We start from the raw sequence: 72,089 nt of genomic DNA, 5'->3' as shown, positions 1-72,089 counted from the left end.
TACGAGGCCGTTTGAAATGGGCACGATTTAACTGGCTACTCAATACTGCCCCTTGCAGCCATAAGAAGTTTTAATCAGGACAACAGTTTTCAGCTGTGCTAACATAATTGCAAACGGGTTTTCTAATGATAAATTAGCCTTTTAAAATGATAAACTTGGATTAGCTAACACAACGTGCCATTGGAACACAGGCGTGATGGTTGCTGATAATGGGCCTCTGTACGCCTATGTAGATAGTCCATAACAAATCTGCCGTTTCCAGCTACAATAGTTATTTACAACATTAACAATGTCTACACTGTATTTCTGATCAATGTTGTGTTATTTTAATGGACAAAAACAATGACATTTCTAAGTGGCCCCAAACTTTTGAACGGTAGTGTATCAGGATTATTTGTGAGTATAACATCAAGGAGAGTAGCCTTTCCTGGGTGTTTGGAGTCATACCTTGTGGGATTGGTTATAATCTGAGAAAGGGAGTCCCATTGCTTTAGGACTTGGTCAGGTGGTTTAAGGCTCCATGGATTGGTGATTAATTTAAAAACTGTATGGTTAAATTAAATTATGGGCAGAAATACATTCAACTCAGATGGCTTGTTCATCACAAAATCACTTGATGTTGCCAATTATTTTAATGATTACTTCATTGGCAAAGTGGGCAAATTTAGGCAGGAAATGCCAACAAAGAACAGTGAGTGATTGTATTCATGCATTAAAAAAACAAATAACTCTGACTATAGCCACTCCTATCTGTCATGTCTGTAATCTAAGCCTAGAGGAAAGTCTTTGTCCTTAGGCCTGGAGGGAAGCCAAAGTAATTCCGCTACAAATTAGTGATAAAGCTGCCTTTACTGGTTCTAACAGCAGCCCTATTAGATTACTGCCAGCTCTTAGCAAACTGTTGGGAAAAAAATGTGTTTTACCAAATGCAATGCTATATCTCTGTAAACAAGAAGATTGTGGGAGCTGTACTGTTAGATTCAGTGCAGCCGTTGATATTATTGACCATAACCTGTTGTTGAAAAAACATATGTTATTATGACTTTTCAACCTCTGCCATATCATGGATTCAGAGTTATCTATCTAATAGAAGTCAAAGGGTTTTGTTTAACTTCTCTAGGGTATGTGGGACGGTAGCGTCCCACCTCGTCAACAGCCAGTGAAACTGCAGGGCGCCAAATTCAAAACAACAGAAATCCCATAATTTAAATTCCTCAAACATACAAGTATTTTACACAATTTTAAAGATACACTTGTTGTAAATCCAGCCAAAGTGTTCGATTTCAAAAAGGTTTTACGACGAAAGCACACCAAACAATTATGTTAGGTATGAGCCAAGTCACAGAAAAAGACAGCTATTTTTCCAGCCAAAGAGAGGAGTAACAAAAAGCAGAAGAGATAAAATGAATCACTAACCTTTGATGATCTTCATCAGATGACACTCATAGGACTTCACGTTACACAATACATCTATGTTTTGTTCGATAAAGTTCATATTTGTATCCAAAAATCAGAGTTTAGGCGGGACGCTACTGTCTCACTTGGCCAAAACCCAGAGAAAATGCAGAGCGGCAAATAAAAATTTGTATAAAAATTACTATAAAAATCTAACTTTCATTAAATCACACATGAAAGATACCAAATTAAAGCTACACTGGTTGTGAATCCAGCCAACATGTCAGAATTCAAATGGGCTTTTCGGCGAAAGCAAACGATGCTATTATCTGAGGATAGCACTATTGTAAACAAAGAGAGATAAGCATATTTCAACCCTGCAGGCACGACACAAAACGCAGAAATACAAATATAATACATGCCTTACCTTTGACGAGCTTCTGTTGTTGGCACTCCAATATGTCCCATAAACATCACAAATGGTCCTTTTGTTTGATTAATTCTGTCGATATATATCCAAAATGTCAATTTATTTGGCGCGTTTGATCCAGAAAATCACCGCTTCCAACTTGCTCAAACGTGACTACAAAATATCTCAAAGGTTACCTGTAAACTTTGCCAAAAAAGTTCAAACTACTTTTGTAATACAACTTTAGGTATTTTTTTTGCGTTAATAATCGATCAAATTGAAGACGGGATGATATATGTTCAATACAGGATTAAAACCAACTATAGCTAGCTTTCTGGTCTCGCACCTCTAACAAACAGGACACTTCGAGTGACTCTCGTTCAAGATGGCCGTACTTCTTCATTACACAAAGGAATAACCTCAACCAATTTCTCAAGACTGTTGACATCCAGTGGAAGTGGTAGGAACTGCAAGCAGGTCCTTTAGAAATCTGGTTTCCCAATGAAAACTTTTTGAAAAGAGAGTGACCTCAATTTTTTTTTTATCTGAATGGTTTGTCCTCGGGGTTTCGCCTGCTAAATAAGTTATGTTATACTCACAGACATGATTCAAACAGTTTTAGAAACTTCAGTGTTTTCTATCCAAATCTACTAATGATATGCATATCTTCTGGAGATGAGTAGCTGGCAGTTAAATTTGGGCATGCTTTTCATCCAAAATTCCAAATGCTGCCCCCTACCCTAGAGAAGTTAATGGAAGCTTCTCTAATGTCAAACATGTGAAGTGTGTTGTAGCTCTTTAGGGCCTCTACTCTTTTCAATTTTTACCAATGACCTACCACTGGCATTAAACAAGCATGTGTGTCCGTGTGTCATGACTTTACATTCATTAATCTGATGACTTCTATTTATTTAATCCACTAACTATGTTTAATTGTTACCCGATTAAAATAATCATATAACAATTAATTCATTAGGAATTTGGGGCACCACGGAGGAGGTTGTTTAAAGAGTTCCAATCTCCCGAATTAAACTCTATAAGGTATATATCTATTTCATCGATAAACAGTCATCTTATAAATCATTGCCTCCTATCATATCATCATTCCGAATGTCGTATCCTCATGCATCTGATAAAAAAAGAACCTTACTCATTATTCAGAACTAGACCTAAGGGGTCCCCCCATTTCTTTCTTCTTACGTCTGATCACTCTGGACGATGATCCTAGGGTGATGGTTAGCCAGCTGTGCCAACGGTTCCCCTCAGTTACGATATTAGGAGCATAAAGGGATTTGAGACTCGTAGTAGGAGGGGATGGTTTGAAAAATAGTAGAATGGTCCAACTTCGATTCACATTTCTCAATATCTGACTTCGGGCAGCAAATCAGCCTTACCAGTGATTGTCTGGGAGGTGAGCTTCTAGCCTACACCTCTTGTTGATTATTCAGGCTTCAGGATTCAGACCACTTTACACACACAGCAGCAACCTGGCAATGTTCTGGTCTGGTATGTTAATTCTTAGCTAGTCCTTTTAAATTCTTTGGGCTGCAAGCCCGAAGCCGGGTACAATATGACAACAGCCACTTCAAGTGCAGGGCGCGAAATTCAAAATATATTTTTTTGAAATATTTAACTTTCACACATTAACAAGTCCAATACAGCATATGAAAGATAAACATCTTGTGAATCCAGCCAACATGTCCGATTTTTAAAATGTTTTACAGCGAAAACACCACATATATTTATGTTAGCTCACCACCAAATACAAAGAAGGACAGACATTTTTCACAGCACAGGTAGCATGCACAAAGCCAACCTAACTAACCAAGAACCAACCAAACTAACCAAGAAACAACTTCATCAGATGACAGTCTTATAACATGTTATACAATAAATCTATGTTTTGTTCGAAAAATGTGCAAATTGAGGTATAAATCAGTTTTACATTGCAGCTACCATCACAGCTACCGTCACAAATAGGACCGAAGCTGTCACGTTCCTGACCTGTTTTCTGTTGTTTGTATGTGTTTAGTTGGTCAGGACGTGAGCTGGGTGGGAATTCTATGTTGTGTGTCTAGTTTGTCTGTTTCTATGTCAGCCTAGTGTGGGTTCTCAATCAGAGACAGATGGTAGTCGTTGTCTCTGATTGAGACTCATATATAGGAGGCTTGTTTTGTGTTGGGATTTTGTGGGTGTTTGTTTCCTGTCTCTGTGATTGTCTGCACCAGATAGGTCTGTGTCGGTTTTTGCACATTTGTTATTTTGTATTGTTGTTTGTAGTGTTTTACTTGTTCTTTATTAAACATGTTTAACACTAGCCACGCTGCACTTTGGTCCTCTCCTTCACCCCTGGAAGAAAACCGTTACAGAAACACCCACCAACAAGGGACCAAGCAGCGTGGCTACGGGCAGCGACAGCAGGAGCAGAGAAAGGAGGAATGGACATGGGAAGACGTTTTGGACGGCAAGGGTTGCTACACATGAGAGGAGATCCTGGCTGGAAGGGATCGCCTCCCATTGGAGCAGCTGGAGGCAGTTAGGAGAGCAGAGGCATCCGGAGAGAGGAACCGGAGTTATGAAGGTACGCGGCTAGCACGGAAACCCAAGAGGCTCACCCAAACATTTCTTGGGGGGGGGGGGCTTAAGGGGAGTGTGGCGAAGCCGGGTTGGATACCTGAGCCAACTCCCCGGGCTTACCGTGGAGTGAGAGGGCGTCGTACTGGTCAGACACCGTGTTATGCGGTAAAGCGCACGGTGTCCCCAGTACGCGTGCTTAGCCCAGTGCGGGCTATTCCACCTTGCCGCACTGGGAGGGCTAGGTTGGGCATCGAGCTGGATGTCATGAAGCCGGCCCAACGTATCTGGCCTCCAGTACGTCTCCTCGGGCCGGCGTACATGGCACCAGCCTTACAGGTGGTGTCCCCGGTTCGCCTGCATAGCCCAGTGCGGGTTGTTCCACCTCGCCGCACTGGCAGGGCTACGGGGACCATTCAACCTGGTAAGGTTGGAGAGGCTCGGTGCTCAAGAGCGCTTGTCCTCCTTCACGGTCCGGTATATCCGGCGCCACCTTCCCGCTCCAGCCCAGTACCACCAGTGCCTACACCACGCACCAGGCTTCCAGTGCATCGCCAGAGCCCTGTTCCTCCTCCCCGCACTCGCCCTGAGGTGCGTGCCCTCAGCCCGGTACCTCCAGTTCCGGCACCACTGGGTGCGTCTCAGCCGGCCAGAGTCTGTCGTCTGCCCAGCGCCGTCTGAGCCATCCGTCTGCCCAGCGCCGTCTGAGCCATCCGTCTGCCCAGCGCCGTCTGAGCCATCCGTCTGCCCAGCGCCGTCTGAGCCATCCGTCTGCCCAGCGCCGTCTGAGCCATCCGTCTGCCCAGCGCCGTCTGAGCCATCCGTCTGCCCAGCGCCGTCTGAGCCATCCGTCTGCCCAGCGCCGTCTGAGCCTTCCGTCTGCCCAGCGCCATCTGAGTCATCCGTCTGCCACGAGCCATTAGAGCCGCCCGTCTGTCCCGAGCCATTAGAGCCGTCCGTCAGTCAGGAGCCGCTAGAGCCGTCCGTCAGTCAGGAGCCGCTAGAGCCGTCCGTCAGTCAGGAGCTGCCAGAGACGCCAGCCAGTCAGGAGCTGCCAGAGACGCCAGCCAGTCAGGAGCTGCCAGAGACGCCAGCCAGTCAGGAGCTGCCAGAGACGCCAGCCAGTCAGGAGCTGCCAGAGACGCCAGCCAGTCAGGAGCTGCCAGAGACGCCAGCCAGTCAGGAGCTGCCAGAGACGCCAGCCAGTCAGGAGCTGCCAGAGACGCCAGCCAGTCAGGAGCTGCCAGAGACGCCAGCCAGTCAGGAGCTGCCAGAGACGCCAGCCAGTCAGGAGCTGCCAGAGCTGCCCTACAGTCGTGAGCTGCCCTACAGTCGTGAGCTGCCCTCCAGTCGTGAGCTGCCCTACAGTCGTGAGCTGCCCTACAGTCGTGAGCTGCCCTACAGTCGTGAGCTGCCCTCCAGTCCTGAGCTGCCCTCCAGTCCTGAGCTGCCCTCCAGTCATGAGCTGCCCTCCCGTCATGAGCTGCCCTCCCGTCATGAGCTGCCCTCCAGTCATGAGCTGCCCTCCAGTCATGAGCTGCCCTCCAGTCATGAGCTGCCCTCCAGTCATGAGCTGCCACTCAGTCCGGAGCTGCCACTAGTCCGGAGTTGTCCCTCTGTCCTGAGTTGTCCGTCTGTCCTGAGCTACCTCTCTGTCCTGAGCTACCTCTCTGTCCTGAGCTACCTCTTTGTCCTGAACTACCTCTCTGTCCTGAGCTACCTCTCTGTCCTGAGTTGTCTCCTCTATTGTAGAGGGGAGTGGGTGAAGGTTCCTGGACCATGGTCGGGGGCGAGGGTCGCCACTCAAGGGACGCTAAGGAGGTGGACAAAGACAATGGTGGAGTGGTGCCCTCGTCCACCGCCGGAGCCGCCACCGCGGACAGATGCCCACCCAGACACTCCCCTTGAGTTTTAGGGGTGCGCCCGGAGTTCGCACCTTGAGGGGGGGTTCTGTCACGTTCCTGACCTGTTTTCTGTTGTTTTGTATGTGTTTAGTTGGTCAGGACGTGAGCTGGGTGGGAATTCTATGTTGTGTGTCTAGTTTGTCTGTTTCTATGTCAGCCTAGTGTGGGTTCTCAATCAGAGACAGATGGTAGTCGTTGTCTCTGATTGAGACTCATATATAGGAGGCTTGTTTTGTGTTGGGATTTTGTGGGTGTTTGTTTCCTGTCTCTGTGATTGTCTGCACCAGATAGGTCTGTGTCGGTTTTTGCACATTTGTTATTTTGTATTGTTGTTTGTAGTGTTTTACTTGTTCTTTATTAAACATGTTTAACACTAGCCGCGCTGCACTTTGGTCCTCTCCTTCACCCCTGGAAGAAAACCGTTACAGAAGCAGCCAGAATAATTACAGACACCAACGTCAAATACCTAGTACTCATCATAAAACATTTCTGAAAAATCGATGGTGTATAGCAAATGAAAGACAAACATCTTGTGAATCGAGCCAATATTTCCGATTCTTTAAGTGTTTTACAGCGAAAACACAATATAGCATTATATTAGCTTACTACAATAGCCTACCACACTACCGCATTCATTCATCAAGGCACGTTAGCGATAGCAATAGGCACGTTAGCGATAGCGAATTAACCAGCAAAAGATATACAATTTTTGACTAACCTTGACAAGCTTCATCAGATGACAGTCCTATAACATCAGGTTATACATACACTTATGTTTTGTTCGAAAATATGCATATTTAGAGCTGAAATCAGTGGTTATACATTGTGCTAACGTAGCATCTTTTACCCAGAATGTGCGGATATTTTTATGGCACTCAACTATTCTGACCAAATAACTATACATAAACGTTACTAAAAAAATACATGTTGTATAGGAAATGATAGATACACTAGTTCTTAATGCAATCGCCGTGTTAGAATTCTAAAAATAACTTCATTACGACATCCAGCTTAGGTATAGCGAGAGAGTACCCAAAATCTGGGCGCAAACGACTATTTCACATGTTCGACAGATATATGAAATAGCATCATAAAATGTGTCCTACTTTTGACGATCTTTCATCAGAATGTTGTACAAGGGGTCCTTTGTCGGGAACAATCGTTGTTTGGATTTAGAATGTCCTCTTCTCCAGTCAATTAGCACGGAAAGCTAGCAAAGTGGCGCGAAGCTCTCCTTTCTGAACAAAGGCACACAACGCAACACGCCTAACGTCCCGAATAAATTTCAATAATCTAATAAAACTATATTGAAAAAAACATACTTTACGATGATATTGTCACATGTATCAAAAAAAATCAAAGCCGGAGATATTAGTCGCCTATAATGACGGCTTTTCAAAAGGCAATTCCAGGTCCATCTGCGCACTCTCCAGATAACAGGAAATGGATGACTCGTCGTGCCAAGAGGATATATTCCACGTCAGACCAAGATAAACACTTCATTTCTTCTCTCACATCCTCTTGACATCTAGGGGAAGGTGTATGACGTGCATGTATACTCATACGTTTCATGCCCATTTATAGGCAGGCCCTTGAACAGAAACTAATTTTCAGACTTTCCACTTCCTGGTCAGAAAGTGTGCTGCCAAATGAGTTCTGTTTTACTCACAGACAAAATTCAAACGGTTTTAGAAACTAGAGACTGTTTTCTATCCAATAGTAATAATAATATGCATATTGTACGAGCAAGAATAGAGTACGAGGCCGTTTAAATTGGGCACGTTTTTCCCCCAAAGTGTAAATAGCGCCCTCTATCCTCATCAGTTAAGCTGCAGCTGTTCCAGAACATAGCGGCACGTCTTGCTTTTAATTGTAATGAGGGCTGATATAAATACTATGCATGCCATTCTTTCTTGGTTAAGAGTTGAGGAGAGACTAACTGCATCACTTCTTCTTTTTATAAGAAACATTAATGTGTTGAAAATACCAAATTGTTTTTATAGTCAACTTACACATAGCTCTGACACACACACTTACCCCACCAGACATGCCATCGGGGATCTTTTCACAGTCCCCAAATCCAGAACAAATTCAAGAAAGTCTACAGTATTATATAGAGCAATTAGAGCAACTAGATAGTTTGTTAGTATGTATTGATATGTAGGCTATGTGTGCCTTTTGTAATATAAAAAATATATTATGTAGTTCTGTCCTTGAGCTGTTGCCTAGTCATGTTCTGTATTATGTAATGTTTCATGTTTTGTGTGGACCCCAGGAAGAGTAGCTGCTGCTTTGGGCAACAGCTAATGGGGATCCTAATAAAATACCAATACCAAAAACCTAAAACACAAGGCCAAATATACACTAGAGATGCTTACCAAGACGACATTGACTGTTCCTGAGTGGCCCAGTTACAGTTTTGACTTAAATTGTCTTGAAAATTTATGGCAAGACTTGAAAAAGTCTGTCTAGCAATGATCAACAACCAACTTGACAGAGCTTGAAGAATTAAAAAATAATAATGTGCAAACATTGTACAATCCAGGTGTGCAAAGCTCTTAGAGACTTACACAGAAAGACTCGCAGCTGTAATCAGTGACAAATGAGACTCTAACATGTAATGACTCAGGGGTGTGAATATTTATGTAAATTATATATTTCTGTATTTAATTGTCAATAGATTTGCACACATTTCTAAAAACAGATGTTCACTTTGTCATGATGGGTTATTGAGTGTAGACGGGTGAAAAACATACATTTCATCAATTTTGAATTGAGGCTGTAAAACAACAAACTGTGGAATAGGTCAAGGGGTATGAATACTTTGTTGTTTTTATGAATTTTGTCTTGCTGCTTTTTGTTCTATGTTGCTCTGTCTGTATGCTACACCTTGCTTGTCCTATGTTGCTCTGTCTGTATGCTACGCCTTGCTTGTCCTATGTTGCTCTGTCTGTATGCTACGCCTTGCTTGTCCTATGTTGCTCTGTCTGTATGCTACGCCTTGCTTGTCCTATGTTGCTCTGCGTGTACTCACTGCTCAATGATTGTCTATATTGTAATTGTTTTTAATAACCTGCCCAGGGATTGCGGTTGAAAATTAGCCGGGTGGCTAAAACCGGCCCTTTTACTGAAATGTTGATTAATGTGCACCGTCCCTGTAAAAATAAAAATAAACTCAAACAAACAAACTCAAACTTTAAGGCACTGTAGGTCCTCTAGAACCATCTGACGTGTGTGTGCTTTTATGTGTGTGATTGTGTGTTTGTGTGTGTCTTTTCCTGTAGAATCTGTCAGGGCTCTGGGGGAAACAGTTTGGGGACAGACAGGGGTGAGGGGTGTGGTGAGGGGGATGACAAGGGATCCTGTAGAATGCCAGGGGAGCATGTGTGACCTTTTCTTACTCTTCTCAGTGCACCTGAAAATACATGAACACACCTGGTATCCCAAACACATCTCAGCTAACTTTAACAAGGTTTGCGGAATGCTAATTAGAGGGTTCTAATTAGCATTCTAGCCAAACACAAACACACAAATATACACACATAAACAGACATATGCATACACATATACACCCACAAATGCACACACGCATAAACACTCATACACTGAATCACATAGTATGACACAAACAGTTCACAAGTTGTATGAGAATGGAAAAATTGCCTGAAAAAGTATCTTCCATTCTGAACCACAATTACTGTCATCATATTCACAACAACCTTTGTTCAGAGAAAAGCCATTCCACAGAGAACAGTGTGTTCCTCAGGTCACAGGGAAATGTATTTGTGTTTTTGCAGTATTCACAAAACATATTGTATCACTAATTAGCTTCAGTTATCTTGCTTATATTTTTTATATTTTTTATTTTTTTATTTTATATAGCCCTTCGTACATCAGCTAATATCTCAAAGTGCTGTACAGAAACTCAGCCTAAAACCCTAAACAGCAAGCAATGCAGGTGTAGAAGCACGGTGGCTAGGAAAAACTCCCTAGAAAGGCAAAAACCTAGGAAGAAACCTAGAGAGGAACCAGGCTATGAGGGGTGGCCAGTCCTCTTCTGGCTGTGCCGGGTGGAGATTATAACAGAACATGGCCAAGATGTTCAAATGTTCATAAATGACCAGCATGGTCAAATAATAATCAGGAGTAAATGTCAGTTGGCTTTTCATAGCCGATCATTAAGAGTATCTCTACTGCTCCTGCGGTCTCTAGAGAGTTGAAAACAGCAGGTCTGGGACAGGTAGCACGTCCGGTGGACAGGTCAGGGTTCCATAGCCGCGGGCATAACAGTTGAAACTGGAACAGCAGCAAGGCCAGGTGGACTGGGGACAGCAAGGAGTCATCATGCCCGGGAGTCCTGACGCATGGTCCTAGGGCTCAGGTCCTCCGAGAGAGAGAAAGAAAGAGAGAAGGGGAGAATTAGAGAGCATACTTAAATTCACACAGGACACCGGATAAGACAGGAGAAGTACTCCAGATATAACCAACTGACCCTAGCCCCCCGACACATAAACTACTGCAGCATAAATACTGGAGGCTGAGACAGGAGGGGTCAGGAGACACTGTGGCCCCATCCGATGATACCCCCGGACAGGGCCAAACAGGAAGGATATAACCCCAGCCACTTTGCCAAAGCACAGCCCACGCACCACTAGAGGAATATCTTCAACCACCAACTTACAATCCTGAGACAAGGCCGAGTATAGCCCACAAAGATCTACACCACAGCACAAACCAACGACAATGCTCCTCTATTTCTTTGGCACAAAGAGTACTATGTCATTATAAATCTCTTTAACTTACTCTGTCATATTTGCATAGAGCACACACTTGAAACTAATGAAGATCAGTTAGGGCACAGGAAGAGAGTCTGAAGCCTTATTTGTGAAATGCAGGAGCGAGACAGCTAATGAGATAGATATCAATGAATGAGAAATCACTGTGTTAGCACAAAGAGCTGATATAACAAACAAGTCAATATCCACCGTAACATTTGATACTTTACGTGAAATTATAATTAGCTCCAGCGCTTAACCCTTGGCCTACAATTTCTGTGCCCCTGTGGAAATCTAATTAACGTAATAAAAAAATCCCCATCAAAATCATTCTGTTTAAGCTAGAGATCTTTTTTTGTTGTTGCATGGGCTGCGCCTTTTAATCCACCGCATACGAAGATATCGCCCTTCCGCATCTACCTTGAAAGGTGGCAGAGCTAGAACGGTGTTTGACAGACCATGAGACATCCTGAAAATCGGTCTTCTCACGAAAAACGTCTATAGTGTCTGAACGGTTGGGCTTACAAACTATTATGACCACTTCATTGAAAGATGAAAGACTCTTATGAACACAAAGCCTCACAAGACTCGTCTGAAGTCATACAGCCTCTTCTGCCAACGTCTGTAGCGCCTGCATGGTTTGGGCTACACACTAATACAAGCCTCACAAGACTTGTCTGAAGGTCCCTGCTACAAGTTTAAAAAATAAATAGAAGTATATATGGAGCTAGTTTAATGCCTAAAATAAGGGGATAGATACATGTACACAGTATATATATATATATATATATACACACACAGTATATATATATATATATATATATACACACACAGTATATATATATATATATATATACACACACAGTATATATATATATATATATATACACACACAGTATATATATATATATATATATACACACACAGTATATATATATATATATATATACACACACAGTATATATATATATATATATATACACACACAGTATATATATATATATATATACACACACAGTATATATATATATATATATATACACACACAGTATATATATATATATATATATACACACACAGTATATATATATATATACACACACAGTATATATATATATATATACACACACAGTATATATATATATATATATACACACACAGTATATATATATATATATACACACACAGTATATATATATATATATACACACACAGTATATATATATATATATACACACACAGTATATATATATATATATACACACACAGTATATATATATATATATACACACACAGTATATATATATATATATACACACACAGTATATATATATATACACACACACACACACAGTATATATATATATACACACACACACACACAGTATATATATACACACACACACACACACACACACACACACACACACACACACACACACACACACACACACACACACACACACACACACACACACACACACACACACACACACACACACACACACACACACACACACACACACACACACACACACACACACACACACACACACACACACACACACACACACACACACACACACACACACACACACACACACACACACACACACACACACACACACACACACACACACACACACACACACACACACACACACACACACACACACACACACACACACACACACACACACACACACACACACACACATATATATATATATATAACCTCAGCAAAAAAATAAACATAACTTTTTCAGGAACCTGTCTTTCAAAGATAATTCGTAAAAATCCAAATAACTTCACAGATCTTCATTGTAAAAGGTTTAAACACTGTTTCCCATGCTTGTTCAATGAACCATAAATAATTAATGAACCATGCACCGGGACTAAACTCACGCAGCTCAGCCTGTCCATCATATTTCAGTTTAATTTTCCGTTGAGAACATTTTAGTTTTTCTTTCGCTAGTTCACCAGCCCTATACAACTTCAACCTAAAGCCATTTACATAGTCAATAAGGTTCCGAGGTGGTTCCTCAGGCAAACAACCATCCTGCAACACTGCTAAAGGCCCACGCACCTTATGGCCAAACACTAAGTCATTTGGGCTAAACCCTGTGCTTTCCTGCACTACTTCACGAGCAGCTAGTAACAGCCAAGGTAACCCCTCCTCCCAGTCGGCAGACAGTTCCGTACAATATGCACGAAGCAAGGATTTTAAAGTTTGATGAAAACGTTCCAAAGCTCCCTGGCTCTGGGCATGGAACGCAGTAGACTTGTTGTGTTTAACTTTAAGCTGTTTAAGAACCTGAGCAAATAAATGAGAGGTAAAGTTAGACCCCTGATCTGACTGGATGGTTTTTGGAATCCCAAATGTTGAAATAAATTGAGTTAAAGCTTTAACTACTGATTTTGAAGTTATGGTACGCAAGGAAAAAGCTGCCGGATATCTGGTTGCTTGACACATAACAGTTAATAAGTAGCTATGACCTGACTTGGACCTTTGTAATGGCCCAACACAATCGATAATAAGATGCTCAAAAGGTTGCCCTACGGCTGGTATTGGATACAACGGTGCAGGCTTTACAACCTGATTTGGCTTGCTTGTGCGCTGACACGTATCACAAGTTTTAATAAACTGAGATACATCCCGCTTTAAACGTGGCCAGAAAAAATAACGAAGTATACGATCATACGTTTTACGAACACCCATATGACCTGCCACATCACCATGTGAAGTTTGCAACACTTTATTTCGCAAAGTAGTAGGTACAACTATTTGAAAGACTGGTTCTCCTAGACCCTGATCATAGTGTGGAACCCATTTCCTGACCAACAGCCCATCAAGAAGAAAATAACACTGAGCACTATTCCTCACCACTGAATCAGGAACCACTTTATCAAACAGATCAGCCAAAGTAGTATCAGCCTTTTGCTCAGCCATCAATGAATCACTAGAACTAGTCAACTGTTCTGTCTGGAGTTTGACTGGCAACTCAAGACTTTCTGGCTTACTCTCAATCTCCTTACGAGAGGCTGCGCGGGTAACCGCACAAACTGGAAATACCTCAGGAGACACACAGTTCTGATCCGGAGATTCCCTTGCAGGGGACACTGAAGGTTGCTTCTTACAGATGTTTAATTTGCCATCTGCCCACACCTTACTACCTGCCAAGTCATTCCCCAAAATCATGTGTACTCCCTCTACTGGCAACTGAGGTCTAACCCCAACATCTACATCACCCCCTACCAGACCACATTTTAGGTTAACTTCATGTAAAGGCCAAGAGAATGGAACTAAACCCATACCACATACCATTACACAACGGCCAGTATCAGACTCTTCAGAGAACGGCAAAACAGATTCCAGAATAAAAGAATCTAAAGCTCCAGTGTCCCTTAGGATCTTGATTTTAACATTCTGGTTGCTATCTACCAGGGACACTACACCATCTGAAATAAAGGCTGAAAAATCACAGCGGGAAAACTGAGAATCAAACTCAACTAGTGGCTGAAACAGCTCACCCTGGTGGTCAGAGGCTTTAACAGGACTTGCCATCACAGCAGGTTTAACTTGAACTGACTGTTTTGATTTAAGCAGAGGACAATTTTTCTTCCAATGTCCTTCAACTAAGCAGTAGCGACAGGTATTAGCATTAACCGGTGCTTTAAATCCTCCAGACCCAAACTTCTGCTGAGGCCGTTTGAAAAAATCTCCAAAAAAAGGTGACCTCCTATTCCTAGGAGTAAAGTTATTTTCATGGTACATGTCACTGTTTGACTCAAAATGCCTTTTATGTGTTAGCCTGTACTCACTTGGAGACTTAACTTTACATTCATTCATGTATGTAGCAACCTGGTCAGACACAGAATTTTTGAACTGTTCTAAAACAATCAAATTAGACAGACCCTCAAAAGTACTAACTTCAGAAGCTGTACACCAACAATTAAATGCAGAAGTCAAATCACAAACAAACTCAGAATAGGTTTGTGAATCTAACTTTTTCCTGTAACGAAAACGTTGACGATATGCCTCTGGCACAAGCTCGTAGACCTTCAGAACTGCTGATTTAACTTTAGCATAAACTTTACTGTCAGCTACACTCAGTGCTGCAAAAGCCTCACGTGCTTTACCTGTGAGTACACATTGCAACAACATAGTCATGTCCAAATCTGACCAAGCTCTAGCTTCCGCAATACGCTCAAATAAAGTAAAGTATGTGTCTGGATCTGACTCATCAAATTTAGGCAACAAACGAAGATTCTGTGAAACATCAAACTGTGGTAGTCTTTCCGGTCTATTAGCATTTCTCAATCGCTCTATCTCTAATTGCATTTGCAACAGTTCCCTCTGCTGCTCAAAAGTTAATGAAGGGCTAGACTGAAAACTTGCACCCTCACTACTAGCAGACTGACCGCCAAAAACACCCATTTCCCTAAGACCCTGCTTTAAGCTAGTTTTAACAGTCTCTTTAATTTTTTTATCAACAATCTCAATCTGATAATGTTCAGCAATTTCAATTAACTGCTCCTTAGTACACAACTCTAAGGCTACCTCTGAAGGAGCTTGAACAAAACTACACAAAATGGAAGACATTTTCCTCAACCAATACAACTATTACAAATGCTCAAAAAAAACACAACTCACCTGCTGTCAATCTGGGTTCAAGGACAGGAGCCACACCCCACTATCCTCCAAAAACTACTAACTAACTGGCCCTGGTCTTCGTGCAGTCACATGTGGTGGGGTTTTATGCACACAAAACCAGTGGAGTGGAAAAGACAACCAGAAACTGGCAGCCCTCCCATAACCACGGAGGTGCTCCCGAGCCGATGTAGGGGAAAAGGGAAAGGGATGCTCTACCCACGTTCACTGCCACCTAAAACAAAAACACCACAAGCCTCCTATGGACACTTGCTGATATGCCTGAACAGGAGAGGACTCCCACCTGAACAAAACCCAGAAAAACAGAGTGAATTGCTTAGCTACCAAGCTAACTGAACCAAAAGAACACATGGCTCTCAACTCTCTCTTAAACAAAAATTGGCCCAACCAAAACTTACCCTCAAACAAAAAAAATTGTCAATCTGAACTAAACTAACCCAAGTTAACTACTATCCCGAACGAGCCCCCACTTGTCACAAGCCGGCTCATAGCCTGTGACAAATGAGAGGACACGAACAACAGGTATAGGCCAATTTAAAAGTATTCTTTATTATTAAACAAACTATTAACTTAAACTAAGAAAAAGGAATGAGGTGTGGATGTATCATAATGTAAGGTGTATGTAAAGTGCATGGATGCGTGAATATGTGTGTGTGAACATGACTGAGTGAAAACTATGCAAAACTACAAAGGAACAAACAAATCATGAGCATACCTGGAGGAGCAGAGAGGGAGAGAGAGAGCAAGGTGATTAGTAAGCAGTTTTATACCCTGAGCCCAGGTGGCTCCAATCACTTAACGACCCTCCTCTGCCTGCAGGAGGAACCGCCCCCTGCACTGCAGAGGAGGAGCCGTGACACATGTGAAACTGTCATTAAGACACTAACAGCTTACAGACAGTAGGCAATTAAGGTCACAGTTATGAAAACTTAAGACACTAAAGAGGCCTTTCTACTGACTCTGAAAAACACAAAAAGAAAGATGCCCAGGGTCCCTGCTCATCTGTGTGAATGTGGCTTAGGCATGCTGCAAGGAGTCATGAGGACTGCAGATGTGGCCAGGGAAATAAATTGCAATGTCCGTACTATGAGATGCCTAAGACAGCGCTACAGGGAGACAGGACGGACAGCTGATTGTCCTCGCAGTGGCAGACCACGTGTAACAACACAGCACAGGATCGGTACATCCAAACATCACACCTGCGGGACAGGTACAGGATGGCAACAATAACAACCCGAGTTACACCAGGAACGCACAATCGCTCCATCAGTGCTCAGACTGTCCGCAATAGGCTGAGAGAGGCTGGACTGAGGGCTTGTAGGCCTGTTGTAAGGCAGGTCCTCACCCGTCATCAACGGAAACAATGTCGCCTATGGGCACAAACCCACCGTAGCTGGACCAGGCAGGACTGTCAAAAAATGCTCTTCACTGACGAGTCACAGTTTTGTCTCACCAGAGGTGATGGTCGGATTCGCGTTTATCGTCGAGGAATGAGCGTTACACCGAGGCCTGTACTCTGGAGCAGGATCAATTTGAATCGAACCCACAACCCTGGCGTTGCAAGCGCCATGCTCTACCAACTGAGCCACACAGGGCCCCGTGGTCTATATTAATCATTATTATCCTAACATATCTAATTATGTGGTGTTGAAGATGTAATCAGTATACATATGATGTCACATTAAATTATTGGGAATGAATCAAACAAAATTGTCATTGCCACACTTTCTTCCAAATATGAACTGATTTCAGAGAAAAAATCTAAAAAGAGCAGGCATAAATTGGTGTGGACAGGGGAGCCAGCTTTATGTAATAGCTGAATAAGCAGAATCTGTTTCAGCCTAGTGCTCCAAGCTTTAGAGGCCTCCAGGTAATCTGATAAAGGCTGCTGTGAGTGACAGGGGGCTGGGGGAACGCTAGGGCCTTTCACCACACAAAGAAGTGTTCACCAGATAAAGAAATATATACAGCGAAGAATATTCAATATGAATGCAATGAGAAGATAATAATAAGACTTAGAAATAGTTATTGTATAGGCAATATTTGCATGTGAAATCTGATATCTCCTGATTTGAATTGGATATTTTGGGGATTTGTCGCTCATATAAGTTGTGATATATTGCCTTGATGTCAACAGATCATTGTTTTACTGGTTTGATTATTAGATAAGGCTGATACTTATTTTCGAGTGAAGGTCCATCTTTTTATTTTCACCTCTTTCCTTTCTTAAGTTTCATCTCTCACTCTCTCCAAACTCTCATTCTATCTCTCCTCTCCCCAACCATCTTCTACCCTTTCTGCCCCCTAAAGTTATATTCTCCATCACAGTTAGGCTCATATCTCAGAGTGCTGCTGTAGTTGTAATATGGTAGTTGTGGGTTCAAACCCCTTCCAGACGACATAGAATAAAGCAAAGCCAGTTAAGAAAGGGAACCCGAGTGCCCGCATCAGCTGAGCTTGCACCAATTAGATGCTAGTAACAGTCAAGCCTACCTTATTTGGAGGTCTATTTAGGCTGACTGGTTCTGCTCACACATCCTGCTGCTGCTTGTGCTAATTCATGCCTTGGCTGTTATGTTCTGTATCATCTGCATACATTCGTTATAGCATGTTTGCTATTATTGCTATTTCCAAGAGCACACGGTGAGGTCGTGGTGACTTAGAGGTCAACCCTAGCTACCCCTTCCACAGCATCTGCTTGGAGCATAGCAGAACAACAGCACACACAATTTTACCCAGGTGCAAAGCAAATGTTTTCGCAGATCTTTACCCACATGCTGTGAGGCTTTTAAAATTAAGACTTCATTTTTACGTTCATTGATGATGTGCTGCTTTTAGTGTCTGTTAGTCTTTGGATGTTTTTTTTGTGCATTCATTGTGACGCATTTATTGGTTGGTGAAATCAATTTCCCCTTTTGGGGGATTAATAGGGATTAATCTTATTTAGCCTACTAAAACATTATGGGGTTTTACTGTCATCCATAGCTGTCTTTTACATTTAAAGGTCACTTTCTCCAGATTCTCCCAAGCTAGTTATCTAATAGTGGTGGAATAATCTCTCTTGGTTTATCCCTGATTACCCCTTCCAGGATAAAACATGTATTCTTGCAGTTATCTATGAATTTGTTCTGTCATCTTTCATTCTCAATGTAGTGATCATACGCATAAGGTTAGGCAATATCTTCTGTGTACTATATTTTAGGATAGTAGAAAGCAAGTTTGCGTGCATTATCATGCATGCTTGTACATTGTGTGTATGCAAGGCAGTTTATACACTGATGCAGCTCAATCTGCTACAGTCACTTTAGCTGAGCATGACTCATATCAACCATCATTCTGCTGGCCCAAATGCTGTGGTCCGCTATATGCGCTGATCAGCAGTCGACCAACATCATATCTTTGCCTATTTGGATGGTGTCTGTCGTCGGCTAAACATTACTTGGTTTTTCCATCATTAAGCATATATTCACAGAACCCTTATTCCTCAGATTTAAAGTTATCACCTTGGACATTAGTGGGGCAGCTGACACTCGATAGCTGTGCGATTACCATCAAGGCTCGCTATAGTTTCAGCCGTGTTGGATGGTATGTTGATATTAGCATTGCCTAGCATACGGTGGGCTTGCTAAACACCCACATAGTGATCAGCTGCTGGCGATCAAGCGCCATTGCCCATAAAGGAAACGTCTGTTATAGAGCTAATTTCAGACACTCTTATATGCAGGTTGATTCTAGTAATCTATGGGGTCTTTTTCTCGCTTTATCAGGTCGTCATCTATTCTTCTATCATGGCTTACCAACATATAACGTTAGACATAAGCTTAAGGTCAGGTACATTAGTTTGTAGGTCTAAGTTTTCAATTATTATGTCACTCTTACAGTGCATGCTGTAGATGCATTAGCTGAGCTGTATCAGTAGGATAATAGGCTATTTAGATAGTGCAGGTGGTTATGTAGCTAACGTTTAGTTCAGGTTTTGTTGGGTTTGTTAGTAGTACTGTATGTTGTTTTATGCTATGTGATGGTATTTCATGGCTGATCTGTGTCGCTCTGTAGCAATTGTCATTCTTGAGTGAAAGAAAAGATACCTTCATAGAAAATTACTCAAGTAAAAGTGAAAGTCACCCAGTAAAATATTACTTAAAATATACTTAAGTATCAAAAGTAAATAAAATAATTTCTAATTCCTTATATTAAGCAAGCCAAACGGCACGATTTATTTAACAATTATTGAAGTTATTGATTGCCAGGGGCACACTCCTACACTCAGACAACATTTACAAACAAAGTATTTGTGTTTTTGAGTCCGCCAGATAAGAGGCAGTAGGGATGACCATGGATGTTCTCTTGATTAGTGTGTGAATTGGGCCATTCCTGTCATGCTAATCGTTCAAAATGTAAGCAGTACTTTTGGGTGTCAGGGAAAATGTATGGCGTAAAAATTATATTATTTCCTTTAAGAATGTAGTGAAGTAAAAGTAAAAGTTATCAACAATTTAAATAATAAAGTAGAGTACAGATACCCCAAAAACGAATTAAGTATTACTTTAAAGTATTTTTACTAGTACTTTACTAGAACTAGTACTTCACACCACTGGTCTGCTCTTCTCTCAGTACAATGTCTTCTGTTATATAACCATGTATGCCTTTTCAGTTCCAATTTCAGTCAGGCAAATGCAGCCTTTCTTATCATGGTCCGATAGCAGGGATTCAGTTCATATTGGGGGTCAGGACCCTTCGGCATGCAGTCTGCTCAGGAATACATCTGTCCGCCTACTCTTCATCGCCTATGGAGAAGTAACCGACATTAGAATCAAAGAGTATCTCTCCTCTCTCAGTAGCACAAGTTTGAGTTCACGTTAAAGCAACTGTGTTGGGTTTACATTACACTTCTCCAGAGGCGGTAGGATGGTTTTATGTTTTTTTCAGAGTGAAATACACAAAATGTTTGTTCACTTTAATCTTGCATGATCTCATAAGTTCTGTTTGCATTATGGACACTCACATGTTAACCGTAATCTCATACACCGTTAGATAAAATAATTACTATGGAACAGCAGTTATCACCAGAACTTAAACTGCTTTGTCCTCTCTAACAAGTTACGCTATCTGCATGCTGAGCATGGGGAGTACCTGGTGAACCTCTGTTCAACATTGATGCTGGCAACTAATGACAAGATACTGGAACTCATCACAGCTCTGATTCCTTCGTCAGCGCTGCCTGCTTGCTCTGAGCTATGGGCCACCCAATTCTGCATCGGCGCTGCTACTGCTTCTCAATCAGTCCCGGGTTCACCCTAAAAATCATGGGCCCATGATCCTCTGCTAATACGATGTTACATTTGATTGATTCTGAGATTGTGGTGCCTACATGAGTTTACCTGCCAGTACCATGCCACATTAATTTTGTGATGACTGCGTTAGCCTACATGTTGCCGTCTTTGCTGGTTACTTGATATAAAGTGCATTGCATATAGCTTGAGGTGGTTGGCAGTGGCGTGTATTCATGGATGCCAAGAGAAGCCAGGCTTCCCCAAAAAAGTGAGAAAAATACAATGAAAATAAAGATATTTTGTCTCTCTGTGTTTCATAATTGTTCTTCAAATCGCAAGAGGCTGAATGTATCTCACATGAGAACGCCTCTGAGCAAGTGAAACAACCCCCCTCTGTCTCTCTAAGTGGAGGCCATCTATCTGATGCTGTCTGGTCCAAACAAGTATGACAGACATTGTTGCCACCCGGTCACATTGAAGGGAAGTCAAGGGGTCTGAAAGTACTTTTTCCACATTTTGTTACGTTACATCCTTAATCTAAATTTGATTAAAAACATTTTTTCTCTCAGAAATCTACACACAATACCCTGTAGTGACAAAGTGAAAACAGGTTTTTAGAATTTTTTGCACATCTATTTCAAAATAGAAAACAGAAATACCCTATTACATAAGTATTGAGACCCTTTGCTATGTGACTCGAAATTGAGCTCAGTTGCATCCTGTTTCCATTGATCATCCTTGAGATGTTTCTACAACATGATTGGAGTCCGCCTCTGGTAAATTCTATTGATTGGACATGATTTGGAAAGGCACACACCTGTCTAAATAAGGTCCCACTGTTGACAGTGCATGTCAATTCTTGCTCAATTGTACTCAATTCTTGCTCGTACAATATGCATATTATTATTACTATTGGATAGAAAACACTCTCTAGTTTCTAAAACCGTTTGAATTATATCTGTGAGTAAAACAGAACTCAAGTTGGAGCAAACTTCCTGTGAGGAAGTGAGAAATCTGAAATCAGGCAGGCTGTTCTAGGGTCAGTTTATTAATTTGCATGTCTTCTATTGGTCGACATGCACTGCATACGCCTTCCCCTAGATGTCAGCAAATAGTGAGAATTGGAATGGAGTTGCTAGGCAGATCTGAGGCCATATAAAGGGTCTGGGAACGTGGGGTCCACTCTTTTTAACATTCGCCATGACGCAAGACAGACCTCAGGATGGCGTTCTGGAAAGCTCCCGTTATAGGCCTTAGATATATCCGGCTCTGATTTTATTCGATATAGGTGTTAAAGACATCATAATGTAGTTATTTTAAACCGAGTTATATCAGTTTATATCAGTATATTGCGATTTTCGGATATTTCCTTGTGCTGCGTTATAGTGAGTTGGGCACGTCTTCGCCACATGGCTAATGTTTACTGCTAATTCCAAAGTTGAAGGCGACAATTTACAACCAGGCAACGATTCTTCTGGACAAAGGACAACTTGCCCAAGATTCTGATGGAAGCTCATCAAAAAGTAAGAAGTATTTATGATGTTAATTCGTTGTTCTGTTGAAAAATTTGAAACTACTAATTTTGGTGCGGTCTCACTTTAACCTGTTTGGCGTGCAAGCCCGACGTCTGTACATTTATGACAACAGCCACTTCAAGTGCAGGGCGCGAAATTCAAAAGGTATTTTTTTTAAATATTAAACTTTCACACATTAACAAGTACAATACAACATATGAAAGGAACACATCTCGTGAATCCAGCCAACATGTCCGATTTTTAAAATGTTTTACAGGGAAGACAAAATATGTAAATCTAATAGCTAACCACGTTAGCAAAAGACTCCACTTTTATTACTCCATCAGTTTTTGACTTCATCAGTAGCTATCACAAATTCGGCCAAATAAAGATATAAATAGCCACTAACCAAGAAACAACCTCATCAGGTGACAGTCTGATAACATATTTATTGTATAGCATATGTTTTTTTCGAAAAATGTGCATATTTCAGGTATAAATCATAGTTTACATTGCAGCTACATTCAGAAATTGCACCAAAAGCAGCCATAATATTTACAGACACCAACGTCAAATACCTAATTACTCATCATAAAACATTTCTGAAAAATACATAGTGTACAGCAAATGAAAGACAGGCATCTTGTGATTCCAGACAATATTTCCGATTTATTAAGTGTTTTACAGCGAAAAAAAAATGTAGCGTTATATTAGCTAAGCACAATAGCCAGAAACACTTGGGCGCCGGCGCCGGCGACTACGACAGATATATGAAATAGCATCATAAAATGTTTCTTACTTTTGCTGATCTTCCATCAGAATGCTGGACAAGGTGTCCTTTGTCCAGAACAGTCGTTGTTTAGATTCAGAACGGACACTTTCCCTCTTCATTTAGCAAGCGCGCTAGCCGGGTGGCACGACACTCTGCATGTCAACAAACGGAAGAGAACGGAACACGGCAAAACTCCCGAAAAAAATTCTATAATCTGATGAAACCATATTGAAAAAACAAACTTTACGATGATATGGTGACATGTATCAAATAAAATCAAAGCCGGAGATTGTAGTCGCCTATAACGGCAGCTAAACAAAAGGCAATCCGACTGTCCATCTCGCGCTCTTCAGAGTACCGAAAATGGTGGACACGTCATTCCAAGATGATGTGTTCCATCTCAGACCAAGATAATCAACTCATTTCTTCTCTCACAGCCTCTTGACACCCAGAGGAAGGTGTATGACGTGCATGTATACTAATAAGTCTTGTGCCCATTTATAGCCAGGAAGAAGAACAGAGCATCGATTTCAGACTTTCCACTTCCTGGTCAGGAAATGTGCTGCAGAATGAGTTCTGTTTCACTCAGAGAAATAATTCAAACGGTTTTAGAAACTAGAGAGTGTTTTCTATCCAATGGTAATAATAATATGCATATTGTACGAGCAAGAATTGAGTACGAGGCCGTTTGAAATGGGCACATTTTATCTGGCTACTCAATACTGCCCCTTGCAGCCCAAACAGGTTAAACATTGAATAAACTGATAAAACTCGGTTGAAAAAACCTACTTTATGATGTTATTATCACATGTATCAAATAAAATCAGAGCCGGAGATATCCGCCGTGTATACCGAACGCTTATCAGAAGACAATGTCGACGTACTTCGGGCACCAGAGAAGACAAAGAAATGTCCAGACCTGTCACTCCAAAAGCTCTTGTTCGGCCTCAGATCAAGCTAGACACCCCATTCCACCTTCCACTGCCTGTTGACATCTAGTGGAAGGCGTATGACGTGCATGCATATCGATAAATATAAGGCAATTGAATAGGCAGGCCCTGGAACAGAGCATCGTTTTCAGATTTTTCACTTCCTGTATGGAAGTTTGCTGCAAAATGAGTTCTGTTTTACTCACAGATATAATTCAAACAGTTTTAGAAACTTGAGTGTTTTTTTTTATCCAATAGTAATAATAATATGCATATTGTATGATCTAGAATAGAGTACGAGGCAGTTTAATTTGGGCACGATTTTTTTCCAAAGTGAAAACAGCGCCCCCCCTATTGACAAGAATTAAGTAATACAAACAAATATGTTGGGCCTCGACAGACAAATACATATACAGTCATATGAGCCCAGTGATTTAATTTTGTCAAAATAACCACACAATAAAAAATGGCTGCTGCAACTGGTTCTCATGTACCTACACTCAACACCCTATTCTCTTTGTAGTCCACTACTTTTGATGAGAACCACATAAGCCACAGACATATGACGGGAGGAGAAAGAGAGAGAGAATGTGTTCGAAAAGAAAAGGAAGATCAGAATGAAGGAAGGAATTAGGGGAGGCCATTGGGGGAGAGGACTAGAAATTATGGAGTCTGATTTCCCAAGGTGCACCTCTTACCAGAGCGCTGCTTATTGTGTTCCATGGCATGACACTAGTTTACCTGTGATAGACCCTGCTTCCAGACCTGAGGACAACCCCTCTCCCTATTCTCTCCCCTCTCCCTCCAATTTGTAAGTCGCTCTGGATAAGAGCGTCTGCTAAATGACTTAAATGTAAATGTAAATGTATTCTCCCCTTTCCCTCCCTCTACCTCTCATCCTCTCTCACCCCCTCTCACCACCCCCCAAAACCTAATCCTCCACCATCCTTTTCTTCTCTCCCCTCTCTCCTCCTCCCTACCCCTACCCTGTACCTCCCCACCCCCCACCCCCATATCTCCTCATCCCTCTCTTCTCTCCTCCCTACCCCCACCCTGAAACTCCCCACCCCCAATGACAGGACATGTGAGGTAAGGGGATGTGAGGTGAATCTGAGCAGGGTAAACAAAAACGACACAGTTGTTAAATTATATGGAACATTTGGGAACAGGCAGCAGGCCGGGGGGGAGAAGAAAGAGAGGAGAAGAGGAGAGTATGGGAGGAGGGTGTTAGGGAGTTCCTATCTCCTTTTGGTAAACATACCCAGCATCCCTTAGCTCTAACACGCATAATTGTGCATACATAATTGCCGTGGTTACGCAACTAAGTGGGTTACTGGTACATCAATAATTTGTGTTTCAGACTCAGCTCTACGGCTCGGTCTTTTCATTCTTTCACATTGTTTTCTTTCTCATGTCTCTGCTATTCAGATCCTTTCTCTTTTCTTTATTGGAAACAATGAAAAGGAAACACTAAGACATTCTTTGTTATGATTTACCTATGTACCGTAGGCCTATTTATTCATAGTTTGAAAGGAAATATATACAGTGGGGGGAACAAGTATTTGATACACTGCTGATTTTGCAGGTTTTCCTACTTACAAAGCATGTAGAGGTCTGTAATTTTTATCATAGGTACACTTCAACTGTGAAAGACCGAATCTAAAACAAAAATCCAGAAAATCACATTGTATGATTTTTAAGTAATTAATTTGCATTTTATTGCATGACATAAGTATGTGATCACCTACCAACCAGTAAGAAATCCGGCTCTCACAGACCTGTTAGTTTTTCTTTAAGAAGCCCTCCTGTTCTCCAATCATTACCTGTATTAACTGCACCTGTTTGAACTCGTTACCTGTATAAAAGACACCTGTCCACACACTCAATCAAACAGACTCCAACCTCTCCACAATGACCAAGACCAGAGAGCTGTGTAAGGACATCAGGGTTAAAATTGTAGACCTGCACAAGGCTGGGATGGGCTACCGGACAATAGGCAAGCAGCTTGGTGAGAAGGCAACAACTGTTGGCGCAATTATTAGAAAATGGAAGAAGTTCAAGATGACGGTCAATCACCCTCGGTCTGGGGCTCTATGCAAGATCTCACCTCGTGGGGCATCAATGATCATAAGGAGGGTGAGGGATCAGCCCAGAACTACACAGCAGGACCTGGTCAATGACCTGAAGAGAGCTGGGACCACAGTCTCAAAGAAAACCATTAGTAACACACTACGCCGTCATGGATTAAAATCCTGCAGCGCACGCAAGGTCCCCCTGCTCAAGCCAGCGCATGTCCAGGCCTGTCTGAAGTTTGCCAATGACCATCTGGATGATCCAGAGGAGGAATGGGAGAAGGTCATGTGGTCTGATGAGACAAAAATAGAGCTTTTTGGTCTAAACTCCACTCGCCGTGTTTGGAGGAAGAAGAAGGATGAGTACAACCCCAAGAACCTCATCCCAACCGTGAAGCATGGAGGTGGAAACATCATTCTTTGGGGATGCTTTTCTGCAAAGGGTACAGGACGACTGCGCCGTGTTGAGGTGAGGATGGATGGGGCCATGTATCGCGAGATCTTGGCCAACAACCTCCTTCCCTCAGTAAGAGCATTGAAGTTGGGTCGTGGCTGGGTCTTCCAGCATGACAACGACCCAAAACACACAGCCAGGGCAACTAAGGAGTGACTCCGTAAGAAGCATCTCAAGGTCCTGGAGTGGCCTAGCCAGTCTCCAGACCTGAACCCAATAGAAAATCTTTGGAGGGAGCTGAAAGTCCGTATTGACCAGCGACAGCCCCGAAACCTGAAGGATCTGGAGAAAGTCTGTATGGAGGAGTGGGCCAAAATCCCTGCTGCAGTTTGTGAAAACCTGGTCAAGAACTACAGGAAACGTATGATCTCTGTAATTGCAAACAAAGGTTGCTGTACCAAATATTAAGTTCTGCTTTTCTGATGTATCAAATACTTATGTCATGCAATAAAATGCAAATTAATTACTTAAAAATCATACAATGTGATTTTCTGGATTTTTGTTTTAGATTCCGTCTCTCACAGTTGAAGTGTACCTATGATAAAAAAATACATACCTCTACATGCTTTGTAAGTAGGAAAACCTGCAAAATCAGCAGTGTCTCAAATACTTGTTCTCCCCACCGTATATTGACTGCTTGATAAAAACTGTGCCATATATGGCAAATAAAGGCATCATTTTAGAACCTTCCAGGGTCAGGATTATTAGCAGTGTGTGTGTGTGGGTGGGTGGGTGGTTCCACAAGAACACTAAACGAACAAAAATGTTACCAACTGGGTAACATTTGTTAGTCCCCACAAGTTCAACTGCTATTTCTAGGGGGTTTAGGGTTAAGGTTAGAATTTGTGTTGTTTAGGGTTAGGTTTAGGGTTAGGTTTAAGAGGGTTTCTGTTTATGCTGGTATCAAACCTTGGGTTGCACAGGCCTCTTGCAACGTTCTGCCCTGTTTCTATATTGTACATCCGACCGGACTGGAGATGGTGAGAGAACATGAAAGGCAACAGGATGAAGACAATTGTTGATAACGTGTTGCGGGTTAAAAAGTTTCATAAAAAAAAAGTTATATAATAAAACAATAATAAAACATACAAACTGGATCAATGAAATAAATAAATAGGTACATAATTGGAAATCCCCCCCAAGGGATGAAGGGATTAAGTTCTCCAAAGATAAGTGCTATGTTAAAGTGCTTGATATAATAACATTCAATATAAAATATAAAAAAGACAAAACCAGATTAAGCAAGTAAATACATTATTTTAGGTTTAGGGTTAAGGTTAAGGATAACATTAGGGTTAGGGGTAGGGAATATACGATTTTGAATGGGACTGAATTGTGTGTCCCCACAAGTAGTTTAGTTAAAAAAGACTGTGTGTGTGTGTGTGTTTCTTTGGCATTGAGGTTTGTAGGGTGAGAGAATGAAATTGATTATCAAAACAAATGTTAGGTGTCAGCAAAATTGCATGTGACACACACACAGTCTAAGAACGGAGGTCCCAGCCTCTCCCGATGCAGTAGGTAATTAACATAACCATGTATGTTGAGGCAGACAAACATGCTGATAGAGAGAGAGAGAGATGGGGTGGATGGCCGGACAGAGAGAGAGACAGAGGGATAGAGAGAGATGGAGAGCTATAGTTAGAGGTCTAAGCCATAGCCAACAAAAGACAGACTGAGTGAGCAGAGAAGTAGAGAAGCCAAGGGGGTGGAACACAGGGAGGATTTGGGTCACAAAATACCAAGAGGGAAGGCTGAGGTAGGGTCTGTGTGTGTGTATATACAGTGGGGAGAACAAGTATTTGAGACACTGCTGATTTTGCAGGTTTTCCTACTTACAAAGCATGTAGAGGTCTGTAATTTTTATCATAGGTACACTTCAACTGTGAGAGACGGAATCTAAAACAAAAATCCAGAAAATCACATTGTATGATTTTAAGTAATTAATTTGCATTTTATTGCATGACATAAGTATTTGATCATCTACCAACCAGTAAGAATTCCTGCTCTCACGGACCTGTTCGTTTTTCTTTAAGAAGCCCTCCTGTTCTCCACTCATTACCTGTATTAACTGCACCTGTTTGAACTCGTTACCTGTATAACTCTCCTTCCGTGGCCTCCAACTGCTCTTAAATACAAGTAAAACCAAATGCATGCTCTTCAACCGATCGCTGCCTGCTCCTGCCCGCCTGTCCAACATCACTACTTTGGACGGCTCTGACTTAGAATATGTGGACAACTACAAATACCTAGGTGTCTGGTTAGACTGTAAACTCTCCTTCCAGACCCACATCAAACATCTCCAATCCAAAGTCAAATCTAGAATTGGCTTCCTATTCCGCAACAAAGCATCCTTTACTCATGCTGCCAAACATACCCTTGTAAAACTGACCATCCTACCAATCCTCGACTTCGGTGATGTCATTTACAAAATAGCCTCCAAAACCCTACTCAATAAATTGGATGCAGTCTATCACAGTGCCATCCGTTTTGTCACCAAAGCCCCATATACTACCCACCACTGCGACCTGTACACTCTCGTTGGCTGGCCCTCGCTTCATACTCGTCGCCAAACCCACTGGTTCCAGGTCATCTACAAGACCCTGCTAGGTAAAGTCCCCCCTTATCTCAGCTCGCTGGTCACCATAGCAGCACCTACCTGTAGCACGCGCTCCAGCAGGTATATCTCTCTAGTCACCCCCAAAACCAATTCTTCCTTTGGACGCCTCTCCTTCCAGTTCTCTGCTGCCAATGACTGGAACGAACTACAAAAATCTCTGAAACTGGAAACACCTATCTCCCTCACTAGCTTTAAGCACCAGCTGTCAGAGCAGCTCATAGATTACTGCACCTGTACATAACCCATCTACAATTTAGCCCAAACAACTACCTCTTTACCTACTGTATTTATTTATTAATTTATTTTGCTCCTTTGCACCCCATTATTTCTGTCTCTACTTTGCACTTTCTTCCAATGCAAACCAACCATTCCAGTGTTTTTTTAGTTTTTATTTTACTTGCTGTGTTGTACTCACTTCGCCTCCATGGCCTTTTTATATTTTTATTTATTTATACATATATCTGTTTGCCTTCACCTCCCTTATCTCACCTCACTTGCTCACATTGTATATAGACTTATTTTTTTTTCACTGTATTATTGACTATATGTTTGTTTTTACTCCATGTGTAACTATGTGTTGTTGTATGTGTCGAACTGCTTTGCTTTATCTTGGCCAGGTCGCAATTGTAAATGAGAACGTGTTCTCAATTTGCCTACCTGGTTAAATAAAGGTTAAATAAATAAATAAATAAAAATAAAAGACACCTGTCCACACACTCAATCAAACAGACTCCAACCTCTCCACAATGGCCAAGACCAGAGAGCTGTGTAAGGACATCAGGGGTAAAATTGTAGACCTGCACAAGGCTGGGATGGGCTACAGGACAATAGGCAAGCAGCTTGGTGAGAAGGCAACAACTGTTGGCGCAATTATTAGAAAATGGAAGAAGTTCAAGATGACGGTCAATCACCCTCGGTCTGGGGCTCCATGCAAGATCTCACCTCGTGGGGCATCAATGGTCATGAGGAAGGTGAGGGATCAGCCCAGAACTACACAGCAGGACCTGGTCAATGACCTGAAGAGAGCTGGGACCACAGTCTCAAAGAAAACCATTAGTAACACACTACGCCGTCATGGATTAAAATCCTGCAGCGCACGCAAGGTCCCCTTGCTCAAGCCAGCGCATGTCCAGGCCCGTCTGAAGTTTACCAATGACCATCTGGATGATCCAGAGGAGGAATGGGAGAAGGTCATGTGGTCTGATGAGACAAAAATAGAGCTTTTTGGTCTAAACTCCACTCGCCGTGTTTGGAGGAAGAAGAAGGATGAGTACAACCCCAAGAACCTCATCCCAACCGTGAAGCATGGAGGTGGAAACCTAATTCTTTGGGGATGCTTTTCTGCAAAGGGGACAGGACGACTGCACCGTGTTGAGGGGAGGATGGATGGGGCCATGTATCGCGAGATCTTGGCCAACAACCTCCTTCCCTCAGTAAGAGCATTGAAGATGGGTCGTGGCTGGGTCTTCCAGCATGACAACGACCCGAAACAGACAGCCAGGGCAACTATGGAGTGGCTCCGTAAGAAGCATCTCAAGGTCCTGGAGTGGCCTAGCCAGTCTCCAGACCTGAACCCAATAGAAAATCTTTGGAGGGAGCTGAAAGTCCGTATTGCCCAGCGAGAGCCCCGAAACTTGAAGGATCTGGAGAAGGTCTGTATGAAGGAGTGGGCCAAAATCCCTGCTGCAGTGTGTGCAGACCTGGTCAAGAACTACAGCAAACGTATGATCTCTGTAATTGCAAACAAAGGTTTCTCTACCAAATATTAAGTTCTGCTTTTCTGATGTATCAAATACTTATGTCATGCAATAAAATGCAAATTAATTACTTAAAAATCATACAATTTGATTTTCTGGATTTTTGTTTTAGATTCAGTCTCTCACAGTTGAAGTGTACGTATGATAAAAATTACTGACCTCTACATGCTTTGTAAGTAGGAAAACCTGCAAAATCGGCAGTGTATCAAATAATTGTTCTCCCCACTGTATATTTGTGTGTGTGTGTTATTGGGTTTACTATCCTTCAGGAGAGCAGAAGTCCATCCTCACAAGGATAATAAAACAAGGACATTTCGCACAAGTGGGGACATTTCGGCGGTACCCACAACAAAAAAATGCTATTTTAGGCTTAGGGGTTAGATTTAGGGTGAAGCTTTAAATGTGTGAATTAGGGTTACTGTTAGAATTAGGGGTTATGGGTTAGGGTTAATGAAAATGATTATCAACAAAAATGTCAGGTCTCAACAAAATTGCATGTGACACACACATGCACACTGCCACAGTGCCAGTCTAAGAGCACAGGTCCCAGCCTCTCCCAATGCAGTAGGTAATTAACATAACCATCTGTGTGTTAAGGGCAGAGGCAGACAGGCACATACTGAGAGATAGAGAGAGAACTAGAGAGAACTAGAGAGAGAACTAGAGAGAGAACTAGAGAGAGAACTAGAGAGAGAACTAGAGAGAGAACTAGACAGAGAGAACTAGAGAGAGAGAACTACAGAGAGAACTACAGAGAGAACTACAGAGAGAACTAGAGAGAGAGAACTAGAGAGAGAACTAGAGAGAGAACTAGAGAGAGAACTAGACAGAGAACTAGAGAGAGAGAACTACAGAGAGAACTAGAGAGAGAACTAGAGAGAGAGAGAACTAGAGAGAGAACTAGAGAGAGAGAGAGAGAACTAGAGAGAGAGAGAACTAGAGAGAGAGAGAGAACTAGAGAGAGAGAACTAGAGAGAGAGAGAACTAGAGCGAGAACTAGAGCGAGAACTAGAGAGAGAACTAGAGAGAGAACTAGAGAGAGAACTAGAGAGAGCTAGAGAGAGAGAGAGAGAGAGAGAACTAGAGAGAGAGAGAACCAGAGAGAGAGAACTAGAGAGAACTAGAGAGAGAACTAGAGAGAGAACAAGAAAGAGAACTAGAGAGAGAACTAGAGAGAGAACTAGAGAGAGAACTAGAGAGAGAACTAGAGAGAGCGATAAAGGTGTTCCAAAACAGGTCTAATTGCCAGTACCACAAATATAAATTCCATCTAAACAACTTTGGCCTAAACCACACAAAAAAACCTTTACCTACCTCTACCTAAACATCAGCACCACACGACTTCAACAAAGCTGTGAACGATCTGAGAGACAAGAAGGGCCTTCTACGCCATCAAAAATAACATAAAATTTGACATCCCAATTAGGATCTGGCTAAAAATACTTATAGAACCCATTACACTTTATGGTTTTGAGATCTGGCATCCACTTACCAACCAAGAATTCACATAATGGGACGAACATGAAATATAGAATTCTGCAAAAACATCCTCCGTGTACAAAGTAAAACACCAAATAATGCATGCAGAGTAGAATTAGGACGCTACCCTCTTATTATCAAAATCAAGAAAAGAGCCGTTAAATTCTACAACCACCTAAAAGGAAGCAATTTGCAAACCTTCTAAAACAAAGCCATCTCCTACAGAGAAACTAACCTAGAGAAGTGCCCTAAGCAAGCTGGTTCTGGGGCTCTGTTCACAAAGCAAACAGACCCTATAGAACCCCAGGGCAGAAACACAATTAGACCCAGCCGAATTATAAGATAATTACTTGACACATTGGAAATAATTAATAAATAAGAAAACTGAGCAAACTGGAACGCCATTTGGCCCTAAAGAGAGAACACACAGTGGCAGAATACCTGACCACTGTGACTGACCCAAAATTAAGGAAAGCTTTGACTATGTACAGACTCAGTGAGCATAGCCTTACATTTGAGAGAGGCAGCTATTAGGTAGACCCTCCTCTCAAGAGAAGACAGGCTATCTGCACACTGCCCACAAAATGAGGTGGAAACTGAGCTGCACTTCCTAACCTCCTCCAGCGACATTAGAGACACATATGTGACTGACCAGTTCAAATCGGTCTTATGTAGCAACATTTTTAATTGTGTTGTTTACATTGGATAAAAGTAGAGACTCAGAGCTACAAAATGGTATATCAAACACCACAGTTCAGGAACAATGAGGAAGTAATTTTCCTTTGAAAGTTGATAAACTTGTAAACTCACTTCTGAGGAAATTACCTTTGAATATTTTGGTACTACTATTGGAGAGCGCTTCTTTGTCTACACCCATTCAGCATCGTTCACACCCTCTGTCTTGCTAACTTGCTAGCTACTTGCAGACATCTAATTGAGAGAGAACAGCTCACTGAATATTACTCGCCCAACAGAGCTGGTTTGGCTGTTATGTTATCCAGAGTGTTGGTGACTGCAACTGTGCTGTCAGATTGTCCATGTGTAACGAGTTCAGAGCGCACACTGGACGCTTTGGTTGATGAGTAGTGTTGATCCGAACGTTCTGACCTCACAACGGCAGTCAAGCACCCAAGCTAACTGGCTAACATTGGCTAACAGACACATAATGAGAGAACACCCCACTCTGACCATTTTACTCACCCTAGCAGAGCCGGTTAGGCTGTTTTCATGTTGTCCAGAGCATTGGTGACTGTAACTATGCTGCTGGCAACAATTTAGTTACGCATACTTGCCGACGTTTACTGACACTGGCCATATTTAACGGGTGTTGAGCATTCGTAAATTCATCAGTTATTCTGCGCTCTGGCACACTAAGATGAGAGTCTTTTGTTAAGACATGTAGTTAGCTAGGTAAACAATTAACCATAATCCCAACTCATGACGTTACTACCCTGCATGAATCTGCAGGTAGATAACCTGTTATGGCTGCACGCTGAATATTGAAAAAACTGGAAAATGTGTGCACATTTTCAAACGGCCTCCTAAGAAACTTTTTATTTTCCAATATGCATATATTTACTACTGTTGGATAGATAACAGTCTGTAGTTTCTAAAAAGGTTTGAATTGTTTCTCTAAGTCGAACAGAAATATTTTTACAGCCATTTTCCCAGCCGAATTGAGTTTTCCAAAATGCGATGTGTCTCTTTAAGACCTTCTCTATAAAAGGCCATTTGACTTGGGACGATAGAGACACGTCACAGGCGTCCGTCAGACTGTAATGCGGAAGTGAGAATTGAAAGGAGTCGAATATCTCGTCCCTGGACTGAATAACACAACTTCTTGTGAGACCTGCGCAGTTAAAAAAAAAATCCGGGCGCGAAGGATAATTTGATCTCAGCTTCTGGAACAAGGTAGATAACGTTGAATATGATGCCTGACTACGATATTATTTGATACATGTCACAAAATCATCCTAAAGTATGTTTTTTCAATATACTTTAATTATATTATTGCAATTTATTCTGGACTTTAGATGTGAAACGACGGAAGAATTTTTTGAAGAAACGCTTTCTGGCGCAGCAATGCTATCGTGCTAGCTAACCAAAGAGGGAAATAATTCGTTCTGGAACCCAACTAAAGACTCTACTGGACATTGGACCCCGTTACAACATTCTGATGGAGTATCAAGAAAGATAAGACCCAATTTGGGATGCTTTTTCATATATATGTCGAACTGTTGAATGCTAACTCTGCTAACTGTGCTAGGCTAGCGCTTGACTAGAATCAATGCTGCCTTATGCTAGCTTCTGTTGTTAGCTAATATAACGATATATTGTGTTTTCGCTGTAAAACACTTCAAAAATCGGAAATGTTGGCTTTATTCACACGATATCTGTCTTTCATTAGTTATCCACCATATGTTTTTCTGAAATGTTTTATGAGGTGTAATTAGTAGCCGACGTTGGTGTATGTATTTTCTCTGGCTACTCCCGGCTGGATTCAGACTCAAGCTATGTATTAGCATTTTTGGGTAGCATCAATGTAAAACTGATTTATAGCTAAAATATGCACTTTTTATGAACAAAACATAGATTTATTGTGTAACATGTTATATGACTGTCATCTGAGGTCGTTTTTTCTGGGCTCTTTAGGTTGGTTTTAGTTTATTTCGGTTGGTTGTGCATGCTACTTCAATCATAATTCATACTTCATAATCATAATTCATACGTGTCTGTCCACTTTTGTATTTGGTGGTGAGCTAACATAAATATATGTGGTGTTTTCTCTGTAAAACATTTAAAAAATCGGACATGTTGGCTGGATTGACAAGATGTTTATCTTTCAAATGCTGTATTGGACTTGTTAATGTGTAAAAGTTAAATATTTTTAAAAAATAGATTTTGAATTTCGCGCCCTGCAGGGGTGTCATTTTCGGTCCGAGGTCGGGCTTGCACCCCAAACAGGATAACCAACCAGGTTTGAATTTTTATATTATTTAACCAGGTAGGCTGGTTGAGAACAAGTTCTCATTTGCAACTGCGACCTGGCCAAGATGAAGCAAAGCAGTTCTGCACATACAACAACACAGAGTTACACATTGAATAAACAAACATACAATCAATAATACAGTAGGAAAACCTATACACAGCATGTAGAAATGAGGTAGGATAAGAGAGTTAAGGCAATAAATAGGCCATGGTAGCGAAGTAATTACAATATAGCAATTAAACACTGTAATGGTAGAATGTGCAGAAGATGAATGTGCAAGTAGAGATACTGGGGTGCAAAGGAGCAAAATAAATAAATAAATACAGTATGGGGATCAGGTAGATTGGATGGGTTATTTACAGATGAGCTATGTACAGGTGCATTGATCTGTGAGCTGCTCTGACAGCTGGTATTTAAAGCTAGTGAGGGAGGTAAGAGTCTCCAGCTTTAGTGATTTTTGCAGTTCGTTCCAGTCATTGGCAGCAGAGAATTGGAAGGAGAGGCGGCCAAAGGAAGAATTGTTCAATGTTAGCTAGCTACATAACTAGTGGCTCTTAGATGTGAATTATAAGATCATACATGTAACGTTAGTTAGTGAGCCAGCCAGCTAATGTTAGCTAGCTAGCTAACAGTACAATTTGAAGTACAATTTGAAATTAAAGTACTTAACCTGTTATGGCTGCACGCTGAATATTGAAAAAACTGGAAAATGTGTGCACATTTTCAAACGGCCTCCTAAGAAACTTTTTATTTTCCAATATGCATATATTTACTACTGTTGGATAGATAACAGTCTGTAGTTTCTAAAAAGGTTTGAATTGTTTCTCTAAGTCGAACAGAAATATTTTTACAGCCATTTTCCCAGCCGAATTGAGTTTCCCAAAATGCGATGTGTCTCTTTAAGACCTTCTCTATAAAAGGCCATTTGACTTAGGACCATAGGGACACGTCAGAGGCGTACCTTAGACTGTAATGCGGAAGTGAGAATTGAAAGGGGTCGAATATCTCGTCCCTGGACTGAATAACAGAACTTCTTGTGAGACATGCGCAGTTAAAATAAAAATCCGGGCGCGAAGGATAATTTGATCTCGGCTTCTGGAACAAGGTAGGTAACTTTGAATATGATGCCTGACTACGATATTATTTGCTACATGTCACAAAATCATCCTAAAGGTTGTTTTTTCAATATACTTTAATTATATTATTGCAATTTATTCTGGACTTTAGATGTGAAACGACGGAAGAATTTTTTGAAGAAACGCTTTCTGGCGCAGCAATGCTACCGTGCTAGCTAACCAAAGAGGGGAATCCTTCGTTCTGGAACCCAACTAAAGACTCTACTGGACATTGGACCCCGTTACAACATTCTGATGGAGTACCAAGAAAGATAAGACCCAATTTGGGATGCTTTTTCATATATATGTCGAACTGTTGAATGCTAACGCTGCTAACTATGCTAGGCTAGCGCTTGACTAGAATCAATGCTGCCTTATGCTAGCTTATGATGTTAGCTAATATAACGATATATTGTGTTTTCGCTGTAAAACACTTCAAAAATCGGAAATGTTGTCTGTATTCACAAGATATCTGTCTTTCATTAGTTATCCACCATATGTTTTTCTGAAATGTTTTATGAGGTGTAATTAGTAGCCGACGTTGGTGTATGTATTTTCTCTGGCTACTCCCGGCTGGATTCAGACTCTAGCTATGTGTTAGCATTTTTGGGTAGCATCAATGTAAAACAGATTTATAGCTAAAATATGCACTTTTTATGAACAAAACATAGATTTATTGTGTAACATGTTATATGACTGTCATCTGAGGTCGTTTTTTCTGGGCTCTTTAGGTTGGTTTTAGTTTATTTCGGTTGGTTGTGCATGCTACTTCAATCATAATTCATACTTCATAATCATAATTCATACGTGTCTGTCCACTTTTGTATTTGGTGGTGAGCTAACATAAATATATGTGGTGTTTTCTCTGTAAAACATTTAAAAAATCGGACATGTTGGCTGGATTGACAAGATGTTTATCTTTCAAATGCTGTATTGGACTTGTTAATGTGTAAAAGTTAAATATTTTTAAAAAATAGATTTTGAATTTCGCGCTCTGCAGCTGTTGTCATTTTTGGTCCGAGGTCGGGCTTGCACCCCAAACAGGTTAATGTAAAAATTATAAACGTGTAATATCTGAAAATGTAGCTAGCTAGTCTATCTTACCTGTGGTCTGAAATTGGAGTAGATAGACATACTAGCTGGTACATTCGCTCTGGCTATCAACAATTGTTGCAGTGACATTCTATTGAAATAGATACTTGCATAGTGGAGTCTTTTGTTAAGACATGTAGCTGGCTAGCTAGCTAAACAATTAAATATAGTCCCAACTCATGACGTTACTACCCTGCAGGAATCTGCAGGTAGCTAACCAACCAGGTTCAATGTTAGCTAGCCAACATTAGGCTATAATTAGTCAAGCAAATGTGTCTGAGATACGAAGAATAAGATCATACACATAACGTTAGCTAGCCTGTTATGGCTGCAGCCCGACACCGGTACACCTATGACAACATCCAGCTCAAAGTGCAGGGCGCGAAATTCAAAATCTATTTTTTTTTAAATATTTAACTTTCACACATTAACAAGTCCAATACAGTATATGAAAGGTACACATCTTGTGAATCAAGCCAACATGTCCGATTTTTAAAATGTTTTACAGGGAAGACAAAATATGTAAATCTATTAGCTAACCACGTTAGCAAAAGACACCATTTTTCTTAGTCCACCATTTTTTCTCTCCACCAGTAGCTATCACCAATTCGACCAAATAAAGATATTGATAGCCACTAACCAAGGAAAAACATCATCAGATGACAGTCTGATAACATATTTATTGTATAGCATAGGTTTATTTAGAAAAATGTGCATATTTCAGGTATAAATCACCATCACAAATCTCACCAAAGCGACTAGAATTACTACAGAGAGCAACGTGTATGACCAATTTACTCATCATAAAACATTTCTTAAAAATACACAGCGCATAGCAATGGAAAGACACAGATCCTGTGAATTCAGACAACATTTCAGATTTTCTAAGTGTTTTACAGCGAAAACACAATAAATCGTTATATTAGCATACCACATATGCAAACGTTACCCGAGCATTGATTCAAGCCAAAGAGAGCGATATCGTTATCATCGCCAAAATATATTAATTTTTCACTAACCTTCTCAGAATTCTTCCGATGACACTCCTGTAACATCATATTACAACATACATATAGAGTTTGTTCGAAAATGTGCATATTTAGCCAGAAAAATCATGGTTATACAATGAGAATAGTAGCCAAACTGGTCTGAAAATGTCGGACGCCATCTTTGAGAGTGATCTAGTCTAATCGACAACTAATCATAAACTTGACTAAAAAATACAGGGTTGACAGGAATCGAAAGACAAATTAGTTCTTAATGCAATCGCTGAATTACATTTCTAAAATTATCCTTACTGTGCAATACAGGGTTGGCCAAGTGAAGCTACAACAAAAAAAATGGCGGAATATGCGTTTAGCATTTTTCTACAGAACAACGATTTATCATCATAAATAGTTCTTACTATGAGCTGATCTTCCATCAGAATCTTGGACAATGAATCCTTTCTCCGGTCTAATCGTCTTTTGGTCGAAAGGTGTCCTCTTGCCCTGTCGAAATGGCCACTAACGTTCGGCATGTACTGGAAACGTGCCCAGCGGTTCAAAGTGCATGACAAAGGAATGCCTCAAAATCGCACTAAACGGATATAAATTGCTATAAAACGGTTTAAATTAACTACCTTATGATGTTTTTAACACCTATAACGAGTAAAAACATGACCGGAGAAATATTACTGGCTAAACAACAGCTTGGAAAGAGAACCAGTCCGACGTCCATCGTGCGTCAGGCGCAGAAAGAAAAGGAAGCTACTTCCACCTTGTGCTCTTTTATAGAGGCCCTGATTGCGCAATCGACTCCATTCAAAGCGTCACCACGTACTGACATCCAGGGGAAGACGTAAGCAGTGTTTGTATCCTCATAGCATTTACAGGGACCTTAAAACTGACCCCAGATCAGGGGCCAAGATTTCTGAAATCTCACTCCCTGTCAGGAAAAGTGCTGTAGAAGGAGTTCTGTTTCACTCAGAGACAAAATTCCAACGGCTATAGAAACTAGAGAGTGTTTTCTATCCAATAATAATAATAATATGCATATTGTACGAGCAAGAATTGAGTACGAGGCCGTTTGAAATGGGCACGATTTAGCTGGCTACTCAGTAACGCCCCCTGCAGCCATAAGAAGCTAGTGTGCAGGCCAGCTAATGTTAGCTAGCTAACAGTACACTTCAACTTATAATGAAACCACTTTCTGTCAAAATTAGAAACGCGTAATATCTGAAAATGTACCTGTATACATCATGGTTGGCGTCTCCTGTCGCCCTTAGTTTGAAGATGTAAACCGGAGACAAGTGTTTTCTCCATCTACTTAGCTATCATACTCGAATTCCACTGATTTCAAAACTTCCTCCAGAAAGTGGAGAGCAAACACATAACGTTAGCTTGCGAGCGAGCCAGTTAAGTTTAGCTAGCTAACAGTACACTTTAACTTGACATTAGGTTTATGCAGTTTTACTATGCGATACATAAAAAAAAAAGCTGCGTTAGACAGGAGTACCTAGACTACCTCGACTCAAATAGACAGAAGCATGCTATATGGCAGACCAACCCAAACTCATCTCTCGGCATGTCCAGCCCACTCATTATCTTACCCATTATCTTACCCTTACCCAGACTAGTGGGAGGTTGCTGCCTTTTTCTGTGAAAAAACCCCAACAAGGCTAGTAATTTAACAATTGTATTTGTATTTACATATGGCATACAAGTTTGTTGTTAAGGCACATGAAAGTTCACATGTTCAAAAAGGCATTTCTGCCAAAAAAACGCATTTTGATCAACACCAAAAAAGTTGAAGTTCAAACGGCTCTCCTATGAAGTAGAGCCCCGCGACATACGCGTAGTTTCCTGAAACAGGTCACATATTTCCCTCAGATTACGCAGACCCACAAAAAATTTGAAAACAAATCCAATCTTGAAAATCTATTACTTGAAATATCACAATGTGCCATCCCAGCAGCGAGATTTGTGACCTGTTTCCACAAGAAAAGGTTGTAACGGGTGTCCTCCTCCTCTTCGGACGAAGAGGAGGAGTAGGGATTGGACCAAAGCGCAGCGTGGAATGTAGACATAATTATGTTTATTAAAGTTAACGTCTTATGGCTGCAAGGGGCGGTATTGAGTAGCCTGATAAAATGTGTCCATTTCAAACGGCCTCGTACTCAATTCTTGCTCGTACAATATGCATATTATTATTACTATTGGATAGAAAACACTCTCTAGTTTCTAAAACCGTTTGAATTATTTCTCTGAGTGAAACAGAACTCCTTCTGCAGCACTTTTCCTGACCAGGAAGTGGAATGTCAGAAATCGATGCTCTGTTCAACTTCATGCCTATACATGGGCGTGATACGTAAGAGTCTACATACACTTCATACGCCTTCCCCTGGTTGTCAAGATGCGGTGAGAGAAGAAATTTCGTGTCTATCTAGGTCTGAGGTGGAATAAAAGCTCTTTGTTTGACGTGACTGTCCATTTCCTGTTTCTGGAGCGCGCGAAAGAGGACATGGATTTGCCTTCTGCATATTGTACGAGCAAGAATTGAGTACGAGGCCGTTTGAAATGGGCACGATTTAACTGGCTACTCAATACTGCCCCTTGCAGCCATAAGAAGTTAGAGGTTATTTTCACTTTTATACAACGGGTTACCAGCATATTCAAATAATGATTGACATATTTTAATTAAAAACATTATCTTGATTCATTTATTCATACTATTCCATCCTTCAAGGAGATATAGTTCCGACACAAATCCTAGGGTTGCTACCTAAGCCGGCTGGTCGTTTGTTCTATCAGTTCAGTTTACAGAAACACAACCCAGTTGTTAAGTTTTTTTGTTCTGTATTTATGGACTTGACTCAGTTATTCATTCCAAATGTTCCATTGCTATACTGGCTGGCAACATTCTTATCCCTTGCTTGCTAGCTAGCCAACTACGGCTAACTTACAGTCACGTCAATCAGTACAGCACGAATAATAGCAAAGTAGCTGCATTTGCATTTGTTTAAGCTGTTTTGTCGTGACATGTATTTGGAAACATTCATAAGAATGAGCTAATGATGTGCAATTCAACCTTGCATAGAACATTTGGACTCTCGTTAGGACACTGTTGTTCAACGGAGCTAGCCAACAACATAGCTATCACAATCACTTCACACTGAAGCTGGAAAGACTGCACACTATCTGCATTTCATTTGTTTTGCCTGTTTTCTATTTATATGTCTTTGTATATGTCCATAAAAAAGATGCTGATTCAAGATTTCGACTGGCTGAGAAAAGCTGCCTGCCTGTCTGTCTCGTCCCAACTCCCGACCCCTACACATTCATTACTATGGGACAGCTAGAGAATGAATTTCAATATTGAAACAATGTTGCAAATGTCAGAGAGACAGACCAATTGCTAGTCTAAAAGAAACGTGAGATAAATGTCTAGATGCTTTTTACAGTGGAGATCAAGTTTATAAATTGCCTGGCTGGGTTGATGAGACAGTGGGTTGCGCAGTGAGATGGAACAGAGTAAATAGGCATTTCAACGTCATAGCTTTAGCTGGTGGTAACTTGTGAAATAGACACCATCTGGAATGTGTTTTTAAAATCAGTGTCCAGGATTAGACCCACCTGGTGTATAAACTCCAATAATCACTGCGATCCATTTATCTTTTTTATTACTTTTCTCTCCTTTTTCTCCTTGAACATGCAGTTTGAGATTGAGCTATCATCTCCTTACCGCTCTATTTCATCACTGTAGCCTAGTAGCCTAGTAGTTTAGTTTTCCTTTCTTGCTCTCTTACTCTCATTCTCTTTTTTTATTTTGTATACCCTCCTTGCCCTTATTCTCCCTCCCTCCCTCCCTCCCTCCCTCCCTCCCTCTATCTTCATCTTCTCTTTCTTTCTTTCTTTCTTTCTTTCTATATTTATGTATTTCTCTCTCTCTTTCTTTCACTCACTCTTTCTTTCTCTGGCGCTCTCTCACTCTCTCCCTCCCTATTTATCTCCCTTTTTCCTTCTCTCTCTCTTACTCTCACTCTCTCTCTCTTTTTCTCTCTCTCTTTCTCTCTTTCTCTCTTTCTCTTTTTCTCTCTTTCTCTCTTTCTCTCTTTCTCTCTTTCTCTCTTTCTCTTTCTCTCTCTCTCTCTCTCTCTCTCTCTCTCTCTCTCTCTCTCTCTCTCTCTCTCTCTCTCTCTCTCTCTCTCTCTCTCTCTCTCTCTCTCTCTCTCTCTCTCTCTCTCTCTCTCTCTCTCTCTCTCTCTCTCTCTCTCTCTCTCTCTCTCTCTCTCTCTCTCTCTCTCTCTCTGTATGTTATTAGACTGCTCAGAGTGGGATTACAGCTCAAGGTTGTTCGGCAGCTAATTAGAAGAATCCTCAGTGACCCCGTAAACGAGCTTGTTGTTTAAACTTGCTCCACTCCACCAAAAGTTCAACACTACAGCACCTCACCTGAAAGAGGAGGGGAGAGGGGAGAGGGGAGAGAGAAAGAATACACACTGCCGTACTGCACTACCAGAGATGCCAGTGACATGATAACCAGCATGTCTTGAGATGTCTAGATTGCTACCAGAGGGCATAGAAAGATTGTTGCCAAGTGCTGAATGTTTATACAATGTGAATGTTTCTCATTGACATCAATGCATGATTTACACAAATGCCTGAGTAGCATTCATACACGTATCTAAAGTTAGAATTGTCTCTATGTGGATTGTGATAGCAACATCATGAAGCCACTCTACGTCCATCAGGTTCCCTGTAGAGAAGCTCAGGCAGGTTGAAGTAAAGTCAAGAAAGTACATAATAGATTCATACACACACTTGTGATTGCTATGAGTTGCTGTCCATGGTCCCGGAGGTGCTGATCTCTTGTCAGAGGTGGCTACTCAGGTTGACAAGATGCAGAAAGGACAGCTCCCATGTCTATATAGTATTTATGCTTCACTAGTCCATAATGTTTTTGTGTCTATAGACTGGAGTATGAGCACATTTTCCTTACCTTCTGGACACAAGCATTACAGTCATGCATGAGCACTGGTTGAACCCAAAAGCAGTAATTTACAGTTATGAACAGTATACTGAAGTAGATGCTGCATGTCAATGAGGCCAATTGATTCTCTCTGTGGTAGACCATTGGTCTTTCAGCAACAGTAATGTACTCTTCCTCATCTTGTTGATGAGTAGATAGAGGCTTTGAGAACAGCTTGTTGATGAGTCACACATGTCCTCCATTTTACGTAACGCAGAATGACACTTGTCACATGATACGTGTTTAACATTAATATCAGCCTCATTATTAATCACAACTCATTAATTACGCAATAAATAATTAAAAGCAAAAAGTATACCCAGATTTGTGTAATTAAAGTACACTAATTAATGCATTAATTGATTTTATGTTAATTTAATTTTCTGTGAAATTGGAGGAATCTGCCGAGAATTGCGCGGGGCAAACTCTTAGGGCCCTTGGACAAGGTCGATGTGGTTTACTATGATTAAAAATTCACTGAGATACTGTACCGCGAGCGCCTGGCAACCTTGAAACCACACAGTAATGGGGAATAGGTGTGTAAAGGCCTACTTTTACTGCTAATCCCAGAAAGAACTTAATACAACTTGAACATCATGTAAAAATGGCCCTCCAATAGGCCTAGATTATACATGGAGAAATAGCCTAAATATGTATTCTGAAGCAGTTTCTCCTAATTGGAAAGCTTGCTGAACTGGATGATGTTCTTTCATCAGTTACAGTTTTTTCCAACTGCTTATACACAAAATCTTTTCATGTCACACGATTTTTGAAACCTCTCACTCAAAGTGCAAAACTACACACGAAATATCCAAAACCATAAGCTATTTCTCAGCCTTTGACTCAGTTGTCAATTGCATAAAACACTTTTTTCAAAACACTACACACAATTCTGTGCCTAAAACACAAAAATCTAACAGGAAGTGACTTGCTTTACTTTTCCAAACACAACCAATCAAAATGCTAAACTTATTCACCAGGTCACACACACTCTCCTCACATGTGCAAACACTAATAGCTTAACTGATCACTAACCAATCACTGCTTTACTGTAGTATAGGCCTATAAATAGGTCAAAGGTCAGATTACCTGTTTTGAACAATGGATGCCAACAATGGACAGAGAGCAAGAGGAGTAGGAGGGAGAGGAAGAGGAAGAGGAAGAAGAGGATGACTGCAAAGAAGAGAAGGAAGGAGAGCCATCTCTGATGAGATTAGGGCAACACTTGTTGATCATGTGATCAACCACGGTTTGACCATGAGAGAGGCTGGACTGAGAGTCCAGCCCAACTTGAGTCGATTTACAGTGGCGTCCATAATTCGAAACCTTCAGAAATGAGAACAGGTGTGCAACTATCTAATGACTATTTTAGCATTACAGTAATGTACTGTAAAATACGTATGACTGCATAGTATTGCATAAACATTTGTTACTCTAAGCCATCCATTTACTGCACTGCATTGAATGAATGAGGTTGGTTATCATGATGTACTACATTTTTGTACATTGTTTACAGTTTCTATGCTGAACACATACTGTGTTTGAATTCTGTACAGAGTGGAAAGGCAAAGACATCATGGAGGACGAGGACGCTTGTTTACAGATGTACAAGAGACTGCAATTATAAATTTGGTTTTGGCCAACAATGCAATTAGGATTCGAGAGATAAGAGAGCATATCTTGAATAATGACACCATATTTAACAACATCAATGCTGTAAGCCTGTCGACCATACAACGCATCCTCCAACGGCACCGAGTGACGATGAAACAACTTTACAAGGTGCCATTTGAGAGAAACTCTGACAGAGTCAAGAATATATGACATGACTTTGTAGAGGTATGTATGCAACACTACTTCCAGTACTTCAGACATACCATATTTACTCATCTGTATATCCTTTTGTCTGTTACAGAGAGTATTGGAGCTGGATGCCCATGTAATTCGCCATGAATTTATTTATGTGGATGAGGTTGGCTTCAACCTCACCAAAACCAGGCGCTGCGGAAGAAATGTAATAGGACAGAGGGCAATTACCAATGTCCCTGGTAATATAACTATGTGTGCTGCCATCACTCAAAACGGGGTCCTCCATCACAATGCCACACTGGGTCCGTACAACACCGGCCATATGCTCACTTTTCTGGATGCAATTTACACAATGCTTGTCCCCGATCCAGATCAGGAGCCTGCTAGATTTGTGATTTTATGGGACACTGTTAGTTTTCACCGGGCTGTTCTGGTCCAAAACTGGTTTGCCACCCATCCACAATTTGTAGTTTTGCACCTACCCCCATATTCACCATTTCTAAATCCCATACAGGAATTCTTCTCAGCCTGGCGCTGGAAAGTGTATAATCGCCAACCCTATGCCCGCATGCCGCTTCTCCAGGCAATGGAGGACGCATATGGGGACATAGAGGTTGCCTCTGTCCAAGGTTGGATACGCCATGCTAGGAGATACTTCCCTCGATGTTTGGCAAGAGAAAACGTATCTTGTGATGTGGACGAAGTATTGTGGCCAGACCCAGGCCGGGGAAGAGATGAATACAACAGTAATGTTTGGCCTAATAAATATTTTCTGTTTCTACATTGTATTGGTGTTTACAGTGTACTTGTTACCCCTCTCAGCAGATTACTTTCACTGTAGAACATTGTATTGACATGTAGATATAAACCTATGAAAGACCAAAGAGCTTTAGATTTAGAACAACAGTGTTTACATGGTATATCAAAAATGTACTATTATGAAAGCAGTGTTTGCCATTTGTTGCAAAAGCTTCATTCTGACAAGTGTTTATGGCATTTTGAATGCAGTTTTACATTTTGAAGGAGATGTGAGGCATTTTGCATTTTGTGTGTGCAGTTTTGGGAATTCTGTGTAGAGTTATGAAAAAAGGAGGCAGTTTTGAAAATGTGTGTAAGTAGTTGGAAAAAACTGTAAATTCCACAGAGTTTCTAGTCTCAACACAAAACACAGCAAAGTAGAAAATGGTGGAAATGCACAAACGAGTGGAATGGGGGCACATATCTGAGGGCTACTGTAGATGAGCCTTTGTTAGAGAGAGAGAGAAAGAGAGAGAGAGAGATTAAAGTCTTCATAGACTGGGATCTGGGTCAGAGCTGCTTGTTTCTGTATTGGGTGTCTTCTATCTGACTATGTACTAGAAGTCTTGTCTCTGGATAGTGCTACTAGATCACTACAGGACTGGTCTACCTGGCAATGGCCCCTTGGACTAGATCACTGTCCACAACCTACTATAATATGCAAACAGACAGTAATTCCTTAAAGTAGTTTTTTTCTCTGGTCATGATAGACTAGTATGATTCAGAATTAATGAGGCACACTGTGAGAGAATGAGGGCTCCATCTGAGACTGAATGTTCCTCCTGCCACTCCAACTCGTTTTCCTTCAGTCCTCCTCATCACCCATTTCCTCTGAAAGCCTATGAGCGAGGTTGTAGTCAGCAGCCAAGCTAGTCTTTCTATTCTCTCTTACTCTCTTTCTCCCTCTATCTGTCTCTCTCTCTCCAACCTCAGGTCTTCGTGGCCTCCTGGCGTCAAGAGAAAGAGCTAGTTAACTCCTGCTCTAAATTACATTAGGACACGTCATTATGAACAGGCATGTCTTCATAAGCCTGCGCTTTTGTGGGTCACCGTGCTCATTTTCCTGGGTGAAACTGAAACACACGCACACAATCACAAATTCATACACACACAACACACACACAGCAGCATATACACACACGTAGCCATTATTGTATAATTAATGCAGTGGAGGTGTTTGATTGACATTAGCGGTGTGCCTGTAGATTTAATTGTGTAGGGTTGATGGAGAGGAACAGAAACGGGGAGCGTGTTCAATCAGCCTGTCACTCAGAACTGCTACCAGTCTTTGTTTCGTGAAAGGACCGTTCAACAGCCCTACGGAAGGAGACGTTTCGATGGCGCTAAACTACTGCGGAAATAACAGCTGCACAAAAGACAAATCAAAATTATCGATGCAGTGGATGAACAGTTCTAGAAACGCTCAGGTTTGATGTCCGTCAACTGTCTGATGCTGGCTTTGTTTCAGCTCACTCCTTCCAACATATAAGTGAAGAAAAAATGCAATATGGGAAGAGAGTGGACAAAGAGTTGGCACTGAATACAGACTATCTTGCCTATCCCCCTGATTGCTTAGGAATGGGAATTCATTAATTCATTGTTTCTTTAAAGTACTACAAGGTAGGTTGTGCAATAACCAATATTCTTTGACAACAGTAGCAATGCAGCCTAAAGTAACTACAATATAGATGAGCAATAACATTCAGACTAACGTCAGAGAAGTCTATCTCACCACATCTATTGTTATAGTTGGAGAAAGATTCAAAGTTTTCTTTTCACTAGACATGAGGTTACCACTGGAGCAGAATTTAGTTTATTGCTTGAACAGAATGTAGGTTATCGTGCCCAGTTTATTTGCAAAGCTCAGGATCCTCGAGGGGAGGGAAAGGTATATCAAATCGATTCAGATTCATACGGTATAGAAGTACGCTGCACTAGGATGAAGTCATCTATATTATAGCAGGGCCTGAGGGGGTAAGTGTACGAAGATTTCTCACTAAAGTTAACATCTCTGGTTTATTAACAGGAAGAGGAAGACAGGCCATTGTCACGTATTACCGATGGAGTGGAATATCGCTGGACATCTTCAGTGTCTGTTTTATTTTATCAATGAGATAAACAAGGAGGCCCTTTCAAGAATGTAACAAAACACCTCCCAGGTCCTGAGAGCACCCCATCTTTGGTGTGTTTGACACACGTCTCTTCGGAGCTCTGTTTTTCCCATAATTTACTCCTCCCGTGTATGACAGTTTTTTCCTGCCTCACTAACGACTCCTTTTGCCTATTCCTTGCCTGTACTTTATTTAGCCTATTGGATTTCCTGTTATTCACCTATTGCCTGATCTCCCAGACGACGTTACTAGCCTTTTCCCTGCCTGTACTGTTGCCTTTTGAACCCCCTGTGTATGACCTGCTGCCTGCCCCTGGACCCAGCTACTTGCCTCCTCCTGTGGTCCTTTACATTAAACACCTGCTGCGCCCTGCGCTTGAAACCAGCTCTCTGTTTCCCTTGTGTTCATTACAATTCCATTTGTTTGTTCCATTTTGAGGATCCACAGTCACAGGCGACCACAGGTGAAGGACATCCTCTCTTTCCTTCTCTCAATCCTTAATTTTCTTCTCTTTTTAATTCTCTCGTTCATTAAGTCTAGAAAGGTGAGGATTGAGGGCCCTAGCTGTGGGATGGGTCCCAGAAAAGGAATGCCAAGTGGTTTTAGAATCTCATTTAAAAATCTAATTTATTGTTTCTAGTTTTAAGAGGATCCAAAATAACTTAGGACTAACAGTTGAAGGGCATCTCCTTTGGACTGAACCAAAAAATAAATTGTTCCATTGTCTCTAGATAGACTGTCTCTGTCTCTAGATAGACAGTGTAGATGAGTGTGTTTCGGCTGTGGGGGAAATTGTCTCCAGAGAGTATTGGGTTAAAGGCCTTTTCTGTCCTCGTACTAAAAACCCAATAGTAGTAGATTTTTGGTTCTAATCTATAGATTTCCATCCTTTACATTCTCACTCTCTCTGTAACTGGTGAGAGAATGCACGTTCTTTCATGCATAAAAACATTTATGAACGAATCTGTTTGTGTGTGTGCATGTCTGTGCACATTTCTGTGCATGTGTGTCTATGCGTACACGTGTGCATGGCTGCATGCATGTGTCCTTTCTTCTGTCCTGTGCATTATCGATGACTATAAAACACATGTCCTTAACTCCCTAACACACAGTGTGACATAGTCGTTGACCTCTGACCTCATTAACATTCGTGTTCCATCCATCGTTGGCATGTAGATCTCCTGCAGCACGGTCCCATAGAATAGATGAGACATGGGTCAGGGCCCTGCTGATGCAGAGAGGGGAGAATATCTCATTAAGACTAAAAGCCTCTGGGATAGCAAAGCAATTTGGCTTGCCCTCTGTTCCTCAGAACCAATTAAAACATTAGCCCAAACCCAAGAGGTACTCACAGATGTTGATACATGCGAGGTGACGGTTTTGCGTCTGACACTGAAAAGTTCAGTCAAGGCTTTGATAGTGACACCCAGGGCTACTAGAACAATTTAACAGTGTGTCAATTAAAGGCTCTGGATAAATTAGAGCTGACATGAGGAGCACAGGAGTGTGTGTGTGTGTGTGTGTGTGTGTGTGTGTGTGTGTGTGTGTGTGTGTGTGTGTGTGTGTGTGTGTGTGTGTGTGTGTGTGCGTGTGCGTGTGCGCGTGCGCGTGCGCGTGTGCGCATGCACGTGTGTGTGTTTCTCTATCCTTGTGGGGACCAAACAATTGATTCCCAATCAAAATCCTGTTTTCCCTTACCTTAACAATAACGTTAAGCCCAACCCCCTAACCCTAGAACTAACCCTAACTCCTAACCCTTAACCCTAATTCTAATTGTAACCCTAATTCACACATTTTAAACCTAACCCTAAACCTAACCCCTAAGCCTAAAATAACATGTTATTATCCTTGTGAGGACGGACTTTTGGTCTCCACAAGGATAGTAAAACCAAAACACACACACATACACACAGACCCTGCCTCAGCCTTCCCTCTTGGTATTTTGTGACCCAAATCCTCCCTGTGTTCCACCCCCTTGGCTTCTCTACTTCTCTGCTCACTCAGTCTGTCTTTTGTTGGCTACGGCTTAGACCTCTAACTATAGCTCCCCATCTCTCTCTCTCTCTCTCTCTCTCTCTCTCTCTCTCTCTCTCTCTCTCTCTCTCTCTCTTGCTCTCAACATCATCCTTTACTTAACTAAGGGAGTGACTCCATTACCTGAAAATAACCACGAGGTAAAGGAGACTAATTCAGTCTCACCTGCAAACACAGTGCAGAGTACAGTAGTGTATGTCTGCAGCTGTGTCATCATTTGGAAAAGCACCAGACGCTGAATCAATGCCATCCAAAAGAGCAGCAGAGGATTTTGTGAGGCTTGCTAAGCAGTAAACACAGCCACTCCTAAAACAGTAACAGACTGTACCGTGGCCCCTTTTCTGCCACCATCTCTGTCAACCTCTGGCTCTACCTGTTAGGACCCTATTATCACCAGGGGGTTTTAGGAAGGTGTACTCTGACCCCAGTCATCAGCCCCCCAGTCATTCAGAGAACCCAGTCACCTCATAAGTATATACTGGGTCACCTCACTCTCTCAGTCAGACAGCTCCTCCCCTCCTCTCCCTCCACCTCCTGCTGTGTCACTGTGGTGAGAGGAGACCAGGTGTTTTGGAGAGAGGGAGGCCAGCCCAGGTACAACAGGGTAAAGGCTAGCTCAGACCCCCACTGCTGCTCTCTCTGCTGAGTCCTACAATTACTACCCTCTACCACCGTGACTGCAGTGACACAACGTAACTGCGAACCAGGCAGTACTGCACGGCTGTGGGTATGGAGGGAGACAGGGAAGAAAGTGATTCAAACAGTCTTCTGGGAAGAGGCATATGTTAAAAAGCTTTTTAATGTCTGGGCCTGTATAACATTAGCTGGCTGCCTCTGTGAGAAATTGTAAGTCTTTGACACTCAGGCACTTTGAGTGCCCCAGCTAGATTTCTTCAATGTACTTTCAAGCGTTTGTGAAGAGAAAGGAGTTCTTATGTTGTTTCAATTTGAATATTTGCCTTTATTTGTGAATGTATTATTTATAAGTGACTAACTTCACAAATACTTACTGACATGCATGTTATCGCTTTAAGCATTGCTAATGTGTGCGCACGTGCGCGTTCATGCATTCCTAAAAAACAAATCTCACAAATATTTTGTATGTTTATTGGATAGAGGTGAAAGAGCTCTGAAAGAGCAGTGGGCTGGAATTGAACCCATGCTGGCAGCGGTACATTTGACATGTGCTCAGAGGCAGCAGTTTAGACCGCTAGACCACCGCAGGCCACTCCCCCCTACTCTTTTCTAACGCCTGTAGAAACCACGATGCGGTCATTCAGCAAACCTTACCACAACAGAGTCTACCGTAGCCACGCTGAAAGGTCAACATAAATCAACACACAATGAATCATCACACCCGAACACACCTAGACACAACAATAGAGGCCTAATCAGCCTGGCAGACCTTGAGGTAATGACTTGTCTACATGCAGTGTCTCTCTGATGAACTGAAGAGGAGAGGGAAGATAATACAGTCACACACTCTGTTGTGGGCTTACTAATATCCTCCCCGTATTGGCACTGATGAATGAGATTCCTGCGCAATGGAGAGATGTATTGAGCGTGGGGTTAGAGTGTGGGGATGGAGAGAATAGGTAAGAAGATGAGAGAATAGAGGGAGTTAGTAAGGTGATTAATGATTATGTGAATAGCCACTCCGATAGTTATTAGTTGAAACGCCTATTGTTACTTTAAGGCTTTGTGCTTTAAAAATGTTTGTGGAGATGTTGGACTTGTTCCTGCAGGAGAAATGTTGGTGCTTATGATAATCGTTTCTACTGCAATATAACCCTAATGCTCAAGAAAAGTGCCTGACGGGTAGGGTAATAGCAATCAAATTGTTTTGATGCTTCTTTTCTTCATGTTTTTTGTCCAAAACGTTGTAATTTGGAGCATTCAAGGCTACCTCACAGAACAAGAGTTCTGTCAAAACAAAGCACACTGAGCTATACTATTCAATCATTTACTCAACAAGCTCAGTGAACACTGAAGCTCCAGTACATTTTTTCATGCTCTATTTCCTCGCTACCACTCATTAATAATGGAACCAGGGGAGGCAAAAGGCAACAGGAGGATAGAGTAGGATAGAGGTGGGTAGAGAAGGGTAGATGAGAGTATAGGATAGTAGATGAGGGTAGAGGAGGGTACAACAGACTAAAGGAGGGTAGAGGAGGGTACAGGATGGTACAGTAGGAAACAGGATGGTACAGGAGGCTACATTAGGATACAGGAGGATACATGAGCGTAGAGGAGGATACGTGAGGGTAGAGGGGGGTACATGAGGGTAGAGGAGGTTACATGATAGTAGAGGAGGGTACATGAGGGTACATGAGCTTAGAGGAGGGTACATGAGGGTAGAGGACGGTACATGAGCGTATAGGAGGGTAGAGGAGGGTACATGAGGGCAGAGGAGGGTACATGAGCTTAGAGGAGGGTACATGAGGGTAGAGGACGGTACATGAGCGTATAGGAGGGTAGAGGAGGGTACATGAGGGTAGAGGAGGGTACATGAGGGTAGAGGAGGGTACATGAGGGCAGAGGAGGGTACATGAGCGTAGAGGAGGCTCTAGGAACCCACAGGAGAGTAGAGGAGGGTAGAGGAGGATACAGGAGATAGAGGAGGGTACATGAGGGTAGAGGATGACCTAGGAACCTACAGGAGAGTAGAGGAGGGTACAGGAGATAGAGGAGGGCACATGAGGGTAGAGGAGGATCTAGGAACCTACAGGAGAGTAGAGGAGGGTACAGGAGGTAGAGGAGGGTAGTGAAAAGTACAAGAGGGTAGAGGAGGCTCTAGTAGCCTACAGGAGGTAGAGGAGGGTACAGGAGGTAGAGGAGGGTCCAGGAAGGTACAGGGGGGAAGAAGAAGGTAGAGGAGGGTACAGGAGGGTAGAAAAAGGTAGAGGAGGGTACAGGAGGGTAGAAAAAGGTACAGGTGGGTTGTCTGCCTAACCTGGCCATGCCGTCACCTTTTATGTAACTGTCACATGTGGAACTCCACATCAAACACATTACACACACATCCCTTGTCCTCTTAAGTGTACTGTTACCAAAGTAGAATATAATATAACGTTATTGTCCTTTCTAAAAATATAACATTATTTTAAAAAACAGCACCTACTGTACCCTGATTGTGACCCTGACTGGCACAGTTTTACCTGATTGAAAGCACACACAGCTCTTCTCGCAATGAACTCATGGCTATTTTAAGGATATGAAAGCACCCTCTCAAATCTATAATTGGAGGTCCCTTGAGTAGACTAGTATGATGACACCAAACAGATATACTCCGTTTTATATGTAAATACAGGGAACTATAGGCCAGTAATATTCAGATTAGAAATATTACAGTCAACCTGAGCTCGGTGTGTGTTTTTTAGTTTAAAAATAACTACATTTGGCCCAAATACTTACACCATCAAAACACAAACATAATTTAATTTTAACAGACTAGAAGTTCAACCTAAGCCCCCCTCTTTGTCCACTGCACATAGGACCCCCCTGATGCCCCACAAAATCCCCAACCGTTCACCAGCCCCCGCCCCCCCCCCCCCCCTTCTCCAGATTCAGCCGAGCCCGCACCAGCCCTAGCAGCACAATTCTGGGTTCTTACCCCCCCCCCTGTATCTCATGTTTCTTAGTCTTCCAGATCTATATTTATATTTTATATATATTTTTGCCTGCCCCAACAGGTAATTGAACAGAGGGTAGTGAAAGGTAAAGGAGGGTACCCTACACTATACTTAGAGAGAGAGAGAGAGAGAGAGAGAGAGAGAGAGAGAGAGAGAGAGAGATTGCACATAGAGAGATTGCACATAGAGAGATTGCACATAGAGAGATTGCACATAGAGAGATTGCACATAGAGAGATTGCACATAGAGAGATTGCACATATAGAGCAGAGTAATTTGAGGAAGCCAATTTACTATCCATTGTAAATCCACTTGTCTATTATAGGGAGGGACCTCCGCTGCCAAGTGTCACTTAAATAAATGCACTGGTGTTATTGATAGCTAGGGCTTTAGCGAATGCATTTTATTTTCATTCATGAGGTTGGGCAATGGGAGAGAGATTACGATGATTAATAAGCCCTCATCCTGTGTGGACATGAGCCTGAGTGATGGAGCCTCACAGACCGACTGAGAGACGAGGAGAGTACAGGGGAAGAAAATGATTGCTTCCCTGCCTGGCTGTCCTACAGAACCATCTAGTCTCATTCTAGTGTTGTCTGGTTTGAGGACAATTACAGAGGTAGAAATAGGCCTGGAGAATGTATCCTAAAGTGTTGATCTGTTTTGCTTCAGTGTGCTGCAGGAGTTTGTAACTAAAGACAACATTATTGTCGTCGATTTGTATCGGAGGAGCATTGGCGGTCCACTAGTTCATCAATGCTAAATCTATGCAGGCGGGGTTGTCTCTGCCACATAACCACGGCAGCTGGGGTCCTGGCAGGAGGAGGAATCCTAGTTACTGTGGTGGAAAAAGTACAGAATTTTCAAACTTGAGTAAAAGTAAAGATACCTTAATACTCAAGTAAAAGCAAAACATCAACCAGTAAAATACTACTTGAGTATAAGTAACATATAATTATTTTTAAATATACTTAAGTATCAAAAGTAGACATCCTTTCAAATTCCTTATATTAAGCAAACCAGACAGCACCATTGTATTTTTATTTATAGATAGCCAGGGCACACTCTAACACTCAGACACAATTTACAAATGAAGCATGTGTGTTTAGTGAGTCCACCAGATCAGAGTCAGTAGGGATGACCAGGCATGTTCTCTGGATAAGTTGCGTGAATTGGACAATTTTCCTTTCCTGCTAAGAATTCAAAATGTAATGAGTACTTTTGGGTGTCAGGGAAAATATATGGAATAAAAATACATAATTTTCTTTCAAAATATATTGAAGTAAAAGTAAAAGTTGTCAAAAATAAAAACAGTAAATTACAGATACCCCCCCAAAAACTACTTAAGTAATACTTTGGCGCCCAGCAATGGGGCCCAGAGAGAGAGTTACCGGGAACAGGTGTAGATGTGAAAAATGCAAGGCAATGCCCGAAGGAAATTGAGTGTCTGTGTTGTTCTGAATAGGACTTGATAATGCCAACACTTGAAGAATTGAACTTTTCTGTTGAAGATGCTGATGATGTCGGTCACAGCACAACAGTCTGTGTGACAGATCATGCACATTTCCCAGCCCTTATCAACCCATGAGTTATTGAAATGTTTTTCCATGTCCCTAAGATGAACTGGAAAAAGCAAGTATGTCCAGTGGAACCAAACGGGCAGCTGTCCATGACTAAGTAAACATTTGAAATTGAAGTTATCAATAAGGTATACTGTACATATCAGTTTGAATGTATTATCTGTTTCCTATTATGATCCCTTATTGATCTTTTCCCCTGTTCCATAGTCAATATTGTCTTGTGCATCACATTGTGATGGAATGGGCACTCAAGGGAGAGAAGCTTGGAAAGGGTAACAGACGAGTAATGCCGTCCTGTATTGTTGAGTGGCAGGTAGCCTAGCGGTTAAGAGCATTGGGCCATTCACCGAAAGGTCTCTGATTCAAATCCTCAAGCCAGATAGACAGATTTTTTTTTACCTATGTGCCCTTGAGCAAGGCACTTAAACCTAATTGCTCCTGTAAGTCGTTCTGGATAAGAGTGTCTGCTAAATGTAAAATTGCTGCGGCCATCCATAGAAAGTATCCTTCACTTTCAGGAGTATATGTTGGAGTCTGAGGACATGCACCTGCTTCTCTGAACCACTTGATTCTCAAGAATGTATAAAGACTGAACACGTAATGACACCAAGTTTTATTACACAACATGTCTATGGCTATAACCATGTAAATACAAGGTGTATAAATGGCTATGAGTATGTGAACAACTTAAGGATCGGACCCTTTTTTTCCAATATCCACCTAAAATGACATACCCAAATCTAACTGCCTGTAGCTCAGGACCTGAAGCAAGGATATGCATAGTCTTGATAGCATTTGAAAGGAAACACACTGAAGTTTGTGGAAATGTGGAATTAATGTAGGAAAATATTACACATTAGATTTGGTGAAAGATAATACAAAAATAATGTGTTTTCTATCTTTTTGTTGGTTGCATCATCTTTGAAATGCAAGCGAAAGGCCAGCCAGTGATGTAGAATTATAGGTGTAATTTAGATGTTGTCCACAACATGGCAGCAGTTTGTGTGCAAGGTTTCAGACTGATCCATTGAAGAATTACATCACTACACAATATTTTGTATCAAGTCTGCCAGGAGTTTGCCCAAATGTGCTGAATTTGTCAATTTATACATTTTCAAGTACCTATTTAATATTTTTATTTAACAAGGCAAGTCAGTTAAGAACAAATTCCTATTTATAATGACGTTCTACACCGGCCAACGCTGGGCCAATTGTGCACCTGTCACGTTCCTGACCTGTTTTCCTTTGTTTTGTATTCATTTTAGTTGGTCAGGGCGTGAGTTGGGTGGGTTTGTCTATGTTTGTATTTCTATGTGGGGTTTTGTGTTCGGCCTGGTATGATTCTCAATTAGAGACAGGTGTGTATTGTTTGTCTCTAATTGAGAGTCATACAAAGGCAGCCAGGGTTTCACTGGTGTTTTGTGGGTGTTTGTTCCTGTGTCCTCACAGGACAGTTGAAGGTTAGTCACGTTTGTTGTTTTGTAGTTTGTAGTGTCTTGTTTGCTGTTTTTTCATTAAAAGATGGCTTATTTCCCTCAATCCGCATCTTGGTCCTATCCATGCTCCTTCTCGTCTAAGGGGGAGAACAACAATGACTGCCTTTACAGCACCGCCCTATGGGACTCCCAATCACGGCCGGTTGTGGTACAGCCTGGAATCGAACCAGGGACCATTAGGATGACAAATCAGAGCAAGATTACTGAATGTAAGTATATTATTTACCTTCAGAGGTGAATGTAACAAACCAGTTGCCGTGATAAAAATTGTTTTGTTGTTGTGCACTAGCCTTTTTTTTGTTGCTGTAATAGCTTCTGTAAATTGGACACTGTTGTTAGATTAGCAAAAATTTAAGCTTTCTGCCCATATAAGATATGTCTATGTCCCAGAAAGTTGTCTGTTGTTTACAATGTAATTCGAGTCACATTATTGCATTTTGAGCAACAACTGTCCCGGATTAGGGACACTGATCCCGTAGAGCAGGTATTCCCAAACTGGGGTACGCGTACCTCAAGGGGTATGCGCAATGCCGTCGGGGGTATGACAAATAAAAATGTGATTCACATTTAAAACAGTCCATTTCTATTTTCCAATCGGGGCTATACATTTGGGTGAGGTTTTTTTCTCACCTGATTAGCCTTGTTTCACTGCCAAAAAGAAAATTATACCATCTTGTGTTCAGCGAAATAACAACACAATGTCAAATACAGGTAGCCTAGTCAAATAATTATCATCCAATCACATTAACCATTACTCTCTCCTGGGAATTCCACAAACGGTCCATATGGAGCCAAACATAGCTGCTGCTCATGTTGGTATCTGTACTGATGGCGAAAAGCCATGACAGGGAGTGGTGGAGTGGTAACGCGTGTGCAAGCAGTTGTTCCAGACATCATTTGGGTACACTGCAGCATCCACCGAGAGGCTATTGCTGCCAAGGGAATGCCGGACAGCTTGAAAGATGTTTTAGAACACTACAGTGAAAATAGTTAACTTTGTTAACTTCTTTGGGCTGCAAGCCCGAAGCCGGGCACAATATGACAACAGCCACTTCAAGTGCAGGGCGCGAAATTCCAAATATATTTGTTTGAAATATTTAACTTTCACACGTTAAAACGTCTTGTCAATAGGGGGAGCTGTTGGCACTTTGTAATCGTGACGTTCCCAAATTAAACTGCCTCGTACTCAATTCTTGCTCGTACAATATGCATATTATTATTACTATTGGATAGAAAACACTCTCTCGTTTCTAAAACCGTTTGAATTATATCTGTGAGTGAAACAGAACTGGACAATTTTCCTATGTGTATGTGAGAATGCCAAATTTTGCAAGCTGCTCTGAGACCTGTGTATAAATATGCCTGTCTTCTATTGGTTGAGATGCACTGCATACGCCTTTCCCTGGATGTTAGCGAATAGGGAGACTTGAAATGGAGTCTCTACGTAGATCTCAAAGGTTATAAATCACTTGGCAAGGAAGTGTCTGTTCTTTTCCCTCTTCGCTCTGACGCACTGAGGACCTTGGCATATTGTACTAGAACCATCGGTTATAGATCTTAGAAATTTCCGTCTGTGTTTTTATTCGATATAGGCTTTAAAGACATCATAATCTTGTTATTTTAAACCGAATTATATCAGTTTGTCAGTATATTGCGATTTTCGGGTATTTCATTTCCTGGCGTTCTAGAGGGTTGGGTATCTCTCTCTCACATGCTAATGTTTACTGCTAATTGCAACGTTGAAGAGGACGTTCTCCAACCTAGCAACGATTCTTTTGGACAAAGGAAACCTTTCCCAAGATTCTGATGAGAGTTCATCAAAAAGTAAGAGCTATTTATGCTGATAATTCGTTGTTCTGTTGAAAAATGTCAAATGGATAAGCCGCCATTAACCTCTAACGAGTCACAAACCCGGATCCGGGACCCCCCCATCAAAAAAGCTGACTAGCATAGCCTAGCCTAAAGCCACAGGGATATCATATAATAAACTGTTCATGAAATCACAAGTCCAAGACACCAAATGAAAGATACACATCTTGTGAATCCAGCCATTTCTGATTTTTAAAATGGTTTACAGGGAAGACACAATATGTAAATCTATTAGCTAACCACGTTAGCAAAAGACACCACTTTTTTTACTCCACGCTTTTCTTACTGCATCAGTAGCTATCACAAATTCGACCAAATAAAGATATAAATAGCCACTAACCAAGAAACACTTTCATCAGATGACAGTCTGATAACATATGCTATACAATAAATATGTTTTGTTAGAAAAATGTGCATATTTCAGGTATAAATCATAGTTTACCATTGCAGCCACCATCACAACTCTCACCAAAGCAACTAGAATAACTACAGAGACCATTGTGTATTTCCTAATTACTCATAATAAAACATTTCTTAAAAATACACAGCGTACAGCAAATGAAAGACACAGATCTTGTGAATCCAGCCAATATTTCAGATTTTCTAAGTGTTTTACAGCGAAAACACAATACAGCGTTATATTAGCTTACCACAATAGCAAACATCACAAAAGCATTGATTCAAGGCAAAAATAGCGATAACGTATAAACCACCAAAATATATTAATTTTTTCACTAACCTTCTCAGAATTCTTCAGATGACAGTCCTATAACATCATATTACACAATGCATATAGAGTTTGTTCGAAAATGTGCATATTTAGCGCCACAAATCGTGGTTATACAATGAGAAAAGTAGCAAAGCTGCCCAGAAAATGTCAGGAGAAATCTTTGGAGAGGCACCTATTCTAATCAGTAACTATTGCAAAACTTGACTAAAAAATACAGGTTGGACAGCAATTGAAAGACAAATTAGTTCTTAATGCAATCGCTGGGTTACATTTTTAAAATTAACGTTACTTCAAAATACAGCGTGCGATAAAGTGAGGCTGCACTGCAATTAACAAGTCAAATACAGCATATGATAGGTACACATCTTGTGAATCCAGCCAACATGTCCGATTCTTAAAATGTTTTACAGCGAAAACACCACATATATTTACGTTAGCTCACCACCAAATACAAAAAAGGACAGACATTTTTCACAGCACAGGTAGCATGCACAAAGCCAACCTAACTAACCAAGAACCAACCAAACTAACCAAGAAACAACTTCAACAGATGACAGTCTTATAACATGTTATACAATAAATCTATGTTTTGTTCCAAAAATGTGCATATTTGAGGTATAAATCAGTTTTACATTGCAGATACCATCACAGCTACCGTCACAAATAGGACCGAAGCAGCCAGAGTAATTACAGACACCAACGTCAAATACCTAAATAGTCATCATGAAAAATATCTGAAAAATCGATGGTGTATAGCAAATTAAAGACAAACATCTTGAGAATCCAGCCAATATTTCCAATTTTTTAAGTGTTTTACAGTGAAAACACAATATAGCATTATATTAGCTTACTACAATAGCCTAACACACTACCGCATTCATTCATCAAGGCACGTTAACGATAGCAATAGGCACGTTAGTGATAGCGAATAAACCAGCAAAAGATATATAATTTTTGACTAACCTTGATAAGCTTCATCAGATGACAGTCCTATAACATCAGGTTATACATACACTTATGTTTTGTTCGAAAATGTGCATATTTAGAGCTGAAATCAGTGGTTATACATTGTGCTAACGTAGCTACTTTTTCACAGAATGTGCGGATATTTTTATGACACTCAAACTATTCTGACCAAATAACTATACATAAACGTTACTAAAAAATACATGTTGTATAGGAAATGATAGATACACTAGTTCTTAATGCAATCGCCGTGTTAGAATTCTAAAAATATCTTCATTACGACATCCAGCTTTGGTATAGCGAGAGAGTACCCAAAATCTGGGCGCAAACGACTATTTCACATGTTCGACAGATATATGAAATAGCATCATAAAATGGGTCCTACTTTTGACTATCTTTCATCAGAATGTTGTACAAGGGGTCCTTTGTCGGGAACAATCGTTGTTTGGATTTAGAATGTCCTCTTCTCCAGTCAATTAGCACGGAAAGCTAGCAAAGTGGCGCGAAGCTCTCCTTCCTGAACAAAGGCACACAACGCAACACGCCTAACGTCCCGAAATTATTTCAATAATCTAATAAAACTATATTGAAAAAACATAGTTTACGATGATATTGTGACATGTATCAAATAAAATCAAAGCCGGAGATAGTAGTCGCCTATAACGACAGCTTTTCAGAAGGCAATTCCAGGTCCATCTTCGCGCTCTCCAGAAAACAGGAAATGGATGACTCATCGTGCCAAGAAGATTAATTCCACCTCAGACCAAGAAAAACACTTAATTTCTTCTCTCACTTCCTCTTGACATATAGGGGAAGGTGTATGACGTGCATGTATACTCATACGTATCATGCCCATTTATAGGCAGGCCCTTGAACAAAGCATCATTTTCAGACTTTCCACTTCCTGGTCAGAAAGTGTGCTGCCAAATGAGTTCTGTTTGACTCACAGACAAAATTCAAACGGTTTTAGAAATTAGAGAGGGTTTTCTATCCAATAGTAATAATAATATGCATATTGTCCGAGCAAGAATTGAGTACGAGGCTGTTTAAATTGGGCATGTTTTCCCCCCAAAGTGAAAACAGCGCCCTCTGTCCTCATCAGGTTAAGAAGTTGGAGCTCTTCTCGGTCTGCATTAACAAGAACAACACACAGGTCTTTCCATCATTGTATGATTTTTTGTGTGCAAATGAACTCAAGCTTACAGGCAATGTCAAATGTGATATAGCGAAGCACCTGAGTGAGTTCAATTGGCTTGAAAATCTATGGCAAGACTTGGCTGTCTTGTAATGATCAACAACCAACATTACAGAGCTTGAAGAGTTTTTTAAATATTCATGTGCAAATATTGTACAATCCAGGTGTGCAAAGCCCGCTTAGGCATGTCGTTCACCTTCGTCTTCGGAAAGCCCACCCTGTTGGTACGAATGGTGCCACAAGCCCACGCTTTCCGCTTCCTAAGGTCTGCTAACAGGGTAGGGCTTGTGTAGAAGTTATCCACAAACAGTTTGTAGCCCTTCCCTAGCAGTTGAAAATCCAATAATTCCATTACAGAGTCATAGCTAAGTCCCTTACCGGTACCAAAACTGTTCTTCCCCTCATAGACAAAAAAATTGCATGTGAAGGCACACACAGAATCAGCCAACACAAACAGCTTGTAACCCCACTTGGTTGGTTTGTTTCTCATGTATTGTTTGAGGCCAATTCTGGCCTTTGAGGCAACCATCCTCTCATCTATTGACACGTTCTGGGCTGGCTGAAAGTAGGTTTTGCATTCCTCAACAATGCTGGAGTAGAGAGGTTTGATTTTGCACAGTCTATCAAACGTTGCTGTGCCTCTCTTCTTGTCATTTGCTTCATCAACCTTTGGGTCACTGATATGAAGCGGCTGTGAGAGAACCAGAAACCTTTTGCAGGACATAACAGTCATGGGGAAAGGCAGTTGGTAGAGAGAACGTTTTCCAGTAGTCCCTCAGGCTTTTCAGCTTCACCAGCCCCAGATAGATGACCAGTGAAAGGTAGCAGAAAAAGTCTGACATGGATATGGGCTTCCATGCTACCTTTTTGCCTGCATGCTTCTTCTCCCCATACTTATTCGTGTTAGACACGAGCGAATCTACAACGGATTGTGTGAAAAACTGCTGAAAAAGCTGAAGGGGGCTGTAAGTTGCGGTCGTGTTCACCTGAGGTCCTGGCTTCCTTTTCGGCCTAAAAGTTGGTTGGGGTGGCTCCACATCATCTTCTAGGACAGTGTGCCAACGCCCTTCTGTCCCTCTGTTAGCAGGTGGCACACTTCCCCTCCTCCGCTTCTTTGTCAGTGCCTTCACACCTCTAGATGGCCCGGGAGGTGTGGAGCCAGAGACAGCAGGGGTCCAGCTGGATGAACCAGCTTCAGAGGGGGATGGACACGTTGGCACTGGGGGCTCCCATTCTGAGTCAGTGTCACTGTGAAAGAAAATGTTCAGTTAGAATAGTTTCACATATGAGCCCTGTATCAATAGGTATAATAAACAGATATATAGAGTACAGGGAACATAAAGTGCTGTTCCATTTCACTTTGGCCATTGTTGTGCGCCTGGGGGGTGGGGGTGGGGTGGAGCGGCAGACACACGCACCTCAACCATGCTCCCTCCAATCCATAATATGTAGACTGAGTGGAGGAAGCATGGTCACTGTATTGAGATGTGTGGCTTTGCTGTTACATTCTACTCCATTCCATTTGTATATATATACACTGCTCAAAAAAATAAAGGGAACACTTAAACAACACAATGTAACTCCAAGTCAATCACACTTCTGTGAAATCAAACTGTCCACTTAGGAAGCAACACTGATTGACAATAAATTTCACATGCACATTTGTGGCCTGCTGGAGGTCATTTTGCAGGGCGCTGGCAGTGCACCTCCTTGCACAAAGGCGGAGTTAGCGGTCCTGCTGCTAGGTCGTTGCCCTCCTACGGCCTCCTCCAAGTCTCCTGATGTACTGGCCTGTCTCCTGGTAGCGCCTCCATGCTCTGGACACTACGCTGACAGACACAGCAAACCTTTTTGCCACAGCTCGCATTGATGTGCCATCCTGGATGAACTGCACTACCTGAGCCACTTGTGTGGATTGTAGACTTCGTCTCATGCTACCACTAGAGTGAAAGCACCGCCAGCATTCAAAAGTGACCAAAACATCAGCCAGGAAGCATAGGAACTGAGAAGTGGTCTGTGGTCACCACCTGCAGAATCACTCCTTTTTTGGGGGTGTCTTGCTAATTGCCTATAATTTCCACCTTTTGTCTATTCCATTTGCACAACAGCATGTGAAATTTATTGTCAATCAGTGTTGCTTCCTAAGTGGACAGTTTTATTTCACAGAAGTGTGATTGACTTGGAGTTACATTGTGTTGTTTAAGTGTTCACTTTATTTTTTTGAGCAGTGTATATACACACACAAACATAGGCTATGGGTCAATCACATACATACAAACATACCCCCACCCACAATGTATAGCCAATGTGTACTTTACACATTTCATAAAATTTTTATATATTGCAAATAAAATGTAAAAACAATGACAAATAATATTTTATATTCTTAATTTCAAACAACGGCATTAGCATGAGAAGAACTTACCAGTCCAAAATAATGTTTTCTCCGTTCAAAAAATATGCCTCCGTTTTGGAATCATAGATATGGTCGCTAACTGAGTCCTCTTCCAAAAGCAGATCTGTCTCACTTTCACGATCAATTTCCTCTATAATTTTGTCTACATTCGTATATCTAGTCTTAGATTTAGCTTTCCCTGACTTATTCGCCTCGATGTTCGATATATAAACAGCTGAATATGCGCGTTACCGAAATAGTGCTGTGCGTAAAAAGCTTGGCTCCTTCCAGTATGAATCTTCAATGGCGAAAGACCGTCTTTACGCCGGAGTTTACTACATGGGTTGTTCTTCCAACACAGAACCATTACATATTGCCATTTACCTCTGCTCATTGGCTATCTACCCAGCTAGATTTCAAGACGATCAGTGGTCATTGGGTTAAAATACAGTCAATCAACGAAACAGCGGTCATATAATTGGTGCACAATGACGTCATTACTTGTTGTCTTCCAATCGGTTTCTTTCTTTCGGTCAATACGTCCCGCGAAATGACCCATCAAGTTTAGTTGTGTTACAAACAAAGAATTGATTGCAATGAAACCAAACATGACTGGACAAAGTCACGTTTAGTCTGTGTATTTACATCGAATGTTTCGTTGAAAATTGAATGACACGGAATTCACGACACCAGCGGTTCACAAAATGTTTCGTGTTAGGCTAGAAAAATGGATTTAACCGAACAAAAGACCATTCATTGTGTAACAATTAGCCTTGGGATTGCAAACAGAGGAAAATCGTTAAAGGTAAACGATTTATTTTATTGCAATCTGTGAGTCTGTTTGTTACGCCTGTGCTGGTTTAAATAGTATTTTGGTATGGGGCTCTGTCCTCAGATAATCGCATCGTATTCTTTCGCAATAAATCCTTTTTTAAATCTGACAACGCAGTTGGATTAGCAAGATTCTAGGCTTTTGAACCATGTGAGACACTTGTATTTTCAGGAATGTTTAATATGACTATTTATGTGGCGCTCACCGTATGTTGTCGAATTTAATCCCGCTACCGGGATCGGTAGCACAGAAGTTAATATATTTTCCAATTTTTCAGGCGGATTACTTTAGTATAAGTTTAACTCTCCTTCTTTTCGCTCTGTCATTTAGGTTAGTATTTTGGAGTAACTACAATGTTGTTGATCCATCTTCAGTTTTCTCCTGTCACAGCCATTAAACTCTAGGCAAGCTTGGGGATGGCGTTGCAGCTTCCAAGACGGCGTAGCAGTCGGATGTCTGTTTTGTTTGTCTTGTCCCGTCCAGTGTATATATTGTTTTTCTTCGTATATATTTTTAATCTCAATTTCCATCTACTGACTGAACATACTCTCCTGCAACCCACCTCACCCAATGTGGTATGGATCTGCTATTTTATTATACTTTAGAACCGGAACCCCCTTCAGAAGCTAGCCAGATAACTAGCTAGTAGTCAGTTAGCCACTGCTAGCGGTCATCACCGTTAACTCAGACATCTGCCAGCTTCAACCCGGTCAATTCCTGCCAGTCTGCACAGCGCGATATCAACACCATATCAACCAAGAGCATATCGGACTGCTTTTTCTCTACCACACCTCCAGATTCCTACCGCAAGCTCTGAACCTTTACTCCGGATCATCGCAGCTAGCTAGCTGCTATCCGAGTTGCTACTCCTGGCTAACGTCTCTGTCCCGACGCAAGCACCAGTTAGCCTGGAGATAGCCTCGAGCTAGGCCCATCTCTCGGTTAGTCGAAGAGATCCATCAGACAATTCTTGGGCTTCAAGTGCAAATTGGCCTGGACCCTTTGCTGCCGACACGGCGCCCCGCTGATCCATCACGACTGGTCTGCCAACGTAACCGTCTGAGGGGGTTTCAACAGGCTCTTCCGTTGCGAAGTCCCCCTGAAGCCCATCTGCTATCCTGCTAGCCCTGGCCTGCTAGCTGTCTGAATCGGCGTGCCTCCAGCTCGCCTAGCTACTCACTGGACCCTATGATCACTCGGCTACACATGGTGACCTCACTTGGCTTAAATGGTGCCTCTAGAGACAAAACCTCTCTCATGGTCACCTAGGCTTACCTCCACTGTACTCACATCCTACCAGGCCCTGGACTGTACATTATGCCTTGAATCTATTATTCCGTGCCAAGAAATCTGCTCCTTTAACACTCTGTTCCGAACGCACTAGATGACCAGTTCTTTTAGCCTTTAACTTCTTATGGCTGCAAGGCAAAGTGTTGAGTAGCCAGTGAAATCGTGCCCATTTCAAACGGCCTCCTACTCAAATCTTGCTTGTACAATATGAATATTATTATTCTTTTTGGATAGAAAACACTTTCTAGTTTCTAAAAGAGTTGGAATTATTTCTCTGAGTGAAACAGAAGTCCTTCTGCAGCACTTTTCCTGACCAGGAAGTGAAATGTCAGAAATCGATGCTCTTTTCAACTTGATGCCTATACATGGTCTTGACACTTAGGAGTCTGCTGACACTCTATACGCCTTCCTATTGGTGTAAAGAGGATGTCAGAGAATACATTTTTGTGCTCCTCTTGGTCTGTGGTGGAAAAAAAACTATTTATTTGACGTGACCGTCCACTTCCGGTACTCTGAAGGAAGTGGGATTGACTTCTGTTTTGCCTTGGTAACGAACGGCTAACGTCTCCGGCTCAATTTTTTTGATACATGTGACCATATCATCGTAATGTATGTTTTTTTCAATATAGTTTAATCAGATTATTGAAACTTTATTCGGGAGTTTTGCCGTGTTCCGTCCTCTGACTTTGTTTACGTTGGAGAAATTTATGCCACTCGGCTAGTGCCAATGCTAATTGAAGAGGGAAATTTGCCATTCTGAATCGAAACAACGACTCATCTGGACAGAGGACACGTTCTTCAACATTCTGATGAAAGATCAGCAAAAGTAAGACCCATTTTATGATGTTATTTCATATATCTGTCGTGCATGTGAACTGGCCGTGGGCGCCCAATTATTTCTGTCTATTGTAGTAAGCTAATATAGCGATACATTTTGTTTTCGCTGTAAAACATTTAATAAATCGGAAATATTGTTTGGAATCACAAGATGCCTGTCTTTCAATTGCTGCAGACTATGTATTTTTCAGAAATGTTTTATGATGAGTAATTAGCTATTTGACGTTGGCGTCTGTAAATATTATGGCTGCTTTCGGTGCAATTTCGGATTGTAGCTGAAATGTAAACTATGGTTTATACATGAAATATGCAAATTTTTCAAACAAAACATATGCTATACAATAAATATGTTATCAGACTGTCATCTGATGAATTTGTTTCTTGGTTAGTGGCTATTTATATCTTTATTTGGTCGAATTTGTGATAGCACCTGATGGAGTAAGAAACTGATGGAGTTAGAAAAGTTGTGTCTTTTGCTAACGTGGATAGCTAATATATTTACATAGTTTGTCTTCCCTGTAAAACATTTTCAAAATCGGACATGTTGGCTTGATTCACAAGATGTGCACCTTTCATCTGGTGTCTTGGACTTGTTAATGTGTGAAAGTTAAATATATAAAAAAAATAGATTTTGAATTTCGCGCCCTGCACTTTTAGCTGGATGTTGTCATAAGTGTACCGGTGTCGGGCTGCCCCCGTAAAAGGTTAACCATACTCTTATCCTACTCTTCCTCTGTTCCTCTGGTGATGTAGAGATTAACCCAGGCCCTGCAGACCCCAGCATCACTCCCATTCCCCAGGCGCTCTCATTTGTTGACATCTGTAACCATAAAAGCCTTGGTGTCATGCATGTGAACTTTAGAAGCCTCCTCCCTAAGTTTGTTTTATTCACTGCTTTGTTTTATCCACTGCATCAGGGTTGGCGGAGCACACTCCGCCAACCCTGATGTCCTAGCCGTGTCTGAATCCTGGCTTAGGAAGGCCACCAACAATCCAGAAATGTCCATCCCCAACTACAACATTTTCCGACAAGATAGAACTGCCACGGGGGCGGAGTTGCAATCTACTGCAGAGATAGCCTGCAGACTTCTGTCATACTATTCAGGTCTGTGCCCAAACAATTTGTGCTTCAACTTCTAAAAATCAACCTTTCCAGAAACAAGTCTCTCACCGTTGCCGCTTGTTGTAGACCACCTTCAGCCCCCAGCTGTGCCCTGGACACCATATGTGAATTGATCGCCCCCCATCTATCTTCAGAGTTCGTACAGTTAGGTGACCTCAACTGGGACATGCTTAACATCCCAGCAGTCCTACAATCTAAGCTAGACGACAGCAATCTCACACAAATTATCAAGGAACCTACCACGTAGGTAAATCCGTAACCATGGGCACCCTCTTAGATATCATCCTGACCAACTTGCCCTCTAAATACACCTCTGCTGTCTTCAAACAGGATCTCATCAATCATTGCCTCATTGCCTGCATGCGTAATGGGTCCGCGGTCCAACGACCACCCCTCATCACTGTCAAATGCTCCCTAAAACACTTCAGCGAGCAGGCCTTTCTAAACGACCTGGCCCGGGTATCCTGGAAGGATATTGACCTCATCCCGTCAGTAGAGGATGCCTGGTTGATCTTCAAAAGTGCTTTCCTCACCATCTTAAATAAGCATGCCCCATTCAAAAAATGTAAAACTAAGAACAGATATAGCCCTTGGTTCACTCCAGACTTGACTGCCCTTGACCAGCACAAAAACATCCTGTGGCGTTATGCATTTGCATCGAATAGCCGCCGCAATATGCAACTTTTCAGGAACCAATATACTCACTCAGTTAGGAAAGCAAAGGCTAGCTTTTTCAAACAGAAATTTGCTTCCTGTAGCACTAATTCCAAAAGGTTTATGGACACTGTAAAGTCCATGGAGAATTAGAGTACCTCCTCCCAGCTGCCCACTGCACTGAGGATAGGAAACACTGTCACCACCGATAAATCTACGATAATCGATATTTTCAATAAGCATTTCTCTACGGCTGGCCATGCTTTCCACCTGGCTAGCCCAACCCCAGCTAACATCTCAGCATCCCCTGCAAAAACTTGACCAACCCCACCCCACGCTTATCCTTCACCCAAATCCAGACAGCTGCAAAATCTGGATCCCTACAAATCAGCTGGGCTAGAAAATCTGGACCCTCTCTTTCTAAAATGATCCTCCGAAATTGTTGCAACCCCTATTACTAGCCTATTCAACCTTTCTTTCATATTATCTGAGATCCCCAAAGATTGGAAAGCTGTCGTGGTCATCCCCCTCTTCAAAGGGGGAGACACTCTAGACCCAAACTGTTGTAGTCCTATATCCATCCTGTCCTGCCTTTCTAAAATCTACGAAAGCAAAGTTAACAAACAGATCACCGACCATTTCGAATCCCACCATACATTCTCCACTATGCAATCTGGTTTCCGAGCTGGTCATGGGTGCACCTCAGCCACACTCAAGGTCCTAAATGATATCATAACCGGCAACGATAAAAGACAGTACTGTGCAGCCGTCTTCATTGACCTGGCCAAGGATTTTGACTCTGTCAATCATCGCATTGTTATAGGCAGACTCAATAGCCTTGGCTTCTCAAATAACTGCCACGCCTGGTTCACCAACTACTTCTCAGATAGAGTTCAGTGTGTCAAATCGGAGGGCCTGTTGTTCGGACCTCTGGCAGTCACTATTGGGGTGTCACAGGGTTCAATTCTCGGGCCGACTCTTTCCTCTGTATATATCAATGATCTCGCTCTTGTTGCTGGTGATTCTCTGATCCACCTCCACACAGACGACACCATTCTGTATACATCTGGCCATTCTTTGGGCACTGTGCTAACAAACCTCCAAATGAGCTTCAATGCCATACAACACTCCTTCCGTGGCCTCCAACTGCTTTTAATTGCTAGTAAAACTAAGTACATGCTCTTCAACCGATTGCTGCTCGCACCCTCCCGCCCAACTAGCATCACTACTCTGGACGGTTCTGACCTAGAATATGTGGACAACTACAAACACCTAGGTGTCTGGTTAGACTGTAAACTCTCCTTCCAGACTCACATTAAACATCTCCAATCCAAAATTAAACCTAGAATCGGCTTCCTATTTCGCAAGAAAGCCCCCTTCACTCATGCTGCCAAACATACCCTCGTAAAACTGACTATCCTACCGATCCTCGACTTCGGCGATGTCATTTACAAAATAGCCTCCAACACCCGACTCAGACTACATCCAGTTTGCTATCACAGTGCCATTCATTTTGTCACCAAAGCCCTATATACTACCCACCACTGCGACCTGTATGCTCTCGTTGGCTGGCCTTCACTCCATATCTGTCACCAAACCCACTGGCTCCAGGTCATTTATAAGTCTTTGCTAGGTAAAGCCCCGCCTTATCTCAACTCACTGGTCACCATAGCAACACCCACCCGTAGCAAGTGCTCCAGCAGGTATATTGCACTGGTCATCCCCAAAGCCAACACTTCCTTTGGCTGCCTTTTCTTCCAGTTCTCTGCTGCCAATGACTGGAACAAATGTTAAAAATCACTGAAGATGGAGTCTTATATCTCCCTCTCTAACTTTAAGCATCAGCTGTCAGAGCAGCTTAACGATCACTGTACCTGTACACAGCCAATCTGTAAATAGCACACCCAACTACCTCATCCCCATATTATTACTTACCCTCTTGCTCTTTTGCACCCTAGTATCTCTACTTGCACATCATCATCATCTGCACATCTATCACTCCAGTATAAATGCTAAATTATAATTATTTCGCCTCTATGGCCTATTTATTGCCTACCAGCTTACTCTTCTACATTTGCACACACTGTACATAGATTTTGCTATTTTTCTTTTCTATTGTGTTACTGACTACGTTTGTTGATGTGTAACTCTGTGTTGTTGTTTTTGTCACACTACTTTGCTTCATCTTGGCCAGGTCGCAGTTGTATATGAGAACTGGTTCTCAACTGGCCTACCTGGTTAAATAAAAAAATACAAATCCCTGAGCGGTTTCCGTCCTCTATGGCAACTGTTAGGAAGGACGGTTGTATCTTTGTAGTGACTGGGTGTATTGATACACCATCCAAAGTGTAATTAATAACTTCACTGTGCTCAAAGGGATATTCAATGTCTGCGTTTTACATTTTTACCCATCTACCAATAGGTGCCCTTTGCGAGGCATTGGAAAACTTCTTTGGTTGAATCTGTGTAGATGGGCACTTCAGGTAAAATAACAACTCAATGTTTATATCCCAGGACAAATTAGCTAGCAACAGCAAGCTAGCTAAATAGGACAAATTAGCTTGCAAGTGCAAGCTAACTAGCTAAATTGCCATACATGTTTAATGCTTTTCAACCTGTCCCCCAAATTAATGTCATTGGTTCAGAGTTTGTTTTGATATTTTACCCTGCGTGTCGTGATCGCGTTTGGTGTAGGGGGACACAATAAATGTATGCACCATGGCGCACGATGGCGGAGCCGGTTTGGGTTCCGTGTTAGGGCCTGTGACTGACAGGGACTTAAAAAAATATTAGAACAATAGGTTCAAATATTTTAAATTATGAATTAAACTAGCATCATTAATATAATCTTGTATTTATTGTACTAATAAAACTAACGGTTTCTTTTTGTTTTTTTGTTTTTGGCAAAAAGTAAACATCCAGAGAGTCTCTGTATTGC

Source organism: Salvelinus fontinalis, chromosome 19 (genome assembly GCF_029448725.1).
Source record: "Salvelinus fontinalis isolate EN_2023a chromosome 19, ASM2944872v1, whole genome shotgun sequence".
Lineage (NCBI taxonomy): Eukaryota > Metazoa > Chordata > Actinopteri > Salmoniformes > Salmonidae > Salvelinus > Salvelinus fontinalis.
This window is presented reverse-complemented; position numbering follows the sequence as displayed.